This window comes from Lygodium microphyllum, chromosome 4 (assembly GCF_053477565.2).
Source record: "Lygodium microphyllum isolate KBCC chromosome 4, Lygodium_microphyllum_v1.1.10, whole genome shotgun sequence".
Classification (NCBI taxonomy): Eukaryota; Viridiplantae; Streptophyta; class Polypodiopsida; order Schizaeales; family Lygodiaceae; genus Lygodium; species Lygodium microphyllum.
In genome coordinates, this window is record NC_141138.1 from 7,298,037 (window position 1) to 7,370,125 (window position 72,089).

Sequence of the window (72,089 nt, forward strand, 5' to 3'; positions counted from 1 at the left end):
ATCCTAACTAAGGTAGTCTCCACCTCATGTATTGACTAGGATAATAAGCTTATGGCAATGCTATGGGCCTATAGGATAGCTTACAAGATAGCTATAGGGCAGACACACCATTCAAGATAACGTATGGGATGGAAGCAATCCTGCCAATGGAATTCTTCATTCCAAGGTTGTGAGTCACAGTATAAGAAAGATGGGATGAGAAAGCATAGATGGAATGCCCAATGGAGCTAGAAAACCTCTTTGAAACCAAACTCCTAGCAAATCATGGTCTGATTTTTGAAAAGGCAAGATACAATAGCTGGTTTGATAAGCATGTCAAACAGTGTGACTTTTAGTAGGGCGACCTAGTACTCTTATACTCAGTGAAAGGCCATAAGCAAAAGATGAAGGTCACGGGATTGGCACCTTTCAAGGTCCCCACCATTAGTCGAACTGGCAATGTAGAGCTTGAGATTCTAGAGGGGGATGGCATAGGCTTCTTTAATGGCAGTTACTTCAAGAAGGACTACCCTCCAATGCACCCACTACACGAGCTGCTAATGCTGAACCTACTTGTAAATATAAGTGTAGCCACCATCATCGAGATTGAGGAAGAGGATGAGGAAGCAGTGGCACTTGCATACCTTCGCATTTCAATCACTAGTCACAAGACATATGCCTTTGATGCACTCATTAACAAGGGAGTTGACTATAGTATCCTATGCACAATCATTGGACTCTCATTGGTCAGCTCCAATTGCAACCGACTAATGCAAAACTTAGCCCATTTGGGGAACAATATTATTCAGTATTGGAAAAGTGCAAGATAGCGGTCTCTATTGAGACTAAAATCCTACCAATGATCTTCTACATGATGACTAACATCAAAGCCTCTAGTAAGCAATTGCTACTAGGATGTGCATTCAAGAAGCAAGCACACTACAATGTCGACTACAACTCATAGCACATTCACTTTGCCATTGGAAATGTTCCATTTATGATGGCTTTCAACAAGGGTAGTGTGGCTCCATCTAAGACCACAATGCCATTGGTAGAGTGACTTAGTGCCAAGCCTAAGGGAGGAGGGGGTTGTGACTTACCCTGACCCACCACAACCAACTAGATGCAACCACCAGCAACCGCAACCAAAATTATTGAGCCGCAACTCAAATAGCTACCCAAACAACAATCGTAGTCACCTAGAAGCCAATCTGCATGAAGTCATAATCCTAGAACATTAGCCTAGGCGTAGGAGACAAAGCTGGCACTACAGCACTCCTCATACGCTCATTGGCACTCATCAATCCACTCGAACATGATCAGTAGCTTATACAATGGTCTTCCAATCAATGTGTAGTTCAGCACGAAGCATCGATAGTATCCGGTGTGACCTAAGAAACACCGAACTCCCTTATAGTCCTTTGGTGGTGGCAAGTCAACAATGACCCTGACCTTCGAAGAGTTAGTGGCTATGTCATTTGTGGACACCACACACCCTAGGATGCATCCATAGTTGACCCAAAACTGGCATTTCAAGGGGTTCAATGAGGGACAGGTTGCAAAGCCTGCATCGTTCAAAGACTACTCAGGGCTTCTCCAAGTGTTCTGCCCAACTAGAGTGCACGCATAGGTCAGCTACAAATACCTCTAGCCCTCATATGAGCATAACTTTGAAGATGGTGCACATTAGCCGTTGAAAAGGTTGCAGGTGCGTTCATCAACCCAAAGGCCATCACGATGTAAGCGAAGACACCCCACTTAGTAGCAAACGTAGTCTTGTGCCTATCGTCGAGATGTACTTGCACTTGGTCGTATCCTAAGAAGCCGTCCAGAAAGCTGTAGGCCTCTTTGCCTACTACCCTTTCAAGCATGTGTTGCATGTATGTTAATGGGTAATTATCCCTTTTTGTCACAGCGTTAACCTTCTTATAGTTCACGCACACTTGTATCTTCCCATTCTTCTTCATGACTATCACGATCAGTGATCCCAGTTTGTGTGCTCTATTTTGTAGATGAATCCTACCCTCATTAGCTTATCAATTTCCTCCCTCACAACTTGGGAATACTTTGGATTCATAGGGTATGGTCATTGTTTTACAGGCACCGCATCAGGGGCCATCAGTATGTTATGCATCACATCTCTAGGATCCACTCCTTTGAGCTCATCTAAGGACCAGGCCAATGCGTCCACGTACTCTTGCAAGAGTGCAATGAGACCGGCCTCTTCCCCCTTGGTTAGATCGTCAGCTATGAACACAAGTCAAGGCTTCTTGCCTTCCCTTGTGCCAAGTTGACTTCCTTGACCTTGGCGAGTCCCTCAATCGACTCACTTGACTGTCCTTGTCGTTTTGCCCCCAATAGAATCACTACCCTATCACCTTTCTTAAACTTCGTAAAACATTTTGGTAGGTCATGCGGTTTCTTTTGATGTTCTACCTTCGACTTCTTCATCTGTCATTTCCTGTCTTCCTTCAATTGTTTGCACCTCTGGTGGACTGGTAGGTCCCCTTGGTGTGTTTGGTCCTGGGAGGTTGGGGTATCTCTAGGTCACTCTCCGTGTGCTAACCTCCGATTTGGAATTAAACTCGCAATCCTTGCTAGAGGAAGGAGTTTCCCCTGGTGGTCGTATCTCGAAGGGTGCATCTGTCCTAAGCGAGGGTGCTACAAATGGTTGGGCTACTCCTGCTTGTTCGTACTCCACTACGCCAACGTGCTCCAACCAAGACCGCCATCCACATGACTCCTCTCTCAACCCTGCAAGCATTCCCTCTTTGGGGCTTGGAGTCTGCTCTATTACCCTTCCTTCGGTGTCGTAATCTATGGTGTCTATTTCTTCCTTTCTTTCCTCACTAACCGAGAGGCAATCCTCATACTCATCATCAGAATTGCCACCTTTTGAATGCTCATCATCTCCTAGACTCTCATCTCTAGCTTCTTCCTCATCACTGACTAAAGCCCTGACTAAAGCCCAATTGTACGGTAAGTTTAAATAGCATATTAGAGAATTTGGAAAATTTTCAAGTCCCAATTTCAAATAAGTGATAAATATTTGATCTCCTAGCTAAATCTTGATCCATTTTTGAAAGTGGGATTTGAGAAGGTAGCTTATATAGTATTTAGGGTAGACTCCACCATTAAGTAAGACAACAAGATTTGACCATGTGGTCAAATAATAAAGATATTGGGGGCTCCCAAAGTGCATGAAATTTCCCAAAATCTCTAACATAGTGTTTTTAGATCATTCACCTTGGTCCATCTCCACTTAGGTTCATCCAAGAGGTCTCTGAGAGGCTTGAGATTAGCGATAAGGCTGCTAGTCAATTTGCATGTCAGATACTCAAGGATCTTGTGAAGTTCTAGCCTATTGCTAGGAACATGGAAAGAGATAGGCCTTGGCCATCATGCAGAGTGGCATTGGGGGACGTCTCTGACATGCTCACAATTTTTACAGCATATTTGTACATCCCCTCTTTGTCAGAGAATGGGAGATCGATGGTCACTAGGACATGCATCCAATCTCGCTCATCCTCAGGACAAGGGATATATTTGGTCAAAGGCCCATAAGACTTCCTTAGTGGCTTGTCACCTCTAAGCGTGGCAAAGATGGCATCTGTCTTCAATGACTCGAGCATTCCTCATCCAACCAAGGTCGGCCTAGCAGAATGTCATAGTCCACTCCCTTCATGACGATGAAGTTCACAAAGAACTGGACACCCGGAATCTTCACTGGGCAATTCTTCAAGACTCCAAATGGCCTTACTTTTGTTCCGTTAACTAGAGTGACATTGAACCTAGTTGTTTCAACAAGTGGATTTTCCCAAGCCTGAGTACAACATGGCTCAACACACTCACTCCTACCCCAGTATCTACGATTCCCTTCTGTGTTATGTCTCCTAGGGCTAGGATAGGAAAGACTGCATGTGTCTCAGTTCCTTCCCAAAAGGCGTTGACGTGTAGTGACTTTGGCACTAAGTGTAGCATTAAGCTCGATATCTGTGTGACTGCATCGTGATCCTGCAAGTCAACTAAAGCATGCTCCATCGGTTCTTCCACCCGGTGTTTCAACTCCTACCATAGCATGGGGTACTGCCTAAGCAGGTCTCCTATACTTAGAGTCACTAGGGTGGTTACCAATGTCATGAGGAGGTTGTCGGTTGCTTGCCTCTCTCTTAGTGTTGTGCCTCTTGGCCATTAGTCTTGATTTACTGGCTGGCCCATAGCATCTAAACTTGGCCTCAAAGGGGCTACCTGTGGCATGGATGCATTTCTCGACCTTGGTCGTGTAGGCAAGACTGGCATGCTCATGCTAGAGAGATCCTCGATCTCATCCTCTAGGATAGGCTCCGCGTCCTTGAGGTGCTCCTATGGTTCCTTTACCCACTCTTTTACTTTGGCTATTGCTTTGAGTTGGCACCTAGGATGAGGATACTTTCCTACCTTGGCACTTCCTTTCTCTGCCATCTTTGGAGCATTAGTCTCTGCCTCTACATCCGTGACGTTCTTGCCGGTCACTAGCGTTGTCGCACCCTCAGTCTTAAGTGTGACCTTTGTGTTAGTCTTTTTCCTCCTTCTCCTTCGGCTCTTCTTTCCTATTGAGGCAACCTACAGTGCATAGGGGAATCTCCTAGGCAACCTACAGTGCATGGCATCATGGACAAACCTACCACAAGTCACGCAAGGTCTAGATCTAGGATCCTAGCACTCAACTAGAAGGTGGTTGCCACCACAATGCACACATTGGACGTGCAGTCACATTGGTTTCCTCACCAATTCCTGCAGTTGTGCTAGCTCTATTCTCACCTTGGCTAGCTCCTGGCCTTGATCTACACTCTTCCCCTTGTCTTGCATGTTAGGGATTGATCCCTCGCTTGAGATTATGGCCCTCTCTGAGGTCCTCTGACTAGGGTTGTCAGTGTTTGAACTTCGAGAGCTTCTATCTCTCAGCTAGACATCCACCCTAATTTCTTCGTCAAAGACCCTGGCTAACACATCTCGGTGCAAGCTAGAGTTACTTGCCAAAGCCTTGTACAACTCCTCGACGCGGATTCCGTTCATGAACACGGTGGAGACAGCTCTTTCATTGGATCACTCATTCGTGGGGATTCTCTTGAAGAGGCTATGCACATGAGTGACGTAGTCTCTTATGTCCTCCTTGTCATTTTGACTGACATTCATCAGTCGACGAACTATGAGGTTATTAGAGTATCCTACTTCCGAGAATCTCTTAATAAAGGGATCTTTTAGTCGGGCAAAGTTTACCCTCTCCGGCACGTCTAAGCTAGTGTACCATGTCCTACCTTTATCGCCTAAGTAGAGCCCAAATGCTTGGGAGCATTGTGCAAGGTCCGTGAGACTGTTGGCCTAGCAAACTTGCATGAACTACTCTACAAAATTGTACAGGTTGCTATTAGGCTAGTACTTATCTAGCGACTTAGCTATTGCAATGATTTCTTATTAGCTCTTCACCCCCTGAGTAATTCTTAGGCTTGAGAGTAGAGAGGTTATTAGTGCTGATGCACTTTGTTCAGCAGCCATGTTGTCCATGAGCTGTTTGGTCACAAGATCACTCAATGTGAGGTTTGCCTCTAGTGCTCTCTCTCTCCATGTTTGGTCCCACCTTGCTTTTTCCGACTAAGGCTAGCACGCATCGCACTTCATGCATATCTATGTCCTACTGCAACTTCCTAGCTCTCTACTCGTGGTTGTAGGCTACTATGCCTTGTAGCACTTTCCTAATCGCTTTCCTCTCTTTCTCTAGGCTTGCCACTACCTCCTCTATAGGCCTACCGTGGATTATTGTTCTGGTCAATAGGTTGTATTCATTGATCATGTCTTGGACCATGACTTGGAACTCACCCAAGTCCAGCTGATCGTCTCCTTGGCCTACATTTGCTCTTGACATCATTCTTGCTTCCTGCTCCACGAGGTTGTTGATCAATCCAAGCAGCTCTAGTAGTGCTTTGGCCTCAATCTTGATGTTCTTTCTATCTTTCCGTCATCTTCTAGGGTCCTATTAATGGAGCTCCAAGGCACCTGACTATGTTTTGGGGTCCCCTCCTATTAGTGGGTTTCTTCAAGTTATCAGGTCTAAGTGTGTTCCTTGTTATTGAAAACAGTCCTCAACTTGTGTACACTTAGTGATGGGTGCTCTATTATGCACGATGCAAATTCAGGCTTTCCATCTTTTTAGTGCACTTATGTAAAAGAAATCATTGTGGGGTGCACAAACAAAACAAAACAAAACAATCATACATGTATGGCTACCCCCTTGGCTTGTCCATGACCTAATATGGCTCTAAGTCAGGCTGGTCTCGGCTAGAGGTTACTTCTAGACTGCACTGTTGTGGTTTTCTCTAATCTTTGGCTTCAGTGAACCGGATCGAGTTTCTAGGGGTGTTTGTTAATATGTCCCAATTGGTCCTAACCTGGGGAGGTGATCCTATTTCTAGTTCTATTGTCTTTTGCCCAATTGGTCCGATTCCCAAAATTGGACAAGTCCGATTTTGGTGGTCCGACTCTGGGAGTCAGATGGTCCGACTGGTACATCTAATTGGATGGTCCGATCGGACCAAGCTGGTCTGCAAACTCAGAGTTTGGTCCTATTTGCAATTGGGTGTCCATTCGATTGATTGCTGGCCCAACTGGACCAATCGAATGGTCTGATTGGGGAAGGTTGTCCAATTGGATGGGTGTTTGATCGGACGGTTGGGCTAATTAGACCAAAGGGCTTGGTCAAACTGTCAAAGTGTGTCTGACTGGACGGGTGGTCCAATTGGACCCGGGGTGGTGGTCCGACTCCTGAAGTCATATGGTCCGATTCTCCCAATCGGGGACCAAGACACATTGGTCCGACTATGAACCCGATGGCGCATCGTGATGTGTCTTGGTCGATTTCTCCACATAGTGGTTGCAATTGCCTACAAGACTTTCCAGATTGAGCAAATACATAGCAAGGAAAGTTTGTATCTACCTAGGGTGGTCGAAAAGCTCCGAATCAATGGGCGTGATCTCTTCCTTGACCTGCAACCCTCTCTCTCTCAAGCTCTCTCTTTCACTCTCAATGTGCAAAAATGAGCTCTTTCCCCCTATCCTTAGGGCTTTAGGGTCATGCCTTACTTAGTTTTTACCTCCCAACTTACCCTCCTTAGTCAATAGGCCTGGAAGCCTATCTTGTTTTGTGCCCTTTTCAGGTTGTGCCCTATTTACAGCAGCAAAACCCTACTATTTTCTCACAATCTTTTAGTCCTATCCTACCTTAATGTAAATAAAAATCACAGGACAATGATTGGGCTAAATCATCATACTCGTCTACACATCAGAAACCCAAAATACTTACTTGTTTCACATACTAAAATGCCTAAATCTCCTATCTACCTCAAGTACCGGTTCTATGATGAAACCCTACTTCCATGCTCGATTCAAAGCGCGCAATGCTCAATGCTTGAATCCGTTGGTCTCGGCAATGGAACCAAAATGAAGGGAGCTCTCTAGCTCAGCCCCCGAGACCTACGGACCGCTTATTGGTCAAGCGTTTCAAGCCGATCGGCCATGGCTACCTCTCACATAGCCTACGCGCTATCCCTGCCCATGGGGTGTAGTGAGCTTACCTTGATGCTTGATCGAGTACTCTCCTCTCTCTTACACGTCAGTAGCTCCTTGATCCTTGAGGCAAGCTCAAGCAACATTAATCCCTCTCTGTCAAGCTCCATCCTCCATAGCCGCGCGAGACAAGAGAAGAGAAGAGAAGAGAAGAAGATGAAGGGAGGAGATGGGGAGCTTCTCCTCCTTGATCCCTCACTCTCGCACACTCACTCCCTCACTCCCTATCAAGCACAAGCAAGAAGAAAAGAGAAGAGAAGAAGAAGAAGAAGAAGCTTTTTGCCACACGCCAAGAATGAGCTCTCATTCCCTTTTTGAACTTTATATACAAAACCCTAAATCCCTTTTGGGCGGTCATCCCCTTATCCCCCTTTTCTTACATGGTTGTGGCCTACTAGGCCCTTTTTCCCATTGTCCTCGTCTCTTCCTAGCTTAGTCCTACTGCCCGTTCATGGTTACAAATGGCATAGGAGGGAGCCTGGCACTCTTTTATAGAGGTTTTGGCTACACCTTTATATTTAAAGGTGCACCTTCTTGCTTTTGGCTTCTTGCAGCTTCCATGGTTGCATCTTCTTGTACTCCTGGTGGTTGTTCCCATGCTTTTAGATTTCTTTCAAGCCCACTCTCTTGTAGGGCTTCTTTTCCTTTTTTCCACCTTGCACTTTTCCTCTTGATACCTCATTTTCCGCTTCCTTCCCTTTGCAATAAACACTCATTTGCAATGCCACATTGAAGAAGCCTTTAGTGAGGAAGGTTTCCTGGGCAACAATAATAGGTGCTTTATATTCAAAATGTCAACGACTGGGCCAGCCTCAGGGTTGACTTAGTGAATTGTATGCGAAGGAATGGCATTGAGAACCTACAGAATAGTTGGGTATGCTTCGACCACGTGCATCGCATTAATGATTGGACCACCATGGCAGCACATGTGTATGACCCAAGGTAGTTTCTCTTACATGATTCTACCGTCACAACATAAACTTAAGTAACATAGTTCTCCTTACTCTTCTATTCCTTTCTTGTGTTTCTATAGTGTACAAGAGTTGATGACTTTGGAAATATGTGAGATGAAGGAAGAGGATACAGATGCACAAGCTCTTTTTTGGACAAAGATGAATGAGGTGATGGAGAAGTGTGGACACCCAAGCACTGATTTTCGAGGATTCATGGCAGACAAGGTAGGTGCCAATTGGAGGGCCATCCACACAGTGTTCAATGGTGGTATGGACAATGTAATGCAAGGAAGGGAGATATCTTGCTTATTTCATTGTGGGAACAAAGTCTCCAAATACACACATCACAATATGTGCACAAGAGTTTTCAAGACGAGCATAAGCACTTGTGCCGCATGTGGAGGTGTACAGTCATGGAAGATGATGCAACAATGCAATATCAATTCATTTGGGCTTGGTGGGCCTCAGGGAAAGTTGCAGATTGCAATATACCAACAATGGATTGTTGGCTTAGTTGGTGGATATTAGACATCTACATTGGAGGCAGCACTTTGTCGAGGTAAGACTAGTTCGTAATAGTAGGATGTGACGTGTGGTGCATTTTTAAGACACACTCTTCCCCATATACCAACTTAAATGGGGTGTAGCCTCTTGCTTTCTTGAATGTAGTATTATAAGCCTAGACAGCCACATGAAGTTTCTTGTCCCAGTCGACGTGCTTATCCTCAGGTAGAATTTTGGATAAAATTCCTATAAGTTGCTTATTGTTGGTACCCTCTACCTTGTCCATTTTCTTGGGGATTATATGGGGTGGTTTTATTATGTTTAATTTTCAAAGCTTCAGTCAAGGCTTCTATGACCTCTTTGAGAATGTGTATCCCATGCTCCATACCTTCTCGTGCTATATTTTTGTCCAAGTGGTGAAGGACATTACTCATATGCCAACCATGAACTTGGCAAAACCAATGCATGCAAGTTGGTTGCCAGGGGAGGGATTCAAGGGATCTATCAGCTTGTACCAGTGATTTGGCCAATTCTCTACTACATAGCACAAAACGACATGCATTCATTGGTGGAAAGTTCCATGGTGCAGGATTCAATGCAGAGAAGCTTTTGAGTCAACTACAACAACGAATTAGACCCACACCTCAAGCAATGGTAAGAATGGTTGAGGAGGTGGCAAGAGGAACTGAATTGCATAAACGTCTCGATTTTCAAGGGGACAGTGTGACTGTAGTAAGAAAACACAAGGTTGATGGGAAAGTGGGATCCGAGGAAGCCAATGCCTCTCATAGGCCTGAGTATGTGACCAAAAATATACCTAGAAGAAAGGGTACAAGAAAACTAAACTTTGAGGACCCTTTGCCTTTCGACCCAATATCACCAAATTGTTTAGAGAAAATGGTGGTGGAGACACTCCTTTGTGACACTATCTGGGCTATAAGAAGGATTCCAACTCGCAGTCATATACAATGTCAAGGATGGTTGGGAGCTAGAGAGGGAAAATGCAAAAAACCTATAAATAATACATCACATGGGCTGCCTCCACCTTCGTTTTGGGGCATCATGGAGTGGTCTAGCTCAAGAGGAGAAGCTAGAAATCAACATGGAATGAGAGGCCAGTTCAAGTGGTTTTTTAATGATGGTGTGGACCATACATGGAACATTTGTTCTTCCATTCATTACACACTGTCCAAGGTTCCACAAGTATGGCCAATGGCACAAGGCACTAATTTGACCATAGAAGAAATCCATGTGTTGGAGAGTAGTGGGTTTGTTTTACAAAAGGTAGCACAAGAGGCAGACGTTAACGAGGGTTCGTGTGTCATGCATGAGTGCTATGATGTGCACATTGCAAAGAATCCAATATGTGATTGTTGGGATTTCATGGATTGTGCCGTAGAAGGAAAAGCGTATTTGGGATGGATGCAAATGCCAACATGTTTATACACCAACCCACACCCACAATGAAGAAAACTTGCACATTGTATTTGGAAGCAGAAGAACTTTTCCAACACCACCTATATAGTGACAACCAATGCAATGCCAACACTACCTCTTAGCACAACCGCATTTTATTTTGCTGTGAAAGTCATCGTTATACAATCTAGTTGGATGGCAAGCCTTTGGTGACCTTGTCTCTCTTAATTTGACAAGAAAAATCACTTTTTCCAAACTTAACACAATATAAATGTACATTTGGATTGCTTGTATGAATTGTCTTGTATCATATTTGTTGGGGAGAGGGGGGGAAGGGAGAGAGGGGGAGAGGGGAGGGAGCTATCAATCCATTGAAATTAAAGTTCTAAAAATACCGAGTGGCTACCCAAGCGTTCACATTATGTGTGTGTGTGTGTGTGTGTGTGTGTGTGTGTGTGTGTGTGTGTGTGTGTGTGTGTGTGTGTGTGAGAGAGAGAGAGAGAGAGAGAGAGAGAGAGAGAGAGAGAGAGAGAGAGAGGTATTTAGGATTTAAGAGAAGTGTTTGTTACAACACATGCCATAATCTGATGTGAGGCATTATGATACATGTGGATTGATCGCATGCATGAGAGAGAGAGAGAGATAAACACAGAGAGTGAGTGAGTTACTAAGATTTATGTGTGTGTGTGTGTGTGTGAGAGTCCATAGGAGAGAGAGAGAGAGAGAGAGAGAGAAAATGGAGTGAGAGAGAGATATTGCATGTACAACCCTAAACTAAGAGAGAGTAAAGACAGGGAGTAATGAGAGAGAGAGGTGTGTGGGCCCTGGTGTTTTATTCTTCTAGGACCATCTCATGAATGAATCCACATTACATGCTAGAGAGAGAGAAATCGTTTACACGAGATGGAGTGCTATTTGATCGAGAAACTGAGAGAGAGAGAGAGAGAGAGAGAGAGAGAGAGAGAAGGATCGAAGCTTGGACTTGAGAGCTATGGCGGGAGAGCAAGAGCAAGAAATAGAGAGACAAGAAATGGGAACTCCAACAGTCACAATGTGTGACCGGGCCTTCCTTTATTCAAACTGTCACTAAAAGAATAAAGAATAAAGTGACAGTGATGGGCGCCTGCCACCTACAGTGTGCAGTGGCAGTGACTGTTAGTGTAATAATACACGGGCGGCTAGGCAAAGGCGCCTTTACCCCCAACAACCTCCCACTTAAAGGCGAATTTGCCCCAGTGAGGAGTGAAAAGAAAAAAGGAAAAAGACAGTACAACATGTACACATGTACAACAGGATGAGGAAAGACGTCATCTCATCCCACGCCCATCAACCTCCTAAGGAAGGCAAAGTGCTCTGTAGAGAGGCTTTTCGTGAGCAGATCTGCAGGATTTTGGTCAGTCGAGATCTTGACAAGATCAACAGACTTGTCTTCAACGACCCCACGTATGAAGTGATACCTCACCTCAATGTGTTTCGTCTTCACATGGAAGACCGGATTCTTGGCTAATTGAATAGCCCTCATAGAATCCGAATGCAATGTAGGGATAGCATCAATACCAAGGTCCGCAACCAAATGACCCAACCAAATGGCCTCCTTGCAAGCCTCAGTGGTTGCAACATACTCGGCCTCTGTAGTAGAAAGGGCCATACATTTTTGCACCCTGAACATCCAAGAAACAGCACCTCCAACATAGGTGAATACATAGCCGGAAGTGGACTTCCTACTATCTGCATGTCCTGCATAATCAGAGTCAGTGTATCCCACAACTCCTGTATCCTGGCTACCATAGCAGATGCACATATCAGCAGTGCCCTTCAGGTACCTCATGATACCCTTCACGGCATCCCAATGCTTCTTGCCAGGTGTAGCCATATAGCGTGCCACAACACCAACTGTAAAGGTAATATCTAGATGAGTGGCTATCATAGCATACATAAGACTACCCACTGCGGATGCATAGGGAGACTTGGCCATCTTGCCCTCTGCTCATCTGTCTGCGGATAATCATCCTGTGATACCTTCACATAAGAAGGCAATGGATAGCCAATAGGCTTTATGTCCTACATGCGGAAGCGCTCAAGGACTTTATGGATGTACTCCCTCTGTGACAAGTAGAGGAGTCCCTGATGCCTGTCGCGTCTAATGCGCATACCAAGTATGTGAGCGGCCTATCCCAGATCTTTCATCTCAAAGCTCTTTTTGAGCTGAGCCTTAGGAGCATCTACCTCATCATGAGCTTTCCCTGCTATCAACATATCATCCACATAGAGGACCAAAATCAATAAAGAACCATCACGGGCTTTCTTCGTGTAAAGACACGGATCCATAGCACTCCTGTTGTAGCCCTATGACTGCATAAAGGCATCAAACTTATGATACCACTCCCTAGGTGTCTGTTTTAAGCCATAAAGACTTTTCTTCAATTTGCACACTAGTTGCTCCCTGCCAGGTCCTGCAAAGCCCTTAGGCTGCTCCATATAAATCTCATCATGCAAGTCCCCATGTAAGAAAGCCGTCTTGATATCCATTTGGTATAAATCCAAGTCAAGCTGAGCACCAAAGCCAAGACTAAGCGCAGGGTGGTCATCTTAACCACATGAGAAAAGACCTCATCAAAGTCCACACCGTGCTCCTACTTAAAACCCTTTGCTACCAATGTAGCCTTGTATGTCGGCTTGGGGTGTCTAGGGGTACTTTTCAGCTTGTACACCCACTTGCATGGCGAAGCCTTCTTGGCCGTAGGCAAGGAAACCAAATCCCAAGTGTCATTCTTATGCATGGAGTCTATCTCAGACTGCATAGCCCTCTCCCACGAGTGACTGTCACCCCTGCATATAGCCTCATCATAAGTGAAAGGCTCTCCTGCATCTATAACCAAGACATAATGCATCGAGGGCTGAAATCTATCAGGTGGACGTCTGTCTCTAGTAGACCGTCTCACGGCAGGCTCTGCTGCCTGCCTAGCTACCTGTCTAATGCCCTGACCATGAGCATCTGCTGTAGCTGTAGGCTGTCCAACTGGCTGTGCGGGAGCTCTCGGCTCCTCCTGAAATATGACCCTGCGGATCTCAACAACTTTCTCAGGCTGCTTAGGCATATTGTCTTCATGGAAGACTACATCATGACTGCGGATGACTTTCCACGCCTGCAGATCCTAGAGACGATAACCCATCTTGCCTGCATCCCCATAACCAAGGAAAATGCATTTGACACTCTTAGGATCCAACTTACTTCTCTTGTCCCTGGGCACATGGCAAAATGCCTCACATCCAAAGACATGGAGATGCGCATAAGAGGGAGGTTTTCCAGTCCATACCTCCTCTGCAACTTGGCAACCTGGAAATCCAAACCACTAGAGGGTGATCTGTTCATGACATGCACAGCTATACTAACTACCTCAGCCCAAAATCTCTGTGGTAGGCCTGCGTGGCTAAGCATACTACGGACACGCTCCTGGATGGTTCTATTCATCTGCTCAGCCAAACCATTCTGGGGGGGGTGTAGGGGGCGGTCAATTGACGCTTAATACCCCTCTCATCACATAATTGCTCAAAAGCACGTGAGACATACTCACCCCCATTATCTGTCCGTAGGCATTTTAGCCTATACCCAGACTGGTTCTCAACCAATGCAAGCCATCTCTGAAACATAGCCAAGACATTGAATTTTAGCTTAATGGGATAAGCCCAAACTTTTCGTGAAAAATCATCTATGAATATAACAAAATACTTTGCACCACCCATAGACTGACAAGGCATGGGCCCACAGACATCCGAATGTACCAATGCCAAGGGCTCACTCATGCATGGCCTACCAGACTTCTTATGCGTAGACCCAGTCTGCCTACCATAAAGACAATGCTCACATGAATCAAAACATGCATAATCAAGGGGCGGTAAATACTGCAAACGAGAAAGCATTTTCATTCCCTTCAAAGACGTATGGCCCAAATGGGCATGCCAAAGAGATACATGTGGGATAGAACCCACAGACAAAACATGATCAAGGGAAGAAGCTGATACAATCAAGGGATAGAGGCTGCCAGCCTTGGCACCTCTCGCAATCACAAGTCTGCCACGAGTGATCTTCCATGCAGAGTCTCCAAAACATACATGATATCCTGCATCATCAAGTTATCCAGCTGACATGAGACTGCGTGTCAAAGCAGGTACATGACATACATCCTGCATAACAAAACTACTGCTAGAAGGAAACTGCAGCCTAACATCACCAATGCCCACAATATCAAGAGAGTTGTCATCACCCAAGCGCATAGAACCCGAAACAGTACAGTATGAATGAAACCATTCTCGGCAAGGTGTCACATGAAAGGACGCACCTGAGTCCAAGAGCCAACACTGTGCATACATAGAGTGTATCTCTGTCATCTGCGAAGCACTAGAAGAAGTTGCTAGGATATAATCATCATCATCAATATCCTCAGGCTGCATAACATTGATCTCTTCAATTTTAACACTGGACTTTGCAGGCACTATGTTGCGATCAGAAGACTTATCCTGCACTTTGTCTTTCCCTTTATCTTTGTGCCTTTCATTGTGCAGTTCATGGCATTGCGGCCTAATATGGCCCTTTTTCCCACAATGGTGACAAGTAATATCTGCATTCCTGCCACGGGATTTGCTACGTAACTTTCCACGAGTCTTGGACCGAGATTTCTGAGAATCCCGTCCACGGCCACTACCACTGCCATGCTTTCCATATCCATCATTCCTACCTCTAACTATCATAGCATGCGACACATGAGAGGCATCCAAATTCTTACGGTTAACCTTTTCCTGCTCTGTAGAAGAGCACTCTCAACATCAGATAATTTCAAGGTAGTAGTAGAGGCACATAATGCAATGCGGAATCCATCCCATGACTCATTAAGAGTACCAAGCAAGAAAAGAGGAGTGACATCCTCTACAAAAGTGATGTCCTGCGAAGTCAAGTTCTTGAGTATAGCATGGAACTGGCTCAAGTGAGCAGACATAGTCACATTCTCCTTCATGTGCAGATCCATAAGCTGCTTCAGCCAATACATCTGACTCGCTGGACTTTTCTTGTCATAGAGATTCTTGATTTTATCCCACAACTGCCATGCACTCTGTTCTTCCTCAAAGAAATTGTAATGAACCTGTTCTGTGAGAGACAATACATTAGTGGACTTGCATAACTCATCAAGCTCAAGCCATTCCTCATCTAGCATAGTTGCAGGCGGATGCCTGCTCAACCTTAAAGGTTTGATCTGCGATTTCTGCACCAACACCTGCCAAATCTGGCTCTTCCAATAAGAGTATTTCGTACCATCAAGCTTAGTGATGTTGAAAATAGCATGTTCAATGGAAGAATTCACCATAATACAGGCTGGAAGACTGTAGACAGTTCAAAATTGCTTGCTATTTACTGCAAAAAAGATAAAAAATCACCAAAATCGAGAGAAAATGGCGAAAAATGTGTAACCAAAGTTGCTGCCCACCAAGTACTAGTGAAAGTATATCATTTTAGAATATTTCAGCATGAAAAATCCATGTCAGTCCATACATATATGCTTGCTGTAAACAGCACCAAAATCGAATCCCAGGTACATCAAATACTGCCAAGACCAAAGCCGGCATCATGCATGCATAACATAGGTATATGACAGTCGATAAGCATGAATCCAACACCCAAACATGTCATACAAACATCTGCCAGTGAGTAGGCACACCCCCCAATCAACGGGGCAAAGTGTTTCTGCCACTACCAAAACTTGACACAAGTAGGTGTCAGCTCACAAAGAGAGGGACCCAAAGCAAAGAGTCAGCTCATAAGAATCAGAGGAACCAAGACATATGAACCATGCATCATCCTGAAGGGTAAAAGATCCCAAATAGTCTCAAAAGCTCATAGCATAGACCGCCTGCTCAATGGCTGTCAAGCATCCAAAGACGCTCCCACTGGCACAAAAGCCGTAAATATCAAGCAACAAAGCTCAAACAAAGCATGTACAAGCACCAATGACAAGTGTCCAAGATCAAGCATCAATGGTACATCTTGGACATGTAGGCGGTAGAGCATCCGTATGTAGCATCCATAAGCATGTAAGACATCAAGTACATCCCAAGATACAACTCTGGCAAGCCAATAAATAGCTCAAGTAAGCTCCGGGAATCCAAGGTCAAGCCAAGACCGAGCTCCAATAGCAATAGGCTCCAAACAATGTAATTAGCATGTAGTAATGGCATAGGCTAAGCATGTCAAGACCGGTCAGACATAAGCAACATACATGCCATAAGTACATCCAAGACGGAGCATCCAAATGCTTTGCAAAGCGAGCTCAAGCTCAACCAATGATCTCGAATCAAAACCAAGCTCTATGTCGAGCCCCAAGTGTCAATACATCACCATATATGCCCGAAACATAGCCCGAAAAGCATAGGCATAAGCATACATGAGTAAAATGACTTCATCCCAACTGTGTACAACAGTGATTTACTGTTCAAAACTGAGAATTTCAGCACCAAAATCAGCTCCAAATGGTTTCCAAACAATAGGCATACATTCCCCTAACATCCGGGCATCAAATGGGACCAACCGGGCATCAAATGACAATGCCAAACAAGCTGTAGCATCCAATGTTGGTGTAACACTGTCATAAACTGCCTGTGGACTATTCCCAAAATAGTGTTAAATCAGTCCAAATTCTATGCCAACACATCAACCATCAAAACCAAGCATCAAGGCATGTTCATATGCCCGAAATGGAGCCTTTCCAAGTGCCAATGGAGGGGGGGAGCTGCTATTGTGATTGTCAATGTTGAAGACACATATGGGAGGGCTGCGTGATTCCACCAAATGTAAATGCTGGTCCTGGGGCTGCAAAAAATGGTGGCCAAGCTTCGGAGGGGTCCAGTTAAAGCCAAGGAAGGCCTCAAATAAGCTCCAGCAAGGGGAGAGCAGCCCACATATGAAATGAGAGCTGGGAGTGTAATGGCTGCCCTATTTTAAGAGGGCTGAAAACTTAGGTAAACCCTGTAAAGAGTGAAGCAATACCTCTGTGTGAATGCCTTGAGGGTGCCCAAAGGGGCCGGGAAGGTGCTTGGGAAGCCGGGGAGTGACGGGAGCTCGAAGGAGTCGGATATGGCTGCTGGGAAGGAGACCCGATGCAAGTGGGGAGTCGATGGGAAGCTGAGAATGCCATGAACCAAGCTCAAGAGTCAGGAAACCGAGCTCTGATACCAGTTGAAAGGGAGAGAAGGATCGAAGCTTGGACTTGAGAGCTATGGCGGGAGAGCAAGAGCAAGAAAGAGAGAGACAAGAAATGGGAACTCCAACAGTCACAATGTGTGACCGGGCCTTCCTTTTTTCAAACTATCACTAAAAGAATAAAGAATAAAGTGATGGTGACAGGCGCCCACCACTTGCAATGTGCAATGGCGGTGACTGTCAGTGTAGTAATACACGGGCGGCTAGGCAGAGGTGCCTTTACTCCCAACAAGAGAGAGAGAGAGAGAGAGAGAGAGAGACTTCTATGAAGACAAGGCATCGGCCCCCGGTCTTGTCTCTCGGACCCAAGAACCTACCAGGCCTTCGCAAGGCGATGACCAATTGCTCAAGTATTTTTCTTTCTTTTCTTTTTTTATTTTTATAGGGATTAGAACCCCTTTTTACACACCTTTGTATATTTTTATTCTTCAGCTATTCAAGATTTTACTTCTTTGCATATATTTGTTTTGGCAGGCTTTTCTAATTGCCTCACAACTAACAGAAACTCCTAGAACAGCTGCCTAGCAGGTCAACAGAACAGGGTAACTAGGATTGCCTTCTAAAATAGGTCTTTCAATGCCCGACAATGCGTTTGTAGTAGGCAAAAACTACTCAGACCTTCGAGAGACATATCTAGCCTAAACCTAGGACTTCATGCCTTGATTTTCGCTCCCCAACAAAAGAAATCCCTCACAAGTACATATACATATGTAGCATACAAAGAAGGTACTTGTAAAGGAAAGATACCACCTGTGGATTGGGCCACGAGAAGCTCCAGTGTAGTAAAGGCTCCCCCTAGGTTCCCGCTAATCTATCTAGCACACACTAAAACAAAACCCGTAAAACACATTTGCACTAAACAAACAAATGGTCCTCTTGGCCTAATGAAATAGAACATTTTACTGCAAACTAACTGGCCATATTGGCCTTGGTCATAATATCCAAAGTAGCTAGCCTTCCTAGCCTAAAATACATAGGTCATTCTAATCCATGCAATACATGATCTCCTTGGCATATACATCACATTCTATCAAACTAACCAGGATACCAAGGATAGCATAAAATAGGAGGACTAGCCCCATGCTACTCATGCGAGTTAGCTAAAAGCTTGATTTGGGCCCTTTGTAGATCCACTAGCCCAAACCTTTCTACTGATATGTCAATAATAATGGCCATCTCTTCTTGGGTACTATGAACTGAATGAATGGCATCATTAGGTTGATATATCTCATCTTCTTGGTCGTCATTCAAATGGATCGCTTGTCCCAACTTTCTAATAACTTCTCCTACAGGGAGAATAATGCATTTATGATCATTCAACCCTTCCCTAATTGGATCATTACCTATTTCAATGATACGATCCAGAATAGGTAGAGCTTCAAGGCCTAGGCCCATCACCTAGATGCATCTTAGGGCGGCGCATATTGTCAGATGTAGCATTATGGCCTTTAGTCACATCCTCTTGGGAATCCATCAAAGCATGTCCACATGGAATTCCTGGCCCTTCATTTGACACCAATCACACATTTATAAATTTTGGGTCTCCAAACCCATCTCATATTCCTTTTCATATTCTTAGACTACCTCATTTTGCCACATTGATCTAATGGACTCAAAGCAGACTTATTGCTATAGCCAGATGGCCTCACATCCTTATGACTTCCATTGAGCACATGTGGACCTTGGGCATGCTGCATCTTCTTCATATGAGATGTCTTAACCATGCTTTTACTAAAAGAAACAACATCTACTCGAAAGCATGATTCATCCATAAATTGGAAAGGTCTCTCAAGAGCCTTACTAAGAGAAAAAATGGAACCACTCATTGGACACGCATCCACACTGGTAGGACCATTGGTTCTAACAATGTGGTCATCACAACTATCTCTCATGGAAGCATTGCAAGCCTTGATGGGACTTGTTGGGCTTGGAATCTTTTTATCCCCAAGAGGCATATTATCACTACTCATTGAAGTGCCATTTCTTGCTTGCAGATTTTGGCTACCAAGATCCCCTGCCAAGGTTGTCTTGGTATTAGCAAATGAATCTTCTCCTTCTAGAAGAGGTTGGATATTTGGATGCCCTTGCACTGAATGGGGGAAACTCCAAAAGTTTTTCCAACATCTTTGGATATATTGCTCATGGTCAACTATGTGCATCTTGGCCTCACTTAATGATTTAGGCTCTCACATCCTCACTTGGATTTGCGTATTAATCTCTAAGCCGCTCATAAAGAGTTCACATAGCACATCATCTGGTAATGTAATAGCTCTTGTTGGCCAAATCCTAAGAATATCATCAAAGGCTTTAGCGTATTCTTTAGCAGAAGGATAGGACTCTTGTCTAACTTGCATAAGCTGTCCTAAAACATGGGTCATAGGCACCTTCTTTTTATATTCATCTAAAAATTTATCACATAGCTCATCAAAGGATTTAATCAACCCTCTTGGGAGGCTCCAGTACCATTTCCTAGCTTCTCCCTTCAGGTGCTAGAGATTACAAGCATATGATGTGTGTCATCAAACCCACTTGCAAGGCACGTTAGGCCGTATTTCTTTAAGTGCAACATCAGGTCCTCATTTACCAGCCCATGAAACACTCGGAGATCCTATAAGGAGGAGGGAATTTGTCAAAAGTGCGGATCTAGAGCATGGTAGGAGCTATGGAGGATGAAAAATGAATATATAACTCATGATGACATAGACTTAGATAGAATAATTGTTACAAAAGTGAATTAGGTTCTAAGATAGATTAGCTTGGACTCATAAACACATTCTTGTGTAAGATGGACAATGACACTGACAATGACTGAGAGTAACATACCTTCTTATGAATGTCAACCAAGTACATGCCTTTATAGCTTTTTGCATAGTACCACTCTCCTCATTGTGCATATGGAATTCTGAACATCTCTTCCTAGAGCATACATCATTTGTCTATCTTCTAGCCTCTTCAGGGTATACTTCTAGCTTCTATGGGCAAGTATCATTTGCTATTCTCAACACCCCCTCTCAAATGATGAGTCTCTACCCTTGCTGGCTTTCCCCCCCTACATGATGACATGGCCTAGGAGATTATCTCTTTGGCAACCTAGTCAAGTTAAGGCTTGAAACTTTACATCTTTGGTAAGGGCTTTTACATCCACTATGGGAAACAAGATCCACTACGAAAAATAAAGATCCATTATGGGAAAACAAGATCCACTACGGGAAATAAAGATCCACTATGGGAAAAATTCTTTGTTGTCAGCATTGGAAATTTCTTTATCTTCTTGATGCTTCTTTGACATCCTTTGCTTTTCTCGATCTTCTGGGTGCCTTTGATCTTCTTGGACTCCTTCTTGGTCCTCATACTTTTCATCTTTGACTTGTTCTTCATTATCTTGTGCTCTAGTCTTCTTTGTGAGGTCGTCTTTCTCAGTGAGTTTGAGATGGGTACATTGCTGTGACGACATGACTTGTTGAACTATTATATAAATCTTGGGATACATAGCTTTTGGGATTTCATATGGATTTGACTCATGGCTTGACATTACATTGGATTTTCTTCTGAGATCATACAGCATCTTGTCCTTCATTTTGCTTGCTTTGTCACTCTTTACTTTGCTTGCAGCTTCTTTGACTTTGACTTTGCTCTTCTTGTCCCCTTCAAGCAAAGGTGTTAACCCCAAGCCGAAAAGAAGGAAAGACGAATGAAAAAACAGAAAGAAGATGGAAAAGGAGCAAGGACATGCAGGCGGACTCCAAAGCTAAGCCGAGGCCAAAAGCATAGTTTTAAATAAAAGGCATCTCAAAAACTCCAAAAAACTTTTGTAAAAGAGTGCTAGGCTCCCTCCTGTGACAATGTAAAAGAATAACCAAATATAGGCCTAGGGCACAAAGCAAAAAGAGGGAATTAGAAAAAGGAACCTTGCCACAATGGCTGATCATGTAAAAAAGGATGGGTGCCCATGGGGTTTTAGGATTTGTATATATAAAGTTCAAAAAGTGAATGGAAGCTCATTCTTTGGTGTGTACCCAAGAAGAGCTCTTCTCTTCTCCTCTTCTTCTCCTCTCCTTGCTTGTTTGTGCTCTTGAGAGAGGGAGGGAGGGTGAGAGTGAGAGAGGAAGTGAGGGATCAAGGGGGTGAAGCTCTTCATCATCTTCTCTTCTCCTCTCTTACCTTTCCTTCTTTTGCGCACATGGCTATGGAGGTTAGAGCTTGGAGAAGGAGGAGGCTTGAGAATGCTTGAGCTGGCATCTAGGATCATGGAGCTACCAGAGTGTGGAAGGGAGAAGGCAACTCATATCGGCATCAAGGTAAGCTCACTACACTCTTAGGATCGAGGGCGCGTCGGCTATGTGAGAGGTAGCCATTAGAGCTCGCTTGGAACGCTTAAAACAATAAGTGGTCCGTGGGTCTTGGCAGTTGAGCGAAAGCTCCCACATTTTGGTTTGTTGATGGGACCACGAATTCAAGCTTGAGCGCTTGCGCACCCCATATCAAGCATCGAAGTAAGGGATTCTCCCCCAAAACAGAGCTTGAGGTAGGTAGGAAGGTTGGGTGTTTTGATCTTTGAAACAAGTAAGTATTTTGGGTTAGTTAGTTAGTTTGATGATTGAAAAATGGGGAGAAATCATGTCAGTTTGTTGCTTTCGATTCTTGTTGCATTTAGTGTAGGATAGAATTAGGAAATCGAACCGAGAAAGGGTAGGGTTTACTGTTGCAAACAGGGCATAAAACATGCAAAAAATGGCAAAAAGCTAGCTTGGGATACTTAATGTCAGCAAGTGAATGATTGAGAGTGTCAAAGCCTTGCCCGGGAAGGGGTTAAGGGTCAGGAGGCCAAGGGAGAGCTCATTTGCAACCATCGCACAGAGAGAGAGAGAGAGAGAGAGAGAGAGAGAGAGAGGCCCCACGAAGATTCGATTCGATCACGCCATCGGAGAGCCTACTACTCACCCCAGGCATGCCAATCACTTCCCTTGGTGCCTTAGCCAGGATCTGGAAGTTTATACAGGGAATAATTGCATGACTAGGGAGATTCGATCGAAATCATCATTGTGCGGCATTCACCGCACCGCTTTCGGCCCGTCCGAACGGCCCTTGTGAGGCCGAGTCCCAAACTCAGCCCTTAGACCCGCCCATTCGGAGCTCGACCCAAAAACCCTACTCGGCCCTCGAATTCGGCCCGTCCGAATTACTCGACTCGGCCCTTTGACCAAACTAACACTCGGACCCAGGTCCACTTGGCTCGAGGGTCCACTCAGCCCAGGACACAATACTCGGCCCTTGGCCCAACACACCTGGCTCGGCCGTCCGAGTTACTCCACTCGGCCCTCGGCCTACAAAAAACCTTTTGCACTCGGACATGTGAGATTTGGCCCATCTGAGTCATCCACTCGGCCCCTACAACTCAAACCAGTTGGGCCAAGTGAGTGCCCCAGCTCAGTCTCGGAGATTTGACTTGACCCAACGACACAACTTGTCGTAAGCCTTCTTGACGCTTGAAGCCTGATTCTGGCACACCGAGTAGACAAAATCGTAAGACATGGCCGCTAACAGTTCGAGTGGGCTGTTGTGATACCTAGAAACCCAGAGACCTAGAGGTAACCTGCCGAGCCGTAAAACCCTGATTGAGCCCACAAGAAATGGCAAGGCAACGTAGCGCCCAAGGGTGCATGAGGCGCTTAGGGGCTGGTCGTTGCACTCACCTTGAATTTTTGCACTTGAAGGGCACTTGAGAAAAACTGAAAGCCTGATTGAACACATGTGCACCAGAAAGAACACCCACACGAAGTGGAGATAACTTGAGAACTGCATTTAATAAGCCAACGAAATCACTCAGATAAGCCACTCTAGGAACCCACAAATAGGAGAAAACCCACGGAGGACGGAGACAAACCATCAACACACAGAGTGGGACCAAGCAAGCGGCGCAAGCGAAGGGGATTTGACAAACCCACTCAATCCAATTGATAGCTAAGCAAAGCGCGAGAACTCAGCCATGGCAGAGGAAAGCGCGGACCTTACGTCTAATGAGGAACTCGACTCGGGCATCTTCCTAGAGGCTATTCAGCGACTAATCAGTAGCTACGATACGCACGCTTGATATGAACATCGCGGTCGGACAATAGCCACGTAGTATTCCAAGCTTGGGATAACCCACCTATCAAGAATGTTAGGTTCAATGTCACACTGAATAATGGATAAAAGTGAAGCCATTCAAAGTACTAAATAATTGGCCATTGAAGATCGTGGGAGTCCAGTTCTCTGTAGACTTCATAGTCATGAAAGGAGTGGACTACCACATCCTATTAGGCCGACCCTGGATGCACAACACATGAATCATAGAAGACTGGGGCAATGGTTTGATCTTCCTAGGCAATCGAACAGAAGCAATAAGGGTAGAGATGGATACTTGGAAGACTACGCCGGTTGACTTAGATGCCATCTCAGCCATGCTGAAGGGTTATGCGCAAGTTAGAAAATCGTACGGGCCGCTCACTAAGTATATCTCTTGCCCTGAGGATGAGCGAGATTGGATGCATGTGCTAGTCACAATCAATCTACCATTCTCGGATAATGAGGAGTATGAGCAAGTTGCTACGGCAATTGGTAAACCTAGTAACACGCCCCCAATAGTACCAGTCTGCATGATGTCTAGAAGCTCACAAAGATGACCCACCCCTGTTACATTTTATATCCCAAGCAATAAACAAGAGCTCCATGAGATCTTAGAGCACCTGACGATGGACAAGTTAGCTAGCAACGTGGCTGCTAATCTCAAATCGCTCAAGGATCTCTTGGACGAACCCAAGTGGCGGTGGACCAATGTCCACGACTTGAACTTGATGTACAATTGGGCCTTAATCATCGATGAAAAGAAAACACCATATCAAGACTTAGGAGACGATGAGCAGTTGGATGAGGATGGTTCTAATGACGAATATGAGTACTACTACTCCTTTAGTGTCGAGAGCGAAGGAGAGATTGATATGATAGAATATGACACTGAGGGACATGTAATCGAGCAAATATGGGCCCACTCCAAACCTCAAAAGAAGAACAATTTTAGAATCGAGAGAGGAGTCATGCACATGGATTGCGATCGCACGTGGTTGGAGCATATAGGAGCAATTGACTATGAGCAAGCAGGCCTAGCCCACCGAGTGCTGCACCATTATTCAAGACAGATTCACCCTTTGAGCTACAACCTTCAAGAGAGGCCCCCTCTTCTAGTAAAGGCAGAGAGTTTGATTTTAAGTTGGAAGTAAGCTCAAACGATGATCCTGAAATACCTCGACCGCCTAATATCAAGAATCGCGTGGTGGGGGGACTTGCTCAAGATGCTGCGCCGAACACACACAAAATGCACAAGGAGAAGCTCACTCAAGAGACAAGAAGAGAGATGGAGGCCAAAACGTTTTCTTGCTGGTTTCTTCTTCTTCTTCCACACAATTTACAATGTATACAAAATATAGATAAGATACAACATAAAGAAAAGTGGCCTATTAAGTCAAACAATGCATAACCAACTACACTAGTCGACTGACGCTATAACTATGCCAGTTGTGAATAGGTGTAATAACCTGAATATAATAAGTAATGAGTCAGTGGCCATGTGAGAGTCATAATGACCATCGACGTTCTAAGTGTAGACGTGTGGACCCATCTAACCAGGCGGTCCATCATTAATGTCTGTATGTGTTGAGCTTGTCATCTCAACACTCCCCCTCAGGCTCAACTGCATCTCTACAACTCCAAGTAAGCTTCGAAACTTTTGAAGCTTCTCTGTATCCAATGCCTTCGTGAAGATATCAGCTATCTGATCCTGTGTGCTGACATACACTAAGTCAATCTCACCTGCTAGTACCTTCTCTCTCACAAAGTGGTAGTGTACCTCAATATGCTTTGTCCTAGCATGGAACACAGGGTTTCTAGCCAACTGTATACTGCTCATGTTGTCACAATAAATGACAATTGGACCTTCCACCTACACATCTAAATCAGCCAATAACTTTTGCAGCCATACTACCTCACATGTTGTAACAGCAGCACCTCTATACTCAGCCTCTGTACTCGACAAAGCAACTGTAGATTGCTTTTTACTACTCCAATTGCACTACCAAGAGAGAACATGTATCCGCTGTTAGATCTTCTATGAGACACTTGTACATCTATACCTACCTTATAGAAAAGTCCACAATGTAATGTGGACTTCACATATTTCAATATGCGCCTGACTGCATCCAAATGTGGCTTTCTAGGTACTTGCATAAACTGACTCACAAGACCAACAACGTAGCTCAAGTCTGGCCTTGTAATGGTCATGTAGATCAAACTCCCCACTATCCTCCTGAACATAGTAGGGTCTTCTATCTCATCCCCAACATCAGCACTCAACTTTACATTCTGCTCCAAGGGGACTGAAAGTGGTTTGCATGCTGTCATACCATACTTGGACAACATATCCAAGACATACTGTCTTTGGGACAGCCATATACCATCATCACATCTGATCACCTCAATGCCAAGGAAGTACCTTAGCTCACCTAAATCCTTCATCTCAAACTTCTTCTTCAAAAAATCCTTGACTTCAGCAATCCCACTATCACTATCACCTGTAATAATCAAGTCATACACATAGATGACTATGATGACCAAACTTGCATCTCCCTTTCTCACATAAAGTGAGTGATCAACATTAGAAACAGAAAAGACAATATTGACAAGATACTCTCTGATCTTGTCAGACCATGCTCTAGGTGCTTGCTTGAGCCCATATAGCACCTTCTTCAACCTCCACACATACGTGGGATGCTCTAAATCTTCATAACCTGTTAGCTGATCCATATACACTTCTTTCTGCAAATGACCATGCAAGAAGGCATTCTTCACATCCATTTGCTGAAACCTCCAACCTTTGGCTTTCTGTTGTTGCCAGAGCAATCACACATCTGACAGTTTCCATCTTAGCAACTGGACTGAAGGTTTCTTCATAATCTATGCCATATGTCTGGGCATAGCCTTTTGCAACCAGCCTAGCTACATCCCAAGTCTTATTGGTCTCTAATGCAGCCATCTCCTCATCCATTGCTACATCCCAATGAGTATGACTAACAACATCCTCAAAACAAGTGGGCTCAACGTCTTCAATCACTTTCACCATATAAGCATAATGGTGAGCTGCATAACCTTCAAAACCAAATCTGTTAACAGGGTATCTCACCCTACTAGACCTACGTACCACTGGATCACTCAATGGAGTCTTTGCATTGATGCGTGCTCTCTGCACACCTGGAGTCCTCACTGAAGGAATGCCAAGCTCATCATCCAAGCTCTCTGAGCCACTGGAGTCTCCATTAAGAATAGCATCAATGCCATCTGACACTTTATTATTTTTTTTGTCTTTACCTGTAGTGCTAGTAGATGCACCTGGAGATGTAGAGATACTCCTTAGTCTCCTAGAGCAAGGACTACCAGATGATGTCTCTAGTCCACTAAGAGTCTGTGATTCTTGCTTTTTAGCCTGCACATGAGTGTCATGATCATCATCATCATCCAATGCATCACCACTAGATGCATACCAACTGCTCATTTCATCAAAGATGACATCCCTGCTCACTCTGAACTTACATGTGACAGGGTTATAACAGCGATACCCTTTCTGATCTAAAGAGTATCCAATAAAGACACATTTTTCTGCCTTTGGATCAAGCTTCTTCCGTAGCTCATCTGGCACATGAATGTATGCAACACAACCAAATACTTTCAAGTGCGATACATCAGGATTTTTGCCAGTAAAGAATTCTTTAGGAGTCATCCCATGAATTGTAGATGTGGGAGTTCTATTCAAATGTAGACAAGAGTATGGACAGCCTCAGACCAAAAATATTTGGGCATATTATTTCAGCCATTAATGCCCGTGCAACTTCTGTAATATGCCTGTTTTTTCTTTTTGCAACCCCATTTTGCTATGGGGTATACCTGCATGTGAACTGTCTCTTTATCCCATGAGACCTCAGAAAATCACTGAACTCATTCGAGAGGTACTCTCCCCCTCCATCTGACCTCAAGCACTTTATTTTCAAGCCTGTTTCTCTTTCAACTACAGCCTTGAAAGTTCTAAAGTCCTCAAACGCTTCACTCTTTTCCTGCATAAAATATACCCATAGCTTTCTAGAACAATCATCAATGAATGTGACAAAGTATGAACTGCCTCCAAGAGATACATTTTGTGTAGACCCCCAAATATCTGTATGCACAACATCAAGGATATTTCTGCTTACATCTCTATCATGTGAAAAGGGTTGTCTTGCCTGCTTACCAAACTGACATGCTTTGCATACCTTATGAAATTCTACAATTCTAAATGTAGGCAAACCTCTAACCCTTTGGACTACATTAATTTCAGTCTTTGTACATTTGTATGTCCAATGTGTTTGTGCCAAATTTCAATATCTGCAACAACATATTTTCCTTTAGCATACATAGCAGCATTCATAGTAGGAATTCCAAGATCGAGAGTAAACATATGTCCAACTGTACTTCCCTTTGCAACCAACCTGCACTTGTCATTGAAGTCTTCTACAAAGCAGCCCTTTGCATTAAATCTGACTTGCAGCCCTTGCTCTACCATGTGACCTTCTTTGTAATAGATGGCACATGTAATACATCTGAAAGACTCTTTGTCTTACCATCATGCAAGGACAAGGAAACTTTTCCAATGTGTAAAATTGGGTGGCATGAATCATCACCCGTCTGCACATAACCTGTATTTTGCAAATCTTGCATCTCTCCAAACCATTCTGCATGGCTGGTCATATGATTGGATGCACCTGAATCAACATACCAAACATCATCATGTTTTTCCTTTCATGTAACAGCATTCAGTATATGCTGCATAACAAATAAACGTTCATTTTTATCTTCATTCTGTCATGAAGACGATGCATAGTTTCCTTGTTGCAACTTACACTACGAATATAATCTTTCTTAGTATAACATTGGGCTGCAATATGACCTGTTTTGCCACAGTAGTGACACAAAATACCAGAGTTGTTAGAACCTCTTTTGTGCCATCCACCTCTTCCTCTAAAGCTCCCCCTGCCTCTAAAGTTACCACGACCTCTTGAAACCTGCATATCGCCAAATTGCTAATTCAATCTATTTTGTTGGTTGTCACTACCACGTCCTATACCACGGCCTCTTGAAGAGGACCTGCCACGTCCCCTTCCTGAACTGGAGTAGAAAGCTTGGACCTATTCACCACTTTTTTCAGATGTCTCACTCTGCATGTTGATCTCTTCAGTGATCATAAGGGAGACCAACTCATCGAAATATGGAAATGGCTTTGTGACATATACAGAAGTTACAAAAGACTTCCAAGCCTTTTCATTGTTAAGTCCACCCAAGGTAGATGACACCAAATCATCATCATCAGGCATTGCATCAATCGCTGCCAAGGCATCTGCAATGCTCCTTACCTTCAGTGCATACTCATTGATAGACATCTTCCCTTTCTTCAATGTATTCAACTCTTGCTTGAGTTGAATCTTTCGTGCCTTTGTATTTATGGAAAACATACTTTCAAGTATGGTCCAAGCTGCATATGAATTCTCTGCATTTCTAATATATCCCAACATATTATTGTCAATTACTGCAGACAGCCAATACATGACCTTTTTGTCTTTTACATTCTATTCCTTCCATGCTCTTATCTCTTTTGCAGTTGGAGGATCACTCACCTCCGGCTCCTTTTCTTCACCTGAAACAAACTTGTATAGGCATTTTCCAATAAGGAAGTTCGTGACACGGAACTTCCATGAAGGATAGTTGTTCTTGTCGAGCTTCTTAATGATGGGGTTTTCACTGTTATCTGCCATTATCACAAAACTAATACCAAACAACAAGCAAATCTTCTGCAACTCTCGACCTGTAGTGCACAACAATACATTAGACAACCTTTTTCATTGTCTGCTCAACAATACATACAATCTGCAACCAGTTTGAAGATAAACCTTGTGTTTATTTGCTGGTAAACACCTTTGAACTTATAGATTTTAAATCTATAACATGTGCACATGTATACAACAGACAGCTGAAATTGCAAGATACCTCAAACTGCTGTCTGCAACCTTGCGAGCCTAAAACGGGGCCTAAAATGACCTCGGATGGCCCTAAAGGGCTTATTTGCAGAATACACAATGCTCTTCGTGCACACCAAATCTCACTGCAATCTAAGATTTTTACTCTGCCCTGCTTCCGGTGCCTCCATAGACACTGTCCAAGAGAAGAAGTAGAGAATGGAAGAGCTTCTTACCCATTGCTTGCTTGCTCGAATCCTTGGCTCCTCTCCTTCAGTTTAGCCTTCAAAACTAGCCTTAATCAGTGGTGCAGCTCTGATACCATGTCAAGAATCGCATGGTGGGGGACTTGCTCAAGATGCTACACCGAACACACACAGAATGCACAAGGAGAAGCTCACTCAAGAGACAAGAAGAGAGATGGAGGCCAAAACGTTTTCTTGCTGGTTTCTTCTTCTTTTTCCACACACTTTACAATGTACACAAAGTATAGATAAGATACAACATAAAGGAAAGTGGCCTACTAAGTCAAACAATGCATAACCGACTACACTAGTCGATTGGCGCTATAACTATGCAAGCTGTAAATAGGTGTAACAACCTGAATATAATAAGTAATGAGTCAGTGGCCATGTGAGAGCTATAATGAACACTGACGTGCTAAGTGTAGATGTGTGGACCTATCTAACCAGGCGGTCCATCATTAATGTTCGTATGTGTTGATCTTGTCATCTCCTTGTTAATCCACCTAAGGTGCCAATGGGGCTGAAGAAGGAAGGAAAAAAGAAACAACCTAAGGAATCGCAAGCTGAGGAGCAAGAAAAGCTGCAAAACTTGTCGAAACAATTCATGAAGTTTAAGAAAGATGATAGGGTAGTGATCTTGCTACTAGGAGCCAAACGACAAGGACAAGCGAGTGAACCAATAGATGTAAAAAATTACACAGCGCAGCGAATAGAATCTAAGAAAGAGATAGAGAGTACACGACAGATAAGAGGAGAACAACAAAATTTCTTTATCTCCAAACAATTGATACAAAGATAGATGTGTCCTCCCGTGCGCTTCCACTGTGAAGCTTAGATGGCGATCTAGACAGAAGATAGGTGAAGAGCAACTCTGACTGGGTGAAAGATGGATAATAGATGGCTGTGAAGGGGTTTAGCTTTTATAGCTTGTGAAGGGGGTCATGATGGATGACCTTCCATATGCACCTGTGTCTATTGACCTTCCATGTGCCCATGTGTCTATTGACCTTCCATATGCACATGTGTCTGTTGACCTTCCATGTGTCCATGTGTCTGTTGACCTTCCATGTGCACCTCCACTAGTGGGCTAGGGAATATTCCCTTTACCATTGGCTAGGGCCCCTGATAACTCTCTTACCCCGCAACTCGATGCAATGTGCCTCGTGTTGCTACCAGCTTAACTACTCTGTCTAACCCAAATATTAGACCCACAACGGTCACCTTTTTGCCATCCAATCACGTAGTCCTCATTTGACATACAAGTCAGGACTCAACCAATGTCCGGGCTCACATATGGCTTCTCCTCATAATGGGGGCCTTAGAACTCTGAGCATCATGGATCATTGGTGGCACCTTATGAGAGTGGGGCATTGAGCATATCTAACACCCCCCCTCAATGTCCACCCGCAGGTGAACTATATCCTTAGCCCATTCTCCTCTGGTGAACTTGAAGCAGATCCTTCATAAGTGCTTTGGTGAAGATATCCACTCCATTCTCCTCTATTGTATAGTAGACCAGTTCCACTATCCCATCCTCGATCAAATCACGCACATAGTGATATTGGATCTCTATATGTTTGGTGCACGCATGAAACAATGGATTTTTGGCAATGCCGATGCAACTTTGATTGTCACATCTCAACAGGGTTGGTTCTTCATCCTACACTCCCATATGCCATAGGATCCTTCTCAACCATACTGCTTCATGTGCAGCAAAACAAGTTGCCTTGTACTCTGCTTCGGTAGAAGACAATGCCACTGTTGACTGCTTCTTACTAATCCAAGAGAAAATTCCTGAACCTAAAGAAAAACAATAACCAGAAACAGACTTCTTGGAATCATTGTCTCTTGCCCAATCTGAGTCACAATTCCCCACAAGAGAAGTTTCGAAACTATATGTGATTCCATAGTCAAGAGTTTTCTTCAAGTATTTGAGCACCCGCATCCTAGGTTTCCAATGAATCTCATGAGGTTTGTTTGAGAACCTGCTCAAAACACCAACAACAAAACTGATATCTGGTCTAGTATTACACAAGTAGATTAGACTGCCAACCAACCTCCTATACCTCCCAATGTCTACTAGTGCTGATGTATCCTCAATGGATAACTTTGCATTCACCTCCATAGGTGTAGCTATCTCCTTGCACTCGGTCATACCAAACACCTTCAAGATCTCCCATGCATACTTCTTCTGAGAGATGAAGATCCTTCCTCGCTCTTGCCATACTTCAATTCCCAAACAATAGTGCAGCAAGCCTAAGTTTGTCTACTTCGATTCCCAAACAATAGTGTATCAAGCCTAAGTTTGTCATTTCAAACTTAGAACTCAAAGCCTTTCGAGTTTGGTTGATCATATCTTCATAGTCACCTGTAATACAAAGGTCATCCACATATAGGACAATCACTATAGACTTTTTGCCATCCTTGTAAATATACAAGTTAGCATCTGAGGCACACCTTTTGAAGTTTAAGCTTAAAAAAAACTTATCTATCCACTGGTACCATGCTCTGGGGGCTTGTTTTAGCCCATACAATGCCTTCTTCAGCTTACACACTTTGTTCTCAGAATGGGGGGCCTCAAACCCTGGTGGCTAAGCCACGTATACCTCCTCCTTGAGGTCATCATTTAAGAACGCTGATTTAACATCCATTTGGTAAATTGGCCACTGCTTGTGGGCGGCCACTGTAAGTACTGTGTGAATAGTGGTCATTCTGGCAATTGGGGCAAATGAATCTTGAAAATCAAACCCTTTAATATGTGAAAATCCTTGGGCAACTAGTCTAGCTTTGCACTTTTCTAAGATACCATCAGCCTTGTACTTACCTTCCAGATCCACTTGGTGCCAATAACCTTCCGCTTTGCTGGCTGATCCACTAGCTCCCAAGTGTCATTCTTCATTATGCTGTCATACTTGGCTTGCATAGCTGCCTTCCATGCTGAATCTACAAGTGCTTCTTCCAAGTTAGTTGGCTCCTTTACTATTCTTCATTAACAGCGTTAGCCTAGGCAATCCCTTGCCCTTTAGCATGCATCTTCCCATCTTCCCATCTCCACAATGGTGTGATTCCTGTGTTCCACAATACCGTTCTGCTGAGGTGTGTGAGGCGTCGTCAATTGATGCTTGATCCATTTGCTCTCGCAAAAGTCTTCAAACTCCTTTGAGTTGAACTCACCACCACCATCTGTTCTAAATTTTTTCACACTTTTTCCTATTTCATTCTCAACAAGTTTTAGCCATTCTTTAAACTTACCAAAAGCTTGAGCCTTATCACGAAGGAAGTACACCCACATCTTTCTACTGTAGTCATCGACAATCAACATAAAATAAGAAGATCCCCCCAAGGCCTATGTAGGCATCTTACCGCATAAGTCAGCATGCACCAACTCTAGAGGAGCCTGTGCTCTATTCTTGCTTTCCTATGGGAAGGCCTTTCTTTGTTGCTTGCCCATCATACAAGCTTCACATGGTTCCTTCAATTCAGACACTATAGGTAGGTGAGCAACCATACCTTGCTTTTGCATCTCCTTCAACACTGCAAATCCAATGTGTCCAAACCTTTCATGCCAAAGCTTACTTGTGCCCACTCTAGCGGTGGCTGTAAGAGCACTTAGCTCATACAGGTTGTTCTTTCTTTCTCCTTTGCCAACAATTTTGCCAGCACTGTCAAGAATTTCCGCACCTGTCTTCTTGAACCTCACTTCATGACCAAGATCAATAATGGCAGCAACTGATAATAGATTTCTCCTAATTTCAAGAACATACAATACATCTGAAAGCTTTTTGACTTCACCATTTGCAGCAACAAAAGAAATAGTACATGTGCCCATAGTAGGGCATTTTGCATCATTTCCAACCGTCACAGTGATGGATCTTTGTAGAGGTTGCATAGAACTATATAGACCTTTCTTGTTGGTCATGTGATGGGAGGCCCCACTATCCAACACCCATGAGTCAGTGGTAGATTCTTCTTGCACCGAGGAGGACACTTTCTCAATGGTCACCATAAATAACTCCAACTCTGCTCTAGCCGTATTGGCTCTCTCTTTCCCTTTACTTTTAAGGGTACCATTCTTTTCATCTGCCTTCTTGACATGACAATTTGCGATTGCATGTCCTTTCTTCTTGCAATAGAAGCACTCTCCTTGAAACTTCTTCTTACCGCCCTTCTTCTTTTTGTCCCCATCATTTTTGGTCGAGGAACCACCTTTGCCTCTTGCATTGGCAGAGAATGCAGCATCTCCATTGTTGCTTCCTTCTCGGGCTTTCAGTCTCAACTCCTTCTCCATCAATAATGCACAAAACTCCTCAAAAGTCAAAGCTTGAGGTCTCACCTGAGTATTAAGGGCAGTTACTAGTCCATCAAACTTTTGTAGACAAATCGAAGACACCTCCGAGCTAGCTCTTTGCTAGTCTTTTGTATCCCAATGCCAGTCATTTGGTCACGTAGATTCTTAATCTAAGTGATGAATGCTTCAATTGTCTCTCCTTCAGCAAACTTCTCCAGCAAACTTCTTCGCTGCTAGTTGATTCTCCAAGTTTTGAATCCTTGTTTGGTTTTGTGTTTCATACTGACTCAGTACATTCCAAGCCTCTGATGCTTTGATTGTATGCTGAATCAAAGTCAGAACACTGTCAGAATAGCTTGTAACTAAGGCACACAATGCATCTACATTCCTTCATTTCCAAGCTCGTAGAAGATCTGCATTCGGAGGAATCATCACATTAGAATTTGATGGGTCGGGGGTAGGCTATGGTTCTGCGTTAGTCCCCAGCACAGTCTCCAAAAGCTCATAAGAATCAAGGATAGTTGTAATTTTGAACTTCCACAAGGTGTAGTTTGTACCATCTAACTTGCTTTCGTTGAAGGTTGGTGGACGAATCCTTAGTGTTTAAATAGCTGGTACAACAGCACCACCTCTTGCACCACTTCTTGATGTGCCAGAACTGCTTCCAAAACACAACATCGTTCCTCTTTGCTATTGAAGCCTTTGCCTCTTGTGCACTCTTCGATCCCTAGAGTCCCCTTGGCTCTGATACCATGTAAAAAATTACATGGCATAGCGAACAGAATCTGAGAAAGAGATAGAGAGTAGACAATAGATAAGAGGAGAATAACAAAATTTCTTTATCTCCAAACAACTGATACAAAGATGGCTCTGTCCACCCGTGCGCTTCCACTGTGAAGCTTAGATGGTGATCTAGACAGAAGATAGGTGAAGAGCAAATCTGATTGGGTGAAAGATGGATAATAGATGGCTGTGAAGGGGTTTAGCTTTTACAGCTTGTGAAGGGGGTCATGATGGATGACCTTCCATATGCACCTGTGTCTGTTGACCTTCCATGTGCCCATGTGTCTGTTGACCTTCCATATGCACATGTGTTTGTTGACCTTCCATATGCACATGTGTCTGTTGACCTTCCATGTGCCCATGTGTTTGTTGACCTTCCATGTGCACCTCCACTAGTTGGCCAGTGAATATTCTAGGGAATATTCCCTTTACCATTGGCTAGGTCCCTGATAACTCTCTTACCCCGCAACTTGATGCAATGTGCCTCGAGTTGCTACCAGCTTAACTACTCTGTCTAACCAAAGATTAGACCCACAATGGTCACCTTTTTGCCATCCGGTCACATAGACCTCATCTGACATACAAGTCAGGACTCAACCAATGTTCGGGCTCACATATGGCTTCTCCTCATAATGGGGGCCTTACAGCTTTGAGCACCATGGATCATTGATGGCACCTTATAAGGGTGGGGCATTGAGCATATCTAACAATAGAAGGGCTACCCAAACTCAAGGAGGTTAATCTAGCTAAAGAAGAGGAGATGCCTGGACCTGTCTTTATAGTAGCTGATGACTTGACTGAGAAGGAGGAAGCCAGTCTCATTGCTCTCTTACAGGAGTATATAGATGTCATTGCTTGGTCCCTCAATGAGCTAAAAGGGGTAGATCCGAGTGTAGTGACTCACAATATACCCATGACGCCCGATGCAATGTCGGTTAAGCAACGGCCATATCCTATGAATCCCAAGCACGCTCACGTTGTCAAAGAAGAAATCAATAAACTGTAGAGAGCACAATTCATTTATGAAATTGGGCACACGGACTGGGTCTCACCCATAGTGATTGTACTGAAGAAAAACAGAAAGATTAGAGTGTGCGTCAACTATAAGAAAGTCAATGCTACTACCAAGAGAGACAATTATCCATTGCTGTACACTGAGCATATGCTTGATCGAGTAGCGGTGGGTAAAGAGGCATACAATTTTTTGGATGGCTTCTCAAGGTACAATTAGATGCAAGTGCATCCTGACAATAGGCACAAGACTGCATTTTCCACACCAAGTGGGGTGCTTTTGCCTATATAGTCATGCCCTTCGGATCAACGAATGTACCAATGTACCAGCCACATTCCAAAGGCTCATGTGTGTCATATTCAAAGACATGATTAGAAAGGAGTTAGAAGTATTATGTATTTACTCTAATTTGAAGGAACACCTAGACAAACTCCGAGTGGTCCTCTTTGAACGATATCGATTGAGCCCCTTGAAGTGCCAGTTCTATGTAAAACATGGATGCATCCTAGGGCATGTGGTCTCAAAGAATGGCATTTCCATGGACTTATCGAAAGTTAGGGTTATTATCAATCTACCACCACCATCTGATTACAAGGGAGTTCAATGCTTCCTAGGCTATACGGGGTATTATCAGGGGGTATTATTAGAGATTTGTACCGAACTATGCATTGATTGCTAGACCTCTATACAAGTTGCTGATAATATTTGAATGGACCAATGAATGCAAATGCGCATATGAGAAATTGAAGAAGGCTCTAATAATAGCACCAATCCTACGAGCCCTTGATTGGACCATGACCTTTCATGTTCACATTGACACTTTGAAGTTTGCCGTGGGAGCTATGTTGTGCCAGCTTGGTGAACACAATCTAGACTATCCAGTGAGCTTTGCTAGTAGAGAACTCACACATACAGAAATAAACTACTCAATGATAGAGAGAGTGTGTTTTTCCATGGTGTTTGTTTGGAAAGAAATTTTGGCATTATCTTTTGGCTACGCCTTTTACCTTCTTTGTTGACTATCAACCTTAATAAACCTTGTGCTACAAGACACATTGCTTGATGGCTACTTCTACTTTTAGAATTTGACTTCTCTATGGTTGTATAAAAAGGAAAACAACATTACATGGCTGATCATATGTCTCGCATACCATTGGAGAAGGCACTGGACAGGGCATCATAGATGAATTGCCAGACCACATATGTTTATCCTATCTAGCAAACATGATTTTTTTAGAACTAACTTGATGCCATATTGGGCAAACAATATAGTCTAAGTGCTTGAACACGGACTACTTGAACAACCCATCAAAAAGACCTGACTTAGATGACTCATTTTTAAGTTCCAACCCTATCAGTTGATAACACACCAACTCTATAGGCTAGGGTAGGATGGGCTGCTAGAAGATGTGTGTGCGAGCATAAAATGCATGACATACTTGTAGAGGCACAAGGCGGGATTGCAGGAGGACATTTCAGCGGAGACATGATAGCCCACAAGGTGTTGCAATCTCAACTGTGGTGGCCTACTCTTTTTCGAGATGCAGTACGATTTGTCAAGCACTGTGACGAGTGCCAATGGACCAAGGTGCCTATTCGTAAGGACAAAATGGAGTTAGGTCCCATCATTGCAAGAAAACCATTCAAGAAGTAGGGGATTGACTTCATTGGGCCAATTACTCCTGCATCACAGTACTTGTAGGCCAGATACATCATTGTTGCCACTAATTATCTCACAAAATGGGTGGAAATAGGAGCCACAAGAAAAAACGACTCTAGATCCACAGCTAAGTTCTTATGGGAGCAAGTGATCTCACGATTTGACTACCCCATTGAATTGGTTAGTGATCAAGGCACACACTTCATTAATGAAGTGATTGCTTGGTTTGACAAGTATGTCAAGCAACGAGATTTGGAACAAGGCAACTTAGTACTGTTGTACTCAGTCAAAGGCCATAAGTAGAAAATGAAGTTTCGGGGGTTGGAACCTTTCAAAGTTCGCACCATTAGAGCCAAGCCAGTAATGTAGAACTTGAAACCCTAGAGGGTGAGGGCATATGGCTCTTCAATGGCAGTCACATAAAGAAGTACTACCCTCCCACACACCCACTACACGAGCCTCCATTGCTAGAATCCCCTATCAAGGTTCGAGTGGCCACTATTAGGAAAATTGAAGATGAAGAGGAGGAAGTCCTAGCTTCAACTTACCTCCACATGACTGTGACTGCTAAGCAAACACATAAACTTGCTGCATTGATCAATGAGGGTGCTCATTTTAATATCTTGACTCATGATCATTGGATTCAAATTGATAGACCATAATTGTAGCCCACTAATGCCAAACTCAGCCCATTAGGGAGTCGATCATATGCACTTCTGGGAAAGTGCAAGGTTGTAGCTCTATCAAGTTTGAAAGCATACCAATGATCTTTTATGTGTTGTTGAATATGAAGGATGCAAGTACGAAATCACTACTAGGATGTACCTTTAAAAAGCAGACACTTTGTAACATCGACTACCAGTCACAACACATTCATCTAGACATCGACAACGTGCATATAGTCATGGCTTTCAGCAAGGACTCCATCAAAGCCTGTAAGGCCACCGATAGAGCAACCCACCACCAAGCCTACGGAGGTGGTCATAACTCATAACAACCTGCCAAACCTCAAAGCTAGAAAACCGTTGAAATCAAAGCTAAGGCCCATGTACCACAATTCAAATGGATGCCCAAGCATCAAGGGCCGCTACCTAAAAGTACAAAATCACGACCTTGCAAGGCTAGGAACTCGTATTCAAAACCTAGGAGATAGAGAAGAAACTATAGGCATTGATGAATGGTTAAACAACAATGGGTCCCCAAGATCTTATTGCAAGTGCAAGGCTATTACGAGGGTAATGCCTGGATATGGGTACCTAAAGCTAAGATGGCCAAGGGCACTAATCAAATGCTGCCCACAACCTTGACCACACCAAGCCACGTGATAGAAAATCCACCAATGCCATAAACGACTCAGGTTGTGAAGCCCATAGAGCCTCAAATACATAAGCCGACAGAGACTAAACAAGTCTATTGACCAAAGCCATATCCTGCTACTCATATTGCCTCAACCTAGTCCCGCTAGTGTCCCTAAAACCTCATCAACATCTAGTAGCACAACATCTGTATCAGAAGCCAAGCCGAGAGCACCAACAACTCAACCGTGCCATCAAGAACAACCAAAGCCGCAAACATTAGTTGTTGTTGAATCATCTAGTTTCGTCAAACCCCAACCACTTGTGCAGGCCTTTGACCTTCTTCTTACGAGTGGAGATCAATTATAACCTTGGCCATGGACTTCGCTGAAAATGCGGGGGATGACCTGGTCGCTTGCCTTTGATGGTTGGATGCCACATTTACCACACTTGCTAAAAGCTGTGATCATCTAGACCTAGGTCTTTTGGATGAGCCTTTAGCAACGGAGGTATGTATGGTGCCTTGCTCATGGGAGGAATCCGAATTCATATTTGTTAAGGCTCCACAGGTAGCTGTGGAATTAATTGACACTGAGATATCCCGAGAACACGCATGAAAACGGTGCCTCATTACGTCTTATGACAAGAGCATAGTCCTTGTGCCACCGATGACCAGAAAATTGAGGAGTTGAAGTAGCTTGTTGACAACGACTCCTCTTTCTTGAGGAAATGGTATGCTCTTTGACTTCAATGGGAGCTAGAGGGCTAGCAAATCATGACTAACATTGAGCAATGCCATGCCATCAAAACCTCAGAGTATGACCCCCCTTATGTGCTACCTCCTATAGGGTGTTGACCACCATTCGCCTGACCCCTAGAAGAGCTTCTCCTGTGACCAAGCCGTCAAATTTAGACTGAGGAGGAGTTGCACATTGCTAGTCGAATAGACTCTAGTGACTTCCTCATGGATGTTCTCACCTACATTGCTCAAGTAGGCATCCATCCTTTTGACATGGACCACTATCATAATCTAGAATACAATCTGAACTTCTTTGCTTTTCTCATGCAAAAGTAAAACAAGGAGAGCACGTGCTGAATGCCCTTGACCTCTCAACCCTTAATCTTAGGAAGGATTCTTCTCAATTCCATAGGGAAGGGGATAAGATGAATCAAACATGTAAGGTGAATGAAACATGCAAGGAAAAAAGTCTCAATCAATATCCAAAAGCGGAAAAGAGTGGATGAAAATCAACTTGTGATTAAGGAAAAGTGTCATAATTTTTTTGGAATGAATGGACTGCTTGAAGGAAAATTCTATTTTTTAACTTAATAATTTTATTCTTTCCATAAAAGAATAATCAATTCTTGCTTACCTTTCAGCAAGAAATTATTTTAAGGACACTAATGGTGAAGTATGGTATCATGGCAGGAACTCAAAATGATAGCATAGTAGGATCAGGCCCATCGGCTTCCACTCATGGAAGAAGAAAGGGCAAGGTACCATATCTCCCTCGAGAACCGTGGCTACAACCAAAACTATCGACAACATTGAAGAACTTGTGGCCAATGAGGAGGCTGCCAAAAGAGTCCTAGAACAGTGCAATCTAGCAAAATACATGGAAAAATTTAGGCAAGAGACCCAACCACTCCAAATGCGTAGAGTTCTTGAGAACCTATAATCCTGATAGAGAATGTGGCACGGTGACAGTTGGAATAGGAGAAGGAGCCAAGTAGACAATACAGGTCCAGCTCAGTGAGGCCTTGGTGGAGAAGGCACTAGGGTTGGAACCCACGGTGGAAAGGAAATCAAAAAGAGATGTCTATACCATGCTGAACATGAAGAAAGACTAGGTTCTGACTAATGATGGCGTTAGCATTCGAGACATCCCCAACCCAGAGATAAGGCTCCAAGCAAAGGTCATCCACTCCTTGTTCTTCAGCCAAAGGTAGAATTCGCTCATGCACAAAATCAATGTGCCCATGCTAGAGAGCTCGATAGCCCACTCATTGTATGAGGTCAATTGGAATGGGTATGTGAGAAAGACAATCGACTAATTAGCCAAGATATTGGCCCTCAAAAGCATGCCAATATAGGTGGAGAATCCTCGGCATCAAAAGGTGGAGCTAAAAGAAAGAAACCATCATCAAAAGCCTTGCTCGTTGGGTATGGGGGAGTTCTGATGGCTATTATCCAAGAGGCAGTGAAAAAAACGCAGAATGATGAAGAAGAAGGGGTCAACAAGACACCAGAAAGGTCGCCTACCCACCATGAATGAGAGCAATCTAGTGAAAGAACAATAAGTGATGAAGAGGAGGAAAAGGAAACACAATCTAGGCATGGAAGGGCTAAGAAAGCAAAGAAAAAGACTACATAGGAGAAGTAAGAAGAAGAAAGAAAAAGGAGAAGATAGACTTAGAAAATGCTAAGAAAGAATCTAAGAAAGTGGAGGAAGAAAGAAAAAAGAAAGAAAAGGAGGAGTCAAAGAGGTTAAAAGAAGAATCAAAGAGAACCAAATAGGAGAGAAGGAGGAAGATAGCTAAAAAAGAGGAAGAATTGAGAAGGAAGAAGAGGACATCACACTAACAATGCGCATGCCAATAGAAAAATAGTGCAAACAGGACAAGCTGGGTGCTATGAGCCCACCATGAGATGAAGGCCCAAGCTCAAGTGCCCAAGTTCCAGAGATCACGCCCCCTCCTCCAATGAAAGAAGGCAAGGTCAAGGGCCTAATTGATCCCATCCCTACTCTCCCAGTGCCCACCACCACCGCTACAACCACAACCACCCAAGGCTCCATGCCTAAAGTTGATGCTAGCAACATGTTGGCCTGGATGCAATTCTTGGTTAATAAAGAAATGGCCCAAGGGACATTTGAAGGTACCCCCGTAGCATAAACCAAGTGACCGACAGCACAGACAATGAGCCCAGACATGACCCTAAGAGGCAGAGGGTGAAAACCTCCAAGACCTCCATTCCCACAACGATGATGCCACTTGCAAATTATGGCGAGTACGTCCAAGAGCTTTTCTTGTAGTTAGAGAAAGCAAAGGAGGATAAGAAGGTAGTAGTGGTGACTGAGTTAGAAGCCAAAAAGGAGTCCATGGCGGCATTCCAATTAGAGAAGACCCACCAAGTAGCTATGTGCCAGAAAGAAATATAGGAGCTGAAGGTAAAGCTCGAAGCTAAGGAAGGCAAAGAAGGAAAGTGGGAGGCAAGGCTAGCTGAGGAGAAACATGGCCTAGTGAGAATGCAACGATGTATTGACGAGCTGGCAAAGTTGTATGAAGAGCTACAAGAAAAAATGAAGAATGTCCAAGATGCCACAAAAATACTAGAATTAGCAAGAGAGAAAAGGGCACGCATGTATCAGAAGGAGATAGAAAATTTGAAAAAGGAGGCAACCTTGGCGGAGCAAAAGAGGTTGGAGAGAGAGATTGAAGATCAAGAGCAAAGATTGATAGTCCTGGCTCAAAGGCAAGGGGAGAGCCTTGAATAAATGAAAAAGACAGAAGAAAATTGGGCTAATCATAATGAAAGAAGAGTCAAGGACTTGGCGCGTCATCTGGCCCGTGTGGAAGGAGACAAAGTGTTAGCAGAGAGCAAGGCAGAGGTCGGTCAAGTGAGTCTAGAGACCCAACAACCTTCCTTCCTTAAACAATCATGGATATATCACTCAAACAGAAGAAGGGGAGGCCGTTGAACCATTGAAGAGGAAGTTGGGTATTGCCTATAGGGCCATGAGAGCAGGATTGCATATGTCAGCACAGGCAGTGGGGGTGCCAGCCTTAGCCTCAAAGAACATAGGAGTTCTCTACTAAAGGGCAGTCTTGACGCCACAAGAAGTGGATGCCCTAGGATTCACTGAGGGAGCACAATACTAGGACAGGCAAGAGGGCAAGGCAGGAACAAGTTTTGAGATGGGACCTCAAGAGAAAGAACTCGTCCGTTGCCCCCTTCCCCTTGACCAGAAGAGTAGCAGGAAGTGGACACCTCTATGGAAAGAAAAGCCAAGCTTAAGAAGAAGAGACAACAGATGGTAGAGCAAGCACATAGAAGACTGAAGGCCCAACCAACAGTAGTGCCAATAACACCCATCCCACCAAGCCAAGATGACTTCCCAGCAAGCTTTAATGTTGAACTCATAATCTGGGAGTAACAAGAGATTGCTCCTGAGCCCTTCGACTTTAATTTTTGATTTCTCACCAACTTGTGCAGAGTATTGCCAGTCAAGGTGGCGGAAGAGGTAACTAATGTCAGAATAATGCTAGGAGACAAATGGATATCTGACAGGGCATAGAACCCTGCCTTATGGGGGACAAAGGACACCGATTTTTGGCATAACAAAGTTTTTGAATGTCTCATATTTTCCATTTATTTTGCAAAAACCCTATTTTTACCCCTTAAACGTGTGTTTTTCGGGTTTTATAACACTAATTGCAGCCACATCACTTATGATTTTCCGATTTTTAGATTATAAACTGTTCAAACTCATAGAAAACAATATCATAATGAATATTCAGCCCATGGGAACAATGTTTCATCAATCAAATAGCATAAAAACTCATTTTTCTTCATAAAAATTTGAATTACCGCTTAGGTGTTATGTTTCGGGATTTCAATTTTGCTGCAAGACTGCAGGTCAGCCCACATTCAATGTCCAACATCTTCACAATCAGCAATCTTCATGTCTACATCAACCTGGAAGCAATCCAGTCCCAATCGGACAAGCTTTCCTTCATCATTATTCATTTCCTCTTGCACACAGGAACAACCCTTTAGGGGAGAGAGAGGAAGGAGAGAGAAAGACTAGATTTCCATCTCTTCATTTAGTCCATCATTGCTCGAGCAAAGGGCAGCGAAATGATCAGTCAAGAGAGGGAAGATCAGCCCCATTGTCGATTGTATGGGTTGCTTGCAAACAAAAATCTCCATCTCCATCATGAGAGCGAAAAAATCGACACTGCCTGATGGAGCCTTCCTTCACGCTTGCATCACGTTTTTTTCATCTTGGCTCATCAAAAATTAGAGAGAGGGGGTCAAGGCTCCAAAAGGCACACCCAATTTTCTCCAAGTTTTTTGTCCACATCTTCGTATCTTGCCCATCTCTTGGCCATTTCCCCGTCCGGCATCCAATTCGAGCTCTGAAAAATCCTGGGCGTCCGGCTTTACCTCCCGCATTGACTAGCAACTCCTGACAACCCACACGACAGTCGAAAAAATTATCAAAAATCCACAAGTGTCGCTCGGGTGCCTTTTAAAAGTCGTATTTCACTTGGTGCTTAAAATCATCCTAGTTGGAGCCGCCGCCTTCGATGTTGAATATTTTTCCCCTGAATTCCAAATTTTTTGGAAAATTTTAGGCACATCCCGAGCTCAAAACTCCACTCTCAGCTAGATTAATGATGTGAGCTCCTCTACTCCCCTCATTTTGCGTAGTTCTCTTAGAAGATATGAATGATAACCATTTCACCCACTGTAATCATCAATTTCTTTCCACCACTACTCTCCAAGTATGTCTGAATCTCAAGGGATACATGCAGAGCTGGAAGTTCCTTGAAAATTCTCTTAAGCCCGTAGAACCACCCTCTCATGACTCGGATGACAAAGACTAGCTTCTCATCATATATATGTAATTCAAAAAAAAAAGAGAGAAGAAGAAGAAGAAAAAGGGAAAAAAAAGAAACCAAAAAAAGAAGAAGGAAATCACAAGAAAAAGAAATCAAATCACCTCACTGCACGTAGAGCCACAGCCATTGTACCTAGGGGTTTTCAAGTTAGGTGCATCTAGTGGCTTCAGATGGTCGGCTCCGTTCCTAAACCCCTAGCCCATTTTGATTCCCCACATCACGCTTAGGGTGCATCAAGCATATGACATACCTAGGGAGGTCACACTCGCCTATGGTTAGACCTGTCTCCCTAAGCCGCACCCACCTCACTTTCCTTATACATGAACTGGGTCCTCAAGTGTGGGACAATATCCAGGCTTTCCTTTGGCCAGAGACCCAACTCTCAGTTTCACTAGCACGAGCACAATGCCCCACACAGTAAGGTAGACACTCCCCCTAGGTAGCACACTTATTTTCTTTTTAGGTACATACAAAGTCTATAGACCACCAACTTTGGAGGCCCCATCATCCACTCCAACCATTCTCAGCCTCCACCACCTCAATATTTTGATCAGATTCTCTCCAATGACTAATCCCCAAGAGGCCCCATCATCATCAACTCACCAACCACCCTTCAGATCACTGAGCCCTCATCAACACACATAGACATGCAAGTGCCATGGGGTTGGCACTCATCTAAGAGGAGGGTAATGTTAACCCCAGTTTGAGATAGAGAAAAAGAAGTCCAATAAAGTCCAAGAAAACTCCAAATGCGGACACAAAGAAAGAAGAAGGAAAATGGCCAAATGTGCAAGGGCAGCCTCAAAAGCTAAGTAAAAGGGCACCCCTAAAACTCTTGTAAAAGAGTGCAAGGCTCCCTCTTGTGCAAATTGTAAAAGGTAGAAGGGCATAGGTAAAGGGAAAGGGAAACTAGAAGGGAATAGGAAAAGAGGACCTTGCCACAATGGCCAGCCATATGTAAAAAAGGAGATGGGTGAACGTGAAGGGTAGTGGTGGAGAGGAATGGATAATTGCAGCGGGTGAAGTGGCTATCATTCATATCCTCTAGAAGAGCTAAGCAAAATGAAGGTAATAGAGTAGCTCACATCATTATTCGAGCCATCACGCAACTATCTATAGCGTTAGGATCAAAATGGAGTACTGGAAGGCCGTGCTCCTGCATGGTGGGTCTTGTCTAAGGAGTATCCTAAGCAATCTAAGGTAATTATAAATAGTAATAAAGGTGGGGTCAAGGCATGAAGAGAATTTGTTAGTGAATTGGATTAGGATATCATACACGTTCTCTAATGTGAAGACGAGGGCATCTTCATATGGAGTACAATGAGGATTATAGATTATAGGGAAGTTGTAGCGGCCATGGACACTGGAGTAAAAATCCACTCCCACCCTTCGAGGATAGGACATAAAGGTTGGGTCATTCCACTCGAAGGGTTGAGTGTTGCAAAAGGCCATCCAAGTGTCCAGGTTGGCATCACAGACCCTTCTTCTCCATTTAGGTTGACATTCATAGCAGGTATCGCTCATGCAGCAGGTATCGCTCATGTCCTCTAGGATTTTCGTGCAAAAGGAGGGAAGGTCACCCTCATCATGAGCCTAGTCATGGCACGACTATCGATGCATAAGTTGATATAAAAAAAGAGCGGGGGAAGGTGGGCTTCCTCAGCTCTGTAGGCTTTTGCTTAAGCAAGAACTTGATGAGCTAAAGGCTAAACCAAATTGACTATAACTGTCAACTTTCCTTGTGCCTCTTGAGATAAGTCATCATAATGCGGTTGTACTAATCTCCCCAATCTAACCCCATTAATTTTTGGCTTAATTCTTGAGATAAGTCATCATAATCCGGTTGTACTAATCTCCCCAATCTAACCCCATTAATTTTTGGCTTAATTATCTCACCCTATAGTGTAGCCAAAACAAAAGTTCCTTGGTCCACATCCTTAACCACTTCATATGGACCTGTATACCACAACTAGGGGTTAGACACCTAGTCACATTGACCGGAGTATATCAAGTGTGAGAGTCCTAGATTAGGGCAACCAGTTATTATTAAGAACATACTCTTCACCTTCATCTTCAACTTCCATGACTTCCTCCTTCCTTCTCCCCTCTTTTCTATCTTTCTCTCTCCTCTCCTAGCCTTCCTTTTCTCTTCTTCTTATTCTTTTTCTCTCTCTTCGGCTCTTTCTTTTCTCTCCTCTCAGCTTCATTCATTACAAGTGGTATGAGAGCTTCAAGCTTTGGTCCTTTTCTTATTTCCCCTTTCTCCTTTCTCAAATCCCCAAAACCCTAGTTATTCAAGTTACAGGTACATGTACAGAAGGAAGGGCTACAATTAATCTCAGCTTTTTTAAGTAAGTAGGAGCTATTGCTGGAGATTCAGACATAACTGGAGGTAAAATGGCTAAACTAGCATGTTGTCACTTTTTTTCATGCAAATTTTAGGGGTTCTAGGGAAAGTTGGAGGTTTAGCAATTCTAGAGGACAAAAAAACAGCAGTTACTTTTTGCTCTAGACTTCTCTCTTCCCCACCAAGCCTTTCCTTCAAGCTTCCATGGTGGGCTACCCTCAAATCCCTTCCTCCTGCTGCAATTAGTCCTCAACCTCAACATCCAACTGCCCCACAAGCTCTCTGAGGTGATTCCCCACCTAGCAAGTACCCTAGAGGCCAAGGAAACCCTATTGTAGGCTCTAGAGGCAATAGCCCATGATTTGATACGCTACCTATGCCCTCCTCTTGCCTCCTGCTCTAGCTCTTGGCCACTCCCTTGGCATTCATGACCCTAGGGGGCAAGTGGCTGAACCCCCCTTCAGCAACATTGGCACTTATTTCTCTCTGACATTGAGCTCCCAATTGAACACCCTATTGTACAATGCATGTGGGCAGCCATTACAGCTCAATTCAAGCTCTTGATCCAACCCCCATAGCCTATGGATATTAGCCCTCAAGAGACCCCTCACCCTTTTTGCCTCTTTCTTACCCGGATTGAAGATATGGAGATCAGCATGCAAGCATGAAATTCTTGTAGTAGGCAGCCATGAAAGCTCCCTTTGAAGATTTTCCCCTTTGAATCTCAAGCTCAAGAACAAACACGGGAGCCCTCATCTCATCAATGGAGCATTCGAATACTTGAAGACATCATCCATGGGAGTGCTCTAACTAATCAGGCTTGCTTTAGGGAACAAATGGGCATCATGATGGGCTATGCTTCAACCATCTTCCCCAAGCAGCACTAAAGAGGTATGTCAATCTAATCTTAATCTATCATATTTATCCACTTGCTAAGCTTAAACCCTTTGTTAGAGAGATTAAAGATTGCATAGGATTTATTAGTTCAATCCCTCTTTTTATGCATGTATCTACTGAAAGTCAATATCCCCCTTTGCTTCCTAATGCATCATAACTAATCCTCAATTAATTGTACAGGCTAACATTAACCCCCCTCTTTGTCTTTTATGCCTTGGATAAGTCTCAAAGTGAGTGATAGCCTTTGTAAATAGGTAAGTAGCAATCAATGAGTCACTGGACTGTCAAGGTAACCCCTATCCAAGCCTTTGTTCATCCTCACATCTCATGAAACAACCCAATGTTTCCTCTCCAATGCATCTCATGATGATTGTTTAATAAAAAACGTCTACCATGTATACTTCGGCTAAGGAAGAAGGCTGATGCCAGGCAAGGTGGTAAGACAAAAGAGAGGTGACCCTCCCTTACCACTTAAGATCCTAAAGGGGTGCACAACCTAGCCCTGGAGGGGAACTTTTCCCACCTCTCAATGATTTGGAGCCCAATACTTGTATGCAGGTGCAAGTACTCTCCCATGATCACCATCTCTCCTAATGCAATGATCCCCCTTGGTAGACACCCTTTCAGTGCTAATGGCACCCATGTATGACACTTGAAGTGCATGCAGTCAGAAGAGATGTATGATAGTAAACTTCACTTATGCATTGATGACAAAGCAAATGGATATGCAATGATGCTTGGGATAGTGATTGTGAGAAATGCGGGATCTAGAGCATGGCAAAACCGGAAGCTATGGAGGATGGAAAAAGAAGTGTAGACTCATGATGGAAAGGACACTGTTTGTTACACAAGTGAATTAGGTTCCAAGATTGAGACTTGGACTCATAAACACAATCTTGTGTATGTGGACAATGACATTGACACTTTACTGAAATGAAAAGAGTACTATCATTGCATTAAGAAAGGAAGCAAGTACAATGCTTTATAGGAAAGTAGGAAACTGCAGTAGGCACCATTGTGCATATGGGATAAGTTAGCCTGCATATCCTTGACCCTTAGACTCCATACAAAGAGGCTGTTTGAGTGTGATTGTTGATTCTCAACACCCCTCCTTAATCACAACTAGGAAAGGCACAGAGTGTGTAGAGATTGTAATTAGAACCACCTGCAAAGTGTGGGCATACCACAGACATGGCAAAACACCAGAGGCTGTCGCAGAAAAAGCTAAGTGTGGGTACCATAAACATGGTGGACATCCAGAGGCTGTAACAGGGGCCTCACAAAGTATACAGGGACTGTAATGCCAAGTTACATAAGGAGTTTACAAAGCTTATGGCAGGAAGCATTAGGGCAAGGAAGTACAAGGCTTTTAAAACAGTCTATCAGAATTATGAGAGTACAAGGACTGATGAGTCTTGTCCTTCCGATCCTGGTGGTCTTCATCTTCATCTTCTTCTTCCTTTGCTCCATTTTCTTCTTCTTCTTTGACTGCGACTAGATAGGCCTTTTGGGATCTCTTTCTTGCGTGGCAGAACTTCTCGGTGTGTCCGGTCCTTTTGCAGAAGTCACAAAAGAGCTGATCCTTCTTGCCTTTGTACCTGTTGCCAACATATAATGCATGCTCATCTCTAGAGGTACTTGGTTCTTCTTTAGTTTTTAGCTTCTTTTCTTCTTCTAACAGTGATGCTTGGATATCAACAAGTTCAGGATTTGGCATGTTGATTAAAGTTGTTGATACATTATTATATTCAGGAGGCAAGCTCTTAAGTAGAACACCGATGCAAACATCTTCATCCATTTTAATGTTGATTCCTCCAAGTTGGGTTAGGAGTCCTTCCATGTAATTAAGATGTGTGGCAAGTGATGTGCTGGACTTCATTTCAAGCCTGAAGAACTCAATCAGGAGACCATACTTTGATGATTTAGATTGTGCACCAAACAGGGTGTCAAGTCTTTTCCATGTATCCTGTGAGGTCTCACAGTTATCCACATGATGGATATAACTGTCGTCTAGCTCCAATTTGATAATGGCCTGAGCTCTGTCATCATTCTTTTTCCAAGTAGTTGCAAGGTCCGCGTCTCGAGGTTTCTTCTCTTTGCCATTTGTGATGGCCCAGAGACCCTTCTTCATCAGGATGAGCTTGATGCGGGTTTGCCAAGTGTGCAACCCGACTCCTTTGAATCGAGCATTTGGAGAGTCTTTTCCCATGTTAGATTTACGGGAACAGTAGCAAATCAACTTCAGACTTATTAGATTTGAGCAACAGAAGAATTGATTGAGAGACACAAGTGTTAAAAAACACTAACTGAGTGTCAATGAATACCAAATCTGCAAAAGTCTTTTACTCTTTTAAAATCCAAGTGATCTTCCCCTTCTTGATTTGATGCTGATGCCTTCAGATCTGAGTGACAGTACTTTAATGAACTTCAGAGAGTATTGCTCAGTGATTAAAATCACTATTGATAACTTCAGTGAGAGAAACAGTGAAAAATGTCAAGATTTTGAAGCTTTGGCTATGGTGGAATTAGGGTTTCTGAGACAGGGGCCTGGTTTTTCTCAGATTGCAGGAGCTACAGTGGATCATTTTCAAAAATTTTTATATGCCTAGGAAGCTGATTTCATGGGCTACCAAAGCCCTATCATAATCATCAAAATCGTGGACAGTATGCAGCACGCAGGCACGTCGAACAGCAGCAGGCGCATTTCTGACAGGATTCCGCGATTTTCGCAATGTTGAAGCCAGGGCGCAGTAATGTCATCGATTCTCATGCCAGGATGAAGCCCCTTGAGCAGAGGAACAACTCCCCAGAAGAAATCGTGGGCTGAAATGGCCTGGTTGAAGAGTTATGGAAGCTCCAAGTAAGGTAGGTCCTGTCTGGCTATGGCAGACACAGAGCAAAGATTGGGGATTTTTACAATGTTGAGCTCCAGATGGTCCAATGTCCTGGATTGATGTGATACAGGGAAGCTTTGTGAGTTGGGGAATACTTTTCCAGAAGGAAGCCCCAAGAGATTTGACCTGTGGAGTGAGATATAAGCAGCTCAATCTGACACGGTGCTGCTGGCTATGCCTGCCATGGAAGCTTCAGTGAGAGTAGAGTTGGGAGATGAAGTCATGAGCTGACATTGAGCTAGACTGAGGTTGAAAGGAATCAAGAGAGGCTAGACAAGCAATGCCATGCCCAACTGGGCTCTGATACCATGTGAGAAATGCGGGATCTAGAGCATGGCAAAACCGGAAGCTATGGAGGATGGAAAAAGAAGTGTAGACTCATGATGGAAAGGACACTGTTTGTTACACAAGTGAATTAGGTTCCAAGATTGAGACTTGGACTCATAAACACAATCTTGTGTATGTGGACAATGACATTGACACTTTACTGAAATGAAAAGAGTACTATCATTGCATTAAGAAAGGAAGCAAGTACAATGCTTTATAGGAAAGTAGGAAACTGCAGTAGGCACCATTGTGCATATGGGATAAGTTAGCCTGCATGTCCTTGACCCTGAGACTCCATACAAAGAGGCTGTTTGAGTGTGATTGCTGATTCTCAACAGTGATCACTATGCTTAGGATGCTATTCATGTTGTTGGTCAGGCCTCTCAGCATATGACTCATCCATATAGTTCTTTTGCACTAAAGGGACAAATAATGTTTTTGGTCATAATCAAGCGTAGGATAGTCAAAAAGATCCTATTACAAAAAATTCTGTATTGCATGTAGGAGTAAATCCTATAGCTCATCTCAAAGAGGGCTCCATCCCCTCCCGTTTGAATAAAAAATCTCCCCAATCAAAGCTACAATCTGAAATTTATGCCCATTTTTATATACTAGGGTCACTATGGACAACCGCTACATGACAGACACAAAAATCCCATTGCAAAATATTCTGATCATTTTCTCTCACAAAGATTAATAGCTCATCTTGAAAGAGGGTTTTCTCCCCTCTGATCTGAATCAAAAATCTCACCAATGAAAGTTTACTACCAAAATTTACACTCCATTTACTGACATCAGGTCCTGTGGACTGCATCTAGATGGATGGCCAAAAAGGCAAAAGTAAGGCCCATAAAGAACTCCAGAGGGAGATTAGAAACTCTAGGATCTCCATGAATGATGAACCAAGCTCGGCACAAGATTACCATGGTGATATGCATGAGGATATGCCCCATACTACATATCCCTACAACCTACTCAACCACACCCTATGTCAGCATGAGCTTCATCACATGGAAAGGCATAATGACATGGTCACCAAGCACCGCATAATGATATGGAAAGGCATAATGACATGGAAAGGCATAATGATGTCCAAGTTTGATGAAATAATTGAGAAAATGACCCTCTCAAACTTGAGAACTTAACAAATCTTGGAGCAGCTCACAACTCTTGTTTCTCAACTAGCTATAGCTTCATCCCAAGAGAAGGCAAATGACCCTAGGCATGAATCTGGATGTCCACCACCTCAGGATCCATTGCATGGTCCATAGGGCATACTTGGTGCTAAGGGAATCCGGCCTTCTACCTATGAGAATGGTGAACCCTCTCATGCCCATGATGAGCCTCTGTTGAGCTCCCCCATCACACATGTAGCCAACACCCCACTGAGGCCCTCTCCCACCCTTGGTAGAAGCTCCCCCCACTCTCCATCAGAGCCCCAATGCAACCTATATGAATCAGCCCCATCATGGACAATATAATACTAATGGCCAGCATGGCAATCATTGGCAGCATGGGATAAATGCACCACATGGTATGTACGGGCAGCAAGGTATGTATGGACATCATGGGATGTATGGATAATAAGGGTTTCATGGGCAGTAAGGCCCTCATGATCTACGTGACAAGATTATTCTCACTAAGTACAATGAGCAATCTCCCTTACCATTAGACTTGGAGGAATGGACGTCCAAGTTGGAGTCCTACTTTAATATCTACCCCCGCACTGATTATCAAAAAATTATATTTACTTCTTTCCACTTGGAAGGATTTGCCCACACATGGTGGCTCTATATCAATTGAGAGAATCATTAGTTCATTGTTGATTGGGAAGATTTCAAAATGCATATCGTCCAAGTATTTGTGTCCCTTGTGAAAAAAGAGCGGTTGGCAAGATGGTGGTACACTCTTGACCAACGTAACCTCACTGTATGTGAGTACATAAATTAGTTTATGAACTTGACCATGTATGTGGAGAGAATTAGCAAGTGATGCTAAATTGCACAAGTACATCTATGGGTTGGAATTGAGCCTATTGGTAGATGTAATAGCCCAAAAGCCTACCACACTATTTGAAGCAATTGGACTAGCTAAGAGGTATGGAAGGAAGTACCGTAAGAATTAACATTTTCAGCAAGGTTTTAGATAGTCCTATATCCCTTCAAGATCAGCCCCATATGGAGGTGGATTTTGAGGAACTTATATACCTCACAAATAGCCTCACAATACCCACTTACCCCACCTTCCATGCTGAAAGAAAATCGGGCACTTCTGGGACAACATTTGGCTCTAATGCTCAGAATAAGCATGCTGAAAATAAATAGTCCTCTGTATCACCTTCCCATGGCTTCAGTGGTGGCCAATGCTTCATTTCTCTAGATGTTGTGAAGGAATGGTAGGAAAAAGGCCTATGCTTTAAATGTGGAGATAAGTACACTGCTAACCATGCCTCCAAGTGCCCTTAAAAGATAGCTAAGGTCAATGTCCATGGCATGTATGTCATGGAAGATTGGCACAACGATGAGGATGACCTACCCATTGAACATGTTGAGCCTGTTGGTGGATCACGAGTAGTTCTATGACCCTAAGGATGGGTTTCCTTTTGACCCTAGAGCAGTTATCCATCACATATACTTGATCTGACACCCCACCCACCTACCACTTCCCTTTGCTCCATCTCCTTGGATGCTTGGATGGGTTCTCAAAGCCCCAGCACCCTACACATTCAAGGTAGTATCCATGGGAAGTGGGTTTTCACCCTTGTGGACAGTGGTAGCACTCACATTAGCCATTAACTGGTTGAAATGCACCCCTGCAATTGCATAAGGACACTTCAGGTCAGCCCTTTGAAGTATCTAATGATTTAGTGAGAGCTACATTTTAGGAGCCGACTTTGAGCCAAAGATCTGGAAGTGGTTCGGGCCGATTTTGAAGCGGAAACATGGCCGAGACGTGTCAAAGAGCCAATTTTTAGGAAAAATAAAATGGTGGCGAATGGTTGAGCTAGAGTTTTCGTAGATGCATTTTGACGTCGGGAATCCAATGCAAGTCTCGGTTCGTCAATCGAAGGTTGAGCCCCCATTTAATCCCTGCAAGGTTTGGCATTATAAAGCAGCTACTGGATCCAGGAGTCAGGAAGAGCACAACAGAGGTCAAGATGATGGATTTTGATCTCATGAAGACGCCTATCTAGACGGATTTCAATTCAGAGTTGATTTGTCCCTCCAAAACTAAAATATCCATTTGCCGGTAGTGTGAAACCACAAGCATGAACTAGTTATGTTCAAGTTTAAGCTTTAAAGCTTAATTAGCTTGGCTAATCTCTCAAAAATGAAACGTCATGGGGGGGAAGGGGGGCACATTTTTTCGCGCAGTCGATTTTTAAGACAATTATGGCATTTTTCAGTCGACAAAGATGAAGGATATGGAGAGGGCCCTGTGAGATGCATCTGATCTTCGCTCTCCATCATCGAAATCTAATCCGAGAATGATGTACTATGCAAATAGAATGAAAACTAGTCTTTCTCTCTCCTCTCTCCCCTTTAATGCTTGTTCATGCGTATGAATTCAAGAGAGGAAGGGGGTTGGTTTGATGACAAATTTGGATGCAATGATGTTGATGGAGCGGTAGAGGTCATAGATAAGAGCAAGGAAGTACGTCAGCAGTAAAAGAGAAGCGTCAGCGGCCTCATGAGCATGGCTTACGATCCAAATCAGGGGGTTTTTATGCGTAGGTATGCTTTCTCTTCGTTTGTATGAAAAATGCTTAAGTGAAATGCTTGATAATGTTTGTTTGTGGTTTCTTATGTTGCATACCCTCTGAAATCATAATGAAAATCAGAAATTTTATTGACATAAATTTCACGCAAAACCCATAAATTGCAGTTTTCATGGAAAAATGATGAAATTTTTGAGTTCATATTAAATAAAAATTCGTATGGAAATGGAGCTGAGTAGTAGAAACTGAAACTTTTGAATTTCCATAATTTTTTAGCAAATAAATAATGAAAAATAACAAAAAATGGAGAAATTTAGGTTTTTGAGATAGAAAAAATGAGGAAAAATATGGTTAATGTGTGTATGTGGTAAGTTGAGGCATGAGGTATAGCCTCAGATCATCCTTTTTTGTATGTTGTAGTGAGTTCTTGTTGCTTTATACATTGAAGATGATAAAAAACCAAAACCCTACACATCTGCAACGATGCAACACATAAATGGAAGGGGAAAAAGAGGGGTTGTGGAAGTGTTTAAGTGCTAAAAATGATGCAAAGTCTGATCTTTTGTTTGTGCATGTCATATAGGATGACTGATTACTTAAGTTAAAGAGACTAATAGCACGATTAAGTTCAGTGCTAGTCTCTAGCAAAGCAGCAACAACGCATAGATTGAAAATCATTGAAGGGTTGCTTTTACACTCCACTTTGCTAATTTGTTTAAGAATAAATTTTTTGTGTACAATAGACATTCACATTTGCATTAAGCATAGCAGAGCTGCAGTTAGTGACACGATGTGATTCCATCATGTCTGCAACTGATTCATGAGCACTTTCATTTGCTCTCTTTTTCGAGAGTTTTGCTTCATCCACTACTATAATCCTATACCACCAAGATAGCAATTGGATCATTGGATTGCTACCATTCACCCTCCACCACGATCGGTTTTTCTTTGGTGTGCACCACATGTTATCCAATGTGAATTTTTCATCCCTTGTATGGATCAAACTCTAATGCTTCCCTTTTTTGCAAAGTATGGTCCATGTGCCTCAAGGATATGCTACAAAGACACATATCACACATGAGTAAAACTATGTTCAATAGTTTATACAATTCATACAATTGTAAAATATTAACTTAGTACGCACCATGTAATATGTGATAGAGCTTTTGCCCCATGCTTCCACCATTTTTTCGTAGAAAAAATGCACATCATCGATAAATTCTTGTTTATCTTCATTGTTAAACACCATCTTGCAAAGTAAGGGATCCAATTTGTTAAGACTTATCCAAACCTCAACTTTGGCCAACCTTGTTTTTCCTCCATTACTTCGATCATGAACTACAAAATGTAACTTTTTCCACCCATCGTAGTCATGCGGCCTACGAACCATGACATTCCCTTCCTCATTTATGGGTGTTGAGAGAAACTTCCTAGCCTTTGCTCCTCCAAAGCAAGGCTTTTTTGGCAAGTTACCAAATTTTCCTAATCTCTTCTCATCTTTTTCAATCGTCACTCGTCGATGCTTGTGTAGCCCAATTTCTGATAACACTCGATCCACTTTCCTACACATTGCAATGGCTTCTTTTTCTAGTTGCATCCTATAAGCAAAGCAAATGTATTCATATACAATTTTCTCCGTGATTCTAACAAAAGCATGCAATGAACAAATGTGAATACGATCCAATGGAATGTTGAAGATGGGCTTCTAAGTGGGATCTTCTCTATTGCACGTCAGTGCAGCACTTGTCACCCTTTTCTAGTTCTTCTTTTCGTCCTTTCCTTCCACCCTTTTTGTCAAGCAATATAGGCATGGATTCTTCATATTTGCACCATTGGAGATTCCACACATGCATTTTAAAGTTTTCCCTGCAAGATGCCATTCAACCAAGTATTGGCCATACCCTTCAACTGAGAGTATCTCACCATGTTCCTAATGATCAATGATGCTTGGAATGCTTGTGTGCATAAAGAACAGCTGCAGCACCTCAAATGTTTCCTTAGGAACTTCAAATGCATCGAGCCACCACACATGGCGCTCGGATTGAACATTAAAGTTCCCTGGGTTATTCATGTCGAATTTTAAAGCTCTATTAATCAAAGTTACACTACCTCTTTCAATCTTTACTCCTTTGACAATCTCACTTTCATCTAATTTTATAGCAAACTACAATTTACCATTACATTCCTCAACATACATATTGTACATTACCATTGCTGATTGCACCTTGTACAAATCTAAACAGTAATTGTTGAGTTCAGTAAACTTTACCTCATATGCATTTTTGGTCCCAACCTTTAGTGTTTCCACGCATTGAACATTGCATGGGATCTCCTATCAGCTCCAAAACCTTTGTATTAAGTTGCAGTCAAGCCTCTATTAACTTTGAAGGTTGAGGAAGAGGCATGATTCTATTTCTCTTCAGCACACGACCAAACCTAGCCTTCACACCTTTGAATATCTTTGAGTAAGTTGTTGTGCTAATACCGGCCTTGTCACAAACGAATTGTTCATCCATAGTTGAGAACTCATTTGACATATCTTTTAATGTGCACTCAATCACATTTTCCTTCACAACCTTAAACTTAGGATTTCTCAAAGCGTTTTCCAATGTACTTGCCTTCAGCAATCTACTAATACATGATCCAATCTCACCCTCATCTAGGTTCTCATTCTGAGCTACCTTACATGCTTTGATACATTGCTTCCAATGGCCGCTATTTACAATTAACTCATTGATTTCTTTTGTTTGCACTCCTATGTTAGCTTGCTGTTGATCTTTCTCAGGTCATTCAATTGTGCCTTTGCCTCCTCATATGAGATACCAATGTCGTGGATAGTGTCCTGCATTGAAATAATTTAATTGTTTTGTTAAATTATAGTGTCATTATGTTGTACCACTTGTCCTATGAGCTATTGTATATAAATTTGATGTGCATCGATCACATCATGATAATTTTTTATGGTTGCTTGGCAAGTTGTATGATTCCTAAGAAAGTTGGAGGTCTATTGTTTAAGGGGCCAATTGGATAGATTTCCCCATCAACCCACAAGTCCACATGTTTCAATTCCATTTGCCTGTAACTTTGCAAAACCTGAGGGTTGACACTGATACATTGGGTTCTTCTGAATAATAGGGTGTATTCAATCTCTACCTCAATATGCAGATCCTTCTTTCATGTATTCATTTTACTATTAATAGAAATGGGGAACCTACTTGGTTGTCACAAGAGGTAGAGTGGAGATGCACATAGAGGCACACAAAGGTGCCAAGGGAAAGGAGGGTGTAAGTAATTCACTTTGTTAATGAAGGTTGCATAAACACAGAGAAGAGGTCACAATAGAGCCATGAGAGAGTATAGATATGGGGAAAATAGCTTAGAGGGTAGGGATATCCAAGACTTTTCATATTTTAGACATTTCTATTTTACCTCCAAAAAACACAAAATTCGACCAATTGGTTTGCTTTTTGACCAAAAGCTAGAATATAAAAAATCCCCAAAATATCTTAAAATGAACTTTCAAATTTTTATTTTCCTTGTTCTTGATTTAAAAATCAATTACCTCGTATCTACTAATCATTTTGCATTGAAAACGAAGCACCACACTCCCGTAACTAACTCCTTTTTTAATATAAAATGTTGGGGGTAAAGGCGCCTCCGCCTAGCCGCCCGTGTATTACTACACTGACAGTACCCACCACTGCACACTACAAGTGGTGGGCACTTGTTACAGTCACTTATTCTTTATTCTTTTAGTGACAGTTTGAATAAAGGAAGGCCTGGCCACACATTGTGGTTGTTGGAGTTTCCACTTTTTAGTCTCTCTCTCTCTCTTGCTCTTGCTCTCCATCCGCCATAACTCTCACTGCCAAGCTTCTTCCTCCTGGGCTCTACTTCCCTTTCAACTCGTATCAGAGCAAAGGCATTGGAGCTTGCCCAATATTCTCTTTAGCCCAAATTTGAAGAGCTTCAACTCGAGCTTCAATGGCAGCCATGGCACCTTCATTTACAGGTATGTTTTGATCTCCTGCCTCCTCCCCGATCTTCTGGCCTTCATTCGACACCTTGCAGGGTTGCATTGGAGCCCTCTGATCATTGCCAAGTGCTCAGTAGCAGTGTTGAAGACCCCCTAGCCCCCACAAGTAGCCAGCACAAAATGCGGTGCATTTTTAGGGGCTGGGCTGATCCACTCCTGGCATTTCTAGCTCCTTCCCCGGCTTCCCGGCCTTGTTTGCAACCTTCCTAATCATCTTCAAACTCCCCGGCATTGGTTCTTGGCTCTCAAAAATCGATACTACTGCTTCCATCTTCAGCCATTGATGTATACACAATCCCAGGATTGTCAAAAATAGGGCAGCACTTGACATTTGATATTTGATGCTTATTGGTATTGCCCATTTGATGCCTATTGATGCCTGGTGATGCCCGGATGTTATGGGATGCTATGTCTACGCTTTGGGACTGATTTGGAGCAAATTTGGGCACTGATTGAGCTTCATTTGACAGTGAATATGCTGTTGTAATACATTGGGCTGAAGCTCATTTACTTGTTGTATGCATTGGTTCTTGGATACAGGGTGCTTTTACTGGAGATTTGAATGATCATACTGATGTATGTGGAGATTGTCAAATGCTGCTTTTTGGTTCCGGAATGATTTTGAGCTTGGATTAGGATCCATCTTGGTCATCATTCACTGGCATTGGGATTGAGTTGGCATGCTTTGGACCGGTTTATGCCTATTGTCACTGCTTGACATTTAGGCCTCTTGCATTTATGCCTTGGTCAGATATGGCTGTCACTTGGTTTGCCCATACATGACAGCCACTTGGAGCTTCGCCTTTGGATGTATTTGAGCATTTTGGACCTACTGGGCATTAGATTTAGTTGTCAATTACATCCTATTTGAATGTTTTCAAGCTTACGCTTTACAGGTCTAAGATAGCTTGGGATTTATGCTGTGGATGTACCCTACTGGGATTTGGAATGTCTGATGCTATGTACTCTATGTATTTGAGCATTGCTTGCTCTATTTGCATCTAACTTTACTTCCAGTGGGAGCCTCTTGGCATATTGGGATGTACACAAAGTTTTACTTACGCTTGAGCTTGAGCTTGTGGGACAGTTATATGCATTTGCTCTCTTGAGAGCTTTATGTATGCAGTTAGTCTATAGTGGGCTGATTTGATACGCCTATTGGGGCAAGCACCTATCTCTTTTCCGTTTTGTATGCATCTTGGAAGGTTATGCATTGAGCTTCTTGCTCTATCAGTTGTGCTTTTCCTTGGTCTCTTCTCTTACCCCGAGACCCATTACATGCATGACTTCTAGACCTATGAGATGTATCTTGTCTGACAGGTTATTAGTTTGACAGTTCTTGGTATCTTCTTGCCCCTTGACACTCACTATTGGATGTATCTTCCTACCTAGCAGTTACATTGACATATGTATCAGTGATTGCTTCACTTTGGGACAGTTTTACATACTGCTATAATTTATTCTAGTAAGCTAAAATCTGTAGATTTCGAGCACTTGTATGAGGGTAATGCTTACTGGTTGACGTTCTCTTGGTCATATTTGGTGGACAGGTGGTTCTCTTGGTGATATCCACTCTTTTAGTTAGTTTTAGCAATGGTTTTAATGCATTTTTTGCTAATTGTAGCAACCTTCAATTTTGCATTTTTGCTTTGATTTGGGATAGTATGGCTGGTCATCTGAAAGACATAGCTCTCTTTAACATTGCCAAGTTGGATGGTACCAACTATGGGTATTGGAAGTCCCAAATATGGCAGGTTTTGGTGTGTAGAGATTGGTTTCATACCTATCGTACCATCTCTGGTTCTGTGTGTCTTGGTGATGTGATAGGTCTCTTGACATTATGGGCATTGGAGATGTTAGGTTGCAGTTTTCTTTTGGCAGTTCTTTTGTTTTGCATGATGTACACCATGTACTTGCGTTGACTCGCAACCTTATGTTAGCTCGACAGCTTGATGATGCAGGGTATTTTGTGTCGTTTGGAGACTCTACATGGAAGATTACTTGTGGCTGGCTTATGCTTGCAAGAGGTGCTAAGTCTGGCAGCCTCTATCCCTTACTTGTATCTGGAGCTACATTGAATTATGTTTTGTCAATGGGTTTTATCCCCCATGTATCCCTCTGGCATGCTCGTTTGGGGCATATGTCCCTTAAAGAAATGAAAATGCTGCGTGCTTTAGTATCTTCCGCCTTTTGACTCTTCGCATTTTGATTATTCTAATAATTGTTTGTATGGCAGGTAGACTAGGAATACGCATAAAAAGTCTGGTAAGAAACTCATGGGGGAGCCCTTGTCTCTTGTGCACTCAAATGTATGTGGGCCCATGCCCTGTTAGTCACTGGGTGGGGTAAAGTATTTTGTTACTTTCATAGATGATTACTCACGTAAGGTTTGGGCTTATCCCATAAAGAGAAAATCCAATGTCTTAGGCACATTTCAGCATTGGCTTGCATTAGTAGAGAACCAGTCTAGGAAAAGGCTAAAACGCCTATGGTCAAATAATGGGGGTGAGTACGTATCACATGCTTTTGAGCAGTTTTGTGATGAGCGGGGTATTAAGTGTCAGTTGACCACCCCTTACACCCCTCCCCAAAATGGTATGGTTGAACGCATGAATAGGACCATTCAAGAAAGGGTCCGTAGCATGCTTAGCCAGGCTAGCTTACCGCAACACTTTTGGACCGAGGCAATTACTACTGCAGTGCATCTCATTAGCAGGTCACCTAGTAGTCGCATTGACTTTTAGGTTGAAGAGGAGGTATGGGCAGGCAAGCCCCCCTCTTATGATCATTTGTGTATCTTTGGATGTGAGGCATTCTGGCATGTGCCCAAGGACAAACACAATAAGCTAGATCCTAAAAGTGTCAAATGCATTTTCATTGGCTTTGGAGATGTGCCCAAGGACAAACACAATAAGCTAGATCCTAAAAGTGTCAAATGCATTTTCATTGGCTTTGGAGATGTAAGAGAGATGGGTTACTGTCTATGGGATCCGCAAGCATGGAAAGTGATCCACAGCCATGATGTCATCTTTCATGAGGACAAAATGCATATGCAACCTGAGAAAGTGGTTGAGGTATGCAAAGTTATCTTTCAGGACGAGCCACTTGCTCCCATACAACCTGCTCCACGGCCAGCTTGACAATGTGCAACATCACCTGATGCTCATGGCCCAAATGTTAGACATACTGATGTTAGACATGATGTTGGTCAAGCAGCAGAGCCTTGGTTGAGGTGTTCTACTAGAGATAGACGACCTCCTAACCATTTTTTGCCCTCTATGGATAATGTACTAGTTACAAATGCAGGAGAGCCTCTCACTTACGATGAGGCTATGCATAGGGGTAATTGTCACTCATAGGAGATGGCTATGCAGTCTGAGCTTGACTCATTGCATAAGAATCAAAATTGGGATTTGGTTTCCTTGCCTCAGGGTAAGAAGGCTTTGCCATGCAAGTGGGTGTACAAGTTGAAAAGTACCCCTGGACACCCCAAGCCGACATACAAGGCTCGATTGGTTGCTAAGGGCTTTAAGCAGGAGCATGGTGTTGAGTTTGATGAAGTCTTTTCTTCTGTGGTCAAGATGACCACACTACACTTAGTCTTGGCTTTAGTTGCACAGCTTGACCTAGACTTGTACCAGATGGATCTCAAGACAGTTTTTTTACATGGGGACTTGCATGATGAGATCTACATGGAGCAGCCTAAGGGCTTTGCAGACCCTGGCAGGGAACACCTAATGTGCAAGCTAAAGAAGAGTCTACATGGCTTGAAGCAGGCACCTAGGAAATGGTACCATAAGTTCGATGCATTCATGTAGTCACAAGGCTAGAGCCGCAGTACTATGGATCTGTGCTTGTATACGAAGAAAGTGCATGACGGTTCTTTATTGATTTTGGTACTCTATGTGGATAACATGCTTTTAGCAGGGACAGCTCATGAGGAGCTAGATGCTCTTAAGGCTCAGCTCAAGAAGAGCTTTGAGACGAAAGATCTAGGACATGCCTCTCATATACTTGGTATGCACATTACGCATGACAGATCTCAGGGACTCCTCTATCACAGAGGGAGTACATTCATAAATTCCTTGAGCACTTCCATATGCAGGATGTTAAGCCTATTGGCTGTCCATTACCTTCTCATGTGAAGGTTTCACAGGCTGATTATCCACAGACAATTGTCCACAGACAAATGAGCAGCGGACCGAGATGGCCAAGATTCCCTATGCATCATCCGTGGGCAGTCTTATGTATACCATGATAGCCACCCATCTAGATATTGATTTTGCAGTCAGGGTTGTGGCATGTTATATGGCTACACCTGGCAAGAAACATTGGGATGCCGGGAAGGGTATCATGAGGTACCTGAAGGGCACAACAAATATGTGTATTTGCTATGGCAGCAAGGATACAGGAGTCGTGGGATACACTAACTCTAATTATGCATGACATGTAGATAGTAGGAAGTCCACTTCTGGCTATGTGTTCACTTATGCTAGAGGGGCTATCTCTTGGATGTCCAGGGCGCAAAAGTGTACGGCTCTTTCTACTACAAAGGCCAAGTATATTGTAGCCATAGAGCCTTACAAGGAGGCTATCCGGTTAGGCCATTTGATTGCAGACCTTGGCATGACAGATACATGCCTACATTGTATTTGAATTCTATGAGTGCTATTCAATTTGCCAAGAATCCAGTCTTCCATGCGAAGACGAAACATATTGAGGTGAGGTATCACTTCATTCACAAAGTCATTGAGGATAGGTCTATTGACCTTATCAAGATTCCCACTGAGCAGAATCCTGCAGACTTACTCACGAAGAGCCTCACTACAGAGCGCTTTGCTTCCTCAGGAGATTGATGGGCATTGGATGAGATGATGTCTTTTTCCTCATCCTATTGTACATGTGTACATGTTATACTATCTTTTCTTTTCTTTTCTCTCTCACTGGGGCAAATTCGCCTTTAAGTGGAAGGTTGTTGGGGGTAAAGGCACCTCCGTCTAGCCACCCGTGTATTACTACACTGACAATATCCGCCACTGCACACTACAGGTGGCGGGCACCTATCACAGTCACTTATTATTTATTCTTTTAGTGATAGTTTGAATAAAGGAAGGTCCGGCCACACATTATGGTTGTTGGAGTTCCCACTTTTGAGTCTCTCTCTCTCTTGCTCTTGCTCTCCATCCGCCATAGCTCTCACCGCCAAGCTTCTTCCTCCTGGGCTCCACATCCCTTTCATAAAATTTGGTTGAAAAAGACTTCTTGAATGAGAAGAGAGAAGAAATCTGAGTATATCTTTGTAGATACTATAAAAAAGATAAAATGAGATTGCAAAAGTGGAGAAAGAAGAGGATTATTTTACTATTCTTCTCTCCTCTTTTCCTTGTTTTAAGAAGGAGAGGGGGGACTAAAAGGCCCATTTGTGAGTTTATTTTTTTCCTAATATTTGCTCACTCTAAACTCACCTGTGATAGGGTTATCATGATACCCTTTCTACTCTAAAGAGTATCCAATAAAAATACATTTTTCATACTTTAGATCAAGCTTCTTTTGCGGCTCATCTCTTACATGAACACATGCAATAGAACCAAACACTTTTAAGTGTGACACATCGAGCTTCTTGCTTGTAAAGAATTCTTCAAGGGTCATCCCATGAACTATCTATTGTGGGAGTTCTATTCATAATATATACAACAATATGAACATCTACAAACCAAAAAAAATTTGGCATATTCTTTTCAACCATCAATGCCCATGCAACTTCTGCAATATGCCTAACTCTTTCTACAACCCCATTTTGTTGTGAAGTATACATGCAAGTAAAATTTCTCTTTATCCCATGAGACCTCAAGAAGCTAGTAAACTCATTAGAGAGGTACTCTCCCCCTCCATCTAATCTCAAGCACTTAATTTTCAAGTATGTTTCTGTTTCAATAGCCGCCTTGAAAGATTTGAAGTGCTCAAATACATCACTCTTTTCATTCACGAAAATACCCAAAGATTCCTTGAACAATCATCAATAAACATGATAAAGTATTTACTACCACCAGGAGATATATTGTATGTAGGCCCCCAAACACCTGTATGCATAACATCAAGTATATTTTTGCTCACATCTTTGACATGAGAAAAAGTTTATCTTGTCTACTTACTAAATGGCATGTTTCACACACTTTATGTGTCATGTGCGTGCCTAATACCCCTGGCAGCACATTTTAGTGGTCCATCGGGGAACTATCCTAGACAGCTTTTCCCCCGACACTTGCGACAATGCATGGGGTCTATTGTCTAGGTTTCCCAAATCCCACCCTATAACGAAAGGTATTGGTCATCCCTACGAGGATCAACCAGCAAGCTTGGGATCATAATTTGACAATTGAGGTCTAGATACATCAGCTAGCTCCATCGGTGGTGTCCCACAAGGGCTTCTTGTCCGACTAGAGAAATCGCAGTTACCCTTTTGTTCATGGAGTGCAATGTTTTTTTCCAATAATCTGTTAGGATTCAGGGAACCTTAACGAAGTTCTAGCACAGATGCTACACCTTTTCCCTAAGATAATTACTGATCAAGGTTTTAAGACATGACTCTAGCTAAGTCAATACTCGGCTCTACCTAATTTTTCCTAATTAACATTTCGTTCAATCTCTTGAGAGAAGCTCCTAGCTTATCAAGACCACCTATCCGTAGGACGGGGGATCTCGCCCACCCACTTCCCACAAATGGTTTTCTTTAGTTTTCTAATTACCTGTCACATTAAGTTATAGCATATAAAAGCAGCTTCGGTAATTAACTTGTTATCACAGGTTCCTTCACGTAATTTTTAGGACATAACACAAAGATAGTGAAAATAATCTTTTGGTAAAATATATTTATTTATTATTTTGAAAATTATTTACAATTATTTTTCCATTCTGCCTATGTAGAAGATAAACCTCCGTTCACCAAAAAATCCATTCTCTCTATGTAGAAGAAATGAAACCCTCCAAGATTTATGTCCCTTCAGTAGTACTACCAGGGACTTCAGGATCCCATCTTGATTCGTGTGAGGGTCAAGAAATTCCTAGGAGTGATCGAGAGATTTATGGCCAGATCCCCTTGGCACTTCCACCTCCTCCTGCCTAACAGATTCCTCACCAAGATCCCCCTGGCACTCCCACCTCCTCTTGCCAAGTGACCTCTCGCCATCGGGGCCGGTCCAAAGCTCCTCGTGATGGTACAAAACAATCCCCCTCATAGAGCAAGGTTCCGCATCTAGCCTTGGGGGAGATATAGTGCGATCTTTCCTCTTATTATATTGATTATATATTTACAATCAAATCTAACTGTTGCAAGCACAATCAATCTTTCATGTGCAACCATCAATGCATGCACAAATAAAAAAGAAACAACAACAAGTGTTTTTAGCATAGGAAAAGCCCCACCCAAATCTAGGGTTTCTCTTTTAAGGTCCCACCTTATTCTTAGGGTTTTTCTTCCTACTTGCAACTCTTTTTCGAGATCCACAAGTTATTTCGCGAATCTAAAGTCTATTTTATCCTTATGAAAATTTTGGTATTTTTTACCTAAAAGATAATATGGGCATTTATACCTATGGCAAGCAATTCATGCACTGCCCTACCCTAACCTGTGCTCAGCATCATTTCAAATGCTTTTCCAAAATTTTTTAGACTTTAGAATTTGTATCAACAAATTCTTATCAATGTCCAATAAGTCTTACAAACTTCAGATATTTATTTAATTTTCTGATACTGATAGTTTTAGAGTTGTACAATATTTCATAGTTGTTTTTGCTTCAATATTCTCTTGCTAATATAATCATTAATATTAACATTGTGTGTGTTTTCAGAATGAAAATAATTTTTAATTTATTGTACTTATATTCTATGGTTTAATTAATGATGTTCAAACTTTCAATGTTATCTAGAAAGAACAATTTTCATTTAGCTATGTCATAAGTGCAATGCTAATTATTTTTCTATACATATCATGAAATAAACCATAATTATGATATTTTCTTAATGACAGGCATATCATATTTTTTCAAGTAAAATATTCTTTTCATTGAATAATTAATTATTATATTACTTAGGTTATTTTCCTAAGTGATAGTTCATATGTATTTTCTTTAAAATGTGTTTATAATCATTTAAAGCCAAATATAGCGATAATCTTATAAAACGTTAAATTTTTCCAAACCGATGAGATATTACCTCTATCAGGTTTGCAGTGACCGGAGTTTTGCTAATTCCTACTACGTCATTTTCTCTATCAATCACGTTCCTTACTTCAAATGGGCTTTTTAAATTTTTGTAACCACCAAGAGCCATGGATATCAGGAAAAATTAACGTGGTAGTTCAAGAAGAGTTGTTGGTCATCCAAAAAAATTTTGCTAGCATTTTTCCTAGCGGTATCGTCGCATGGGACAAATGCATAACATGGGGTAAAGAAAATGAAAATGAGGTAGAAGGGGGGTATTTTCCTCTTTCAAGCTCAAAGCTTTAATGGATAAGAGAAGTAGAGAAAATTTTCCATCATCAGGAGGTCTTCCTTCTTGCTTTCTTTATGAAAGAGAGGGGGTGTATTTATAAGCATGAGGGGGAACATGTAGTCAACTCTTTCTTTTGGCTACTTGTCAAAGCCAAGTGAGCTTTATTAAAAATGGATTTTGATTGTCTACATGTTGAATGGTGGCATGGGGATTATTATTTTATGCTTTCTCTCCTCCAAGTGTCAAAAACTTATGAATTTTGATCTATTTTTTCAAAAATGTCTTTTTTTCTTCAAAGTGACTTCATCTAGTGGTTTTTGGCCAAGTTACCTCATAACTTATCTAGTTTATAAAGTCATACCATACTCTTTGATACTTAACTTACTCAATATCATGCTTGTTCTTGTTTGTTCTTTGTCTACCGACTAAGGCTTTTGCAATTTGTCTTGTGGTTATGAAATCAATGCAAGCTTTGATACATTAAATGGAATCAAGAATGCTATATCAAATATAATGCCCAAAAACTTATGATCAAATAATTATAATATTATTTACGAGGCGTCTTTGCTTTTTTTGCTGGGAACATTGAGGCATCTTCTCATGTTGGATTGCGGAATTGATTTAATGCAATACTTGATATTAAGAAAATTACGTGCGGTCACTTATGTGATAGCTCGACGAGTAATTTTGAAAACACCTCAAGCTTGAATTTGTTTCTTGATATGAAGTGATGTGGGGGGAATATTGCATCCTCTCCTCCTTAAAGGAATCGAGATGTCCTCATCTCAAAAAGGAACTGGGGAAACTGTTTTTCTAGAGTTGTCTCTTCTCTCTAGGTATGGCATCCTCCTCTGGATAGTTTTCCACTGGATAAGATACTCTCTAGTGGTTCTATTTCTCAGAGGTTTCTCTCTTACATCTAGAATCTTATTAGGCTGGAGTTCAAGCTCCTTGACTACGCATTACAATTTTCTAGTCATCAAGAATATGATCTTGATTTGCCACATAAGCTTTCAAAAGACTAACGTGAAATACATTGTGGACTTTCACATGATCAGGAAGTTGTAGTTTATAGGCATTAGCTCCTAGGCATTTGAGAACCTTGTATGGCCCACAATACCTTGGACTCAACTTTTTGAACTTTCCCAATGACAGAGAACTCTTACTTGGGAGTACACAGATGAAAACCATGTCTCCCTCTTGGAAGATACGCTCTTGCCATCCTAGATCAACATAAGCTTTCTAGAGATCTTTGGCAACTTGGATGTCTTGTCTGATACTTTCGACTTGATCATCCATGTCTTCTAGCATTTTCTTAGAAGCCTCAACCTTTAGGGTTGGAATAGAGAAATTCAATGGCATCAAACAATCTTGCCCATACAATGCTTGAAATGGAGTCATTTGAATACTTTGGTGATATGACGCACTGTAGGAAAATTCTACTAAGGGAAAATATTGTATCCACCTTGTCGGTTCTCTGGAACAATAAGCTCTCAATATATCTTCAATGACTTGATTAGCCCGCTCTATTTGACCATCAGTGTAGGGATGGTAAGCTGTGATAAAGCAAAGCTAGGTTTCAATTGCTTCAAATAGACTTCTCCATAAATGTGACGTAAATAGAGAGTCGCAGTCTACTAACGATCTGTTTAGGCAATCCATGAAGCCTAAAGATTTCTTTCACAAACAGTCATGTAATATTTGAAGCTTTGTAGTTAGTGTTGACTAGGATAAGATAAGTGACCTTTGTCAACATATCCACAATCACCATGATTGATTTATACCCTCCTTGAATAGAAGGTAAGCCAACCACGAAATTCATATTGATGAACTTCCATTTCATCTATGGAGTGTCAAGTGGCTGGAGCTTGCCTAGCATTTTGACACGCTCAGCTTTCACCCACTGGCAACTCAGGAATTCATAACATATATGAGTACATCATGCTTCAGTCTTTCCCAGTAGTAACTTTTTGTGACTGCATTAAGAGTTTTTGCATAGCCAAGGTGTCCTGAGAATGGGAAGTCATGGGCTTCCCATAATATCTTCTTTTTCAGCACTTGACTATGAGGGGAATGCAAAACCTTATCCTAAAATAAACAAGTCTATCATCCATAGTGAGATTTTGGTATTTGAAACTAAGCCTAGGATCAGTGTCCTTAACTAGGATTTCTTTAAGCATTAGCGAATACTTAGGATCCTTATTAGCGTCTTCTTTGGCTAGCTCATTGAGTGCGTTGCTAGACATCGATATCATGGTAGCTAAAGTCTCTCATTTAGATGGCTCTTCCATGATAAGTACATTCAGAAAAGCTTTACGACTTAATGCATCAGCAATCACATTCTCTTTTCCAGGTCTAAACTTGATTTCAAAATCAAATTCTTGCAAGACTTCAATTCACCACCACTGCCTCATGTTGAGGTCTGGTTGAGTAAAGATCCATTTGATACTTTTGTGGGGTCAGTGACCAAAGTAAACTTGCTTCCAAGCAGATAGTATCCCTACAATTTGAGAGCATGGATAATAGCTAACAGATTGAGATCATGGGTGGCATAATTCCTCTCATGGATTTTCAATTTCCTTGAGGAATAGGCTATCGGATGACCTTGTTGCATAAGCACACAACCTAGTGCAAGAGAACTTGCGCCTGTTAGTTACGACCTCTAACTCTTGACTTAGGTCAGGTAGTTTTAAAATGGGTGTTGTTACCAAACTTTTCTTGAGCTGCTCAAAATTGGCTTGCTCAATGGGTGTCCATACAATAGTAGTTTGCTTTTTCAGCAAATTAGTTAGAGGTGCATCTATTAGGATGTAATTTTTTATGAAAATTCTATACCATCCAATTAGCCCTAAAAAACTTCTCACTTCCTTAACTGTCACATTGGAGGTTGCCACTCTTGAGACATCTCTAACTTTGGCTGGGTCTACAGAGATTTCTTCAGCAAATACTATGAACTTGAGATATTCCATCTGTCTTTTGAAAAAGTGCACTTCTTTTTCTTCGCATAGAGCTTGTGTATCCTCATTGTGTCCAGCACAATGTGCAATTGTAGCTCATGGTCTTCGTCTCTCTTGGAGTATGTTAGGATGTCATCAAAGAAGACTAGGACAAACTCATCAAGATAAGGTCGAAAAATGTCTTGCATTAATCTGTTAAATGTATAGGGGCATTAGTTAGGCTGAAAGACATTACAAGAAATTCAAAATGACCATATTTGGTATTGAAGGCAATTTTGGGGATATATTCTTCCTTGATCCTTATTTGGTAATAACCAGATCAGAGATCAATCTTGGGAAATATTTTTGCCCCTTGCAGCCTATCAAGTAGCTCATCTATTCTTGGGATCGGATACTTATTCTTGATTGTTACCTAGTTTAGACCTCACTTATCAATGCAAAGGCAAAGAGTTCCATCCTTTTTCTTTTGAAACAATACTGGGACTCCCCATGGCAAATTACTAGGTGTGTTATATCCTTGATCCAGTAATTGCTTGAGTTGCTCTTTTAGCTCAATTTTTTCAAGGATAGACACTTTATATGGACTCTTAGCTATTGGAGTGGCTCCTGGTTCAAGTCTGATCTCCTGATCAACTTCTCTTCAAGGTGGTAATTCAATTAGCTCTTTTGGAAAGATGTCATCATATTCCTTCAACCAATATGTCTCTCCCTTGTCTTTTTATTCTACTCAACCTTATTTAATTTTATGAGATACATAGGTAATCCTTTTCTTAACCCTTTTATGATGCGACATGATTTGGCTAATTGAACCTTTGGTTTTCATGCCTCACCTTGGGTCATCACTTTTTTCCCCTATAGGTTTTGAAAAGTCACCTAGCATTTTTGCATTGAATATGTGCGTCATTAGGGATTAGCCAAGTCCATACCCAATAGACATTCATAGGCCCCTAAAATCATGATTCTAAATTCCATTTCAAAGAGATTTCTTCCCATGCTAAATTGTCACTTTGGAAGTTTTCTGAGTAGACATGATTTCTTTTCCATTGGCAAGTTCCACAATGTTGAGAGTGGAAAAAGATTGAATTTTTGACTGAATTTTGTTGTTTTTGAGGTCTGAATGATTGATTTTTAATGGATTTAGAGTGATGTATGGTTGTTAATGGAAGTTTTTGAGAGTGTTTTGGATGATATTGATTATTTTTTAGAAGCTCATGATGATTTTTATTGGAGATATAAAGCTTTGTGATGTTTTGATAGGTTCTGTTTAGGTTCTAATTGGTTCTGTATACCTTCTGTATAGCTTCTGTTTTGTTCTGATTTTCTTCTGTATGAAGCATGGATTGATGATTGATGAAGATTGAAATCTTTTGAAGGTTTATTGAATATTTTTTGATAGTTTGGAATGGTTTTAGTATAAGTTATGAGGATTTGATGTTTTCTGATGACCTTCTGTAACCCTCTGTAAACCTTCTGTAGAGCCTTTGTCTCTGCTCTGTTCCTGTTCTGTACTGTTCTCTAGATCTTCTGTAAGTGTTCTACAGAATGTATGTGTGACTTTGGAAAAATTTTCTAATTTTTGGAAAGGATGAATCTAAGTTCAAAAGAGCTAAAACAAATGGAAGAAGCAACTGCTAAAGATTGAAGAGAAGACTGAAGTGACAGTGACAGTAGTGAGCTATGAAGAGACACTGTAGTGGCTCTGGTGCCTCTTCACACCAGACATACCTCTTGGGAGTTGTATCTG